We start from the raw sequence: 60,948 nt of genomic DNA on the forward strand, positions 1-60,948 counted from the left end.
CCCCGAGCTTCTACGACCTTTGGAAGGGGTAGGGTTAGGGTTGTGATTTGTGTTTGATTTTTGGGTTGTGATTAGGGTTAGGGTTAGGGATGAAAACCTATAGGAGTTCAAGATATTCTTCAATAACTTTTTTTCTGAAGGTCATAGAGTCTTGGAAGTTGGTTCCATCTCCACTAATGTGGCACTGCCCGATCCATTGAGACCATCTCCGAGCTTCTACAACCTTCGGAAATGGTGAAACCACCAAATCTCCCCAAAAAAGTACAAGATATTTTTGAATAACTTTTGTTCCGAACGTCCTAGAGACTTGGGCCTTTCATGATTCATAAAGGGTAGCCTGCCACGCGACCACACCGAATTTCAGCACGTTTCGAGCAAGCAGCGCGGAGTTATTCACCCTATGGTGAATATGGGTTAGGGTTGCAATTAGGGTTAGGGTTAGGGTTGTGATTAGGGTTAGGGTTAGGGCTGTGCTTAGGGTTAGGGTTAGGAATGAATACCCATTGGAGATCAGGATATTCTTCAATAACTTTTTTTCTGTAGGTCATAGAGACTTGGAAGTTGGTTCCATCTCCACTAATGTGGGTATGCCCGATCCATTGGTACCACCCCCGAGCTTCTACGACCTTTGGAAGGGGTAGGGTTAGGGTTGTGATTTGTGTTTGATTTTTGGGTTGTGATTAGGGTTAGGGTTAGGGATGAAAACCTATAGGAGTTCAAGATATTCTTCAATAACTTTTTTTCTGAAGGTCATAGAGTCTTGGAAGTTGGTTCCATCTCCACTAATGTGGCACTGCCCGATCCATTGAGACCATCTCCGAGCTTCTACGACCTTCGGAAATGGTGAAACCACCAAATCTCCCCAAAAAAGTACAAGATATTTTTGAATAACTTTTGTTCCGAACGTCCTAGAGACTTGGGCCTTTCATGATTCATAAAGGGTAGCCTGCCACGCGACCACACCGAATTTCAGCACGTTTCGAGCAAGCAGCGCGGAGTTATTCACCCTATGGTGAATATGGGTTAGGGTTGCAATTAGGGTTAGGGTTAGGGTTGTGATTAGGGTTAGGGTTAGGGCTGTGCTTAGGGTTAGGAATGAATACCCATTGGAGATCAGGATATTCTTCAATAACTTTTTTTCTGTAGGTCATAGAGACTTGGAAGTTGGTTCCATCTCCACTAATGTGGGTATGCCCGATCCATTGGTACCACCCCCGAGCTTCTACGACCTTTGGAAGGGGTAGGGTTAGGGTTGTGATTTGTGTTTGATTTTTGGGTTGTGATTAGGGTTAGGGTTAGGGATGAAAACCTATAGGAGTTCAAGATATTCTTCAATAACTTTTTTTCTGAAGGTCATAGAGTCTTGGAAGTTGGTTCCATCTCCACTAATGTGGCACTGCCTGATCCATTGAGACCATCCCCGAGCTTCTACGACCTTTGGAAATGGTGAAACCACCAAATCTCCCCAAAAAAGTACAAGATATTTTTGAATAACTTTTGTTCCGAACGTCCTAGAGACTTGGGCCTTTCATGATTCATAAAGAATAGCCTGCCACGCGACCACACCGAATTTCAGCACGTTTCGAGCAAGCAGCGCGGAGTTATTCACCCTATGGTGAATATGGGTTAGGGTTGCAATGAGGGTTAGGGTTAGGGTTGTGATTAGGGTTAGGGTTAGGGCTGTGCTTAGGGTTAGGGTTAGGAATGAATACCCATTGGAGATCAGGATATTCTTCAATAACTTTTTTTCTGTAGGTCATAGAGACTTGGAAGTTGGTTCCATCTCCACTAATGTAGGTATGCCCGATCCATTGGTACCACCCCCGAGCTTCTACGACCTTTGGAAGGGGTAGGGTTAGGGTTGTGATTTGTGTTTGATTTTTGGGTTGTGATTAGGGTTAGGGTTAGGGATGAAAACCTATAGGAGTTCAAGATATTCTTCAATAACTTTTTTTCTGAAGGTCATAGAGTCTTGGAAGTTGGTTCCATCTCCACTAATGTGGCACTGCCCGATCCATTGAGACCATCCCCGAGCTTCTACGACCTTCGGAAATGGTGAAACCACCAAATCTCCCCAAAAAAGTACAAGATATTTTTGAATAACTTTTGTTCCGAACGTCCTAGAGACTTGGGCCTTTCACGATTCATAAAGGGTAGCCTGCCACGCGACCACACCGAATTTCAGCACGTTTCGAGCAAGCAGCGCGGAGTTATTCACCCTATGGTGAATATGGGTTAGGGTTGCAATTAGGGTTAGGGTTAGGGTTGTGATTAGGGTTAGGGTTAGGGCTGTGCTTAGGGTTAGGGTTAGGAATGAATACCCATTGGAGATCAGGATATTCTTCAATAACTTTTTTTCTGTAGGTCATAGAGACTTGGAAGTTGGTTCCATCTCCACTAATGTGGGTATGCCCGATCCATTGGTACCACCCCCGAGCTTCTACGACCTTTGGAAGGGGTAGGGTTAGGGTTGTGATTTGTGTTTGATTTTTGGGTTGTGATTAGGGTTAGGGTTAGGGATGAAAACCTATAGGAGTTCAAGATATTCTTCAATAACTTTTTTTCTGAAGGTCATAGAGTCTTGGAAGTTGGTTCCATCTCCACTAATGTGGCACTGCCCGATCCATTGAGACCATCCCCGAGCTTCTACGACCTTCGGAAATGGTGAAACCACCAAATCTCCCCAAAAAAGTACAAGATATTTTTGAATAACTTTTGTTCCGAACGTCCTAGAGACTTGGGCCTTTCATGATTCATAAAGGGTAGCCTGCCACGCGACCACACCGAATTTCAGCACGTTTCGAGCAAGCAGCGCGGAGTTATTCACCCTATGGTGAATATGGGTTAGGGTTGCAATTAGGGTTAGGGTTAGGGTTGTGATTAGGGTTAGGGTTAGGGCTGTGCTTAGGGTTAGGGTTAGGAATGAATACCCATTGGAGATCAGGATATTCTTCAATAACTTTTTTTCTGTAGGTCATAGAGACTTGGAAGTTGGTTCCATCTCCACTAATGTGGGTATGCCCGATCCATTGGTACCACCCCCGAGCTTCTACGACCTTTGGAAGGGGTAGGGTTAGGGTTGTGATTTGTGTTTGATTTTTGGGTTGTGATTAGGGTTAGGGTTAGGGATGAAAACCTATAGGAGTTCAAGATATTCTTCAATAACTTTTTTTCTGAAGGTCATAGAGTCTTGGAAGTTGGTTCCATCTCCACTAATGTGACACTGCCTGATCCATTGAGACCATCCCCGAGCTTCTACGACCTTTGGAAATGGTGAAACCACCAAATCTCCCCAAAAAAGTACAAGATATTTTTGAATAACTTTTGTTCCGAACGTCCTAGAGACTTGGGCCTTTCATGATTCATAAAGAATAGCCTGCCACGCGACCACACCGAATTTCAGCACGTTTCGAGCAAGCAGCGCGGAGTTATTCACCCTATGGTGAATATGGGTTAGGGTTGCAATGAGGGTTAGGGTTAGGGTTGTGATTAGGGTTAGGGTTAGGGCTGTGCTTAGGGTTAGGGTTAGGAATGAATACCCATTGGAGATCAGGATATTCTTCAATAACTTTTTTTCTGTAGGTCATAGAGACTTGGAAGTTGGTTCCATCTCCACTAATGTAGGTATGCCCGATCCATTGGTACCACCCCCGAGCTTCTACGACCTTTGGAAGGGGTAGGGTTAGGGTTGTGATTTGTGTTTGATTTTTGGGTTGTGATTAGGGTTAGGGTTAGGGATGAAAACCTATAGGAGTTCAAGATATTCTTCAATAACTTTTTTTCTGAAGGTCATAGAGTCTTGGAAGTTGGTTCCATCTCCACTAATGTGGCACTGCCCGATCCATTGAGACCATCCCCGAGCTTCTACGACCTTCGGAAATGGTGAAACCACCAAATCTCCCCAAAAAAGTACAAGATATTTTTGAATAACTTTTGTTCCGAACGTCCTAGAGACTTAGGCCTTTCACGATTCATAAAGGGTAGCCTGCCACGCGACCACACCGAATTTCAGCACGTTTCGAGCAAGCAGCGCGGAGTTATTCACCCTATGGTGAATATGGGTTAGGGTTGCAATTAGGGTTAGGGTTAGGGTTGTGATTAGGGTTAGGGTTAGGGCTGTGCTTAGGGTTAGGGTTAGGAATGAATACCCATTGGAGATCAGGATATTCTTCAATAACTTTTTTTCTGTAGGTCATAGAGACTTGGAAGTTGGTTCCATCTCCACTAATGTGGGTATGCCCGATCCATTGGTACCACCCCCGAGCTTCTGCGACCTTTGGAAGGGGTAGGGTTAGGGTTGTGATTTGTGTTTGATTTTTGGGTTGTGATTAGGGTTAGGGTTAGGGATGAAAACCTGTAGGAGTTCAAGATATTCTTCAATAACCTTTTTTCTGAAGGTCATAGAGTCTTGGAAGTTGGTTCCATCTCCACTAATGTGGCACTGCCCGATCCGTTGAGACCATCCCCGAGCTTCTACGACCTTCGGAAATGGTGAAACCACCAAATCTCCCCAAAAAAGTACAAGATATTTTTGAACAACTTTTGTTCCGAACGTCCTAGAGACTTGGGCCTTTCATGATTCATAAAGGGTAGCCTGCCACGCGACCACACCGAATTTCAGCACGTTTCGAGCAAGCAGCGCGGAGTTATTCACCCTATGGTGAATATGGGTTAGGGTTGCAATTAGGGTTAGGGTTAGGGTTGTGATTAGGGTTAGGGTTAGGGCTGTGCTTAGGGTTAGGGTTAGGAATGAATACCCATTGGAGATCAGGATATTCTTCAATAACTTTTTTTCTGTAGGTCATAGAGACTTGGAAGTTGGTTCCATCTCCACTAATGTGGGTATGCCCGATCCATTGGTACCACCCCCGAGCTTCTGCGACCTTTGGAAGGGGTAGGGTTAGGGTTGTGATTTGTGTTTGATTTTTGGGTTGTGATTAGGGTTAGGGTTAGGGATGAAAACCTGTAGGAGTTCAAGATATTCTTCAATAACTTTTTTTCTGAAGGTCATAGAGTCTTGGAAGTTGGTTCCATCTCCACTAATGTGGCACTGCCCGATCCATTGAGACCATCTCCGAGCTTCTACGACCTTAGGAAATGGTGAAACCACCAAATCTCCCCAAAAAAGTACAAGATATTTTTGAATAACTTTTGTTCCGAACGTCCTAGAGACTTGGGCCTTTCATGATTCATAAAGGGTAGCCTGCCACACGACCACACCGAATTTCAGCACGTTTCGAGCAAGCAGCGCGGAGTTATTCACCCTATGGTGAATATGGGTTAGGGTTGCAATTAGGGTTTGGGGTTAGGGTTGTGATTAGGGTTAGGGTTAGGGCTGTGCTTAGGGTTAGGGTTAGGAATGAATACCCATTGGAGATCAGGATATTCTTCAATAACTTTTTTTCTGTAGGTCATAGAGACTTGGAAGTTGGTTCCATCTCCACTAATGTGGGTATGCCCGATCCATTGGTACCACCCCCGAGCTTCTGCGACCTTTGGAAGGGGTAGGGTTAGGGTTGTGATTTGTGTTTGATTTTTGGGTTGTGATTAGGGTTAGGGTTAGGGATGAAAACCTGTAGGAGTTCAAGATATTCTTCAATAACTTTTTTTCTGAAGGTCATAGAGTCTTGGAAGTTGGTTCCATCTCCACTAATGTGGCACTGCCCGATCCATTGAGACCATCTCCGAGCTTCTACGACCTTCGGAAATGGTGAAACCACCAGAACTCCCCAAAAAAGTACAAGATATTTTTGAATAACTTTTGTTCCGAACGTCCTAGAGACGTGGGCCTTTCATGATTCATAAAGGGTAGCCTGCCACGCGACCACACCGAATTTCAGCACGTTTCGAGCAAGCAGCGCGGAGTTATTCACCCTATGGTGAATATGGGTTAGGGTTGCAATTAGGGTTAGGGTTAGGGTTGTGATTACGGTTAGGGTTAGGGCTGTGCTTAGGGTTAGGGTTAGGAATGAATACCCATTGGAGATCAGGATATTCTTCAATAACCTTTTTTCTGTAGGTCATAGAGACTTGGAAGTTGGTTCCATCTCCACTAATGTGGCACTGCCCGATCCAGTGAGACCATCTCCGAGCTTCTACGACCTTCGGAAATGGTGAAACCACCAAATCTCCCCAAAAAAGTACAAGATATTTTTGAATAACTTTTGTTCCGAACATCCTAGAGACTTGGGCCTTTCATGATTCATAAAGGGTAGCGTACCACGCGACCACACCGAATTTCAGCACGTTTCGAGCAAGCAGCGCAGAGTTATTCACCCTATGGTGAATATGGGTTAGGGTTGCAATTAGGGTTAGGGTTAGGGTTGTGATTAGGGTTAGGGTTAGGGCTGTGCTTAGGGTTAGGGTTAGGAATGAATACCCATTGGAGATCAGGATATTCTTCAATAACTTTTTTTCTGTAGGTCATAGAGACTTGGAAGTTGGTTCCATCTCCACTAATGTGGGTATGCCCGATCCATTGGTACCACCCCCGAGCTTCTACGACCTTTGGAAGGGGTAGGGTTAGGGTTGTGATTTGTGTTTGATTTTTGGGTTGTGATTAGGGTTAGGGTTAGGGATGAAAACCTATAGGAGTTCAAGATATTCTTCAATAACTTTTTTTCTGAAGGTCATAGAGTCTTGGAAGTTGGTTCCATCTCCACTAATGTGGCACTGCCCGATCCATTGAGACCATCCCCGAGCTTCTACGACCTTTGGAAATGGTGAAACCACCAAATCTCCCCAAAAAAGTACAAGATATTTTTGAATAACTTTTGTTCCGAACGTCCTAGAGACTTGGGCCTTTCATGATTCATAAAGGGTAGCCTGCCACGCGACCACACCGAATTTCAGCACGTTTCGAGCAAGCAGCGCGGAGTTATTCACCCTATGGTGAATATGGGTTAGGGTTGCAATTAGGGTTAGGGTTAGGGTTGTGATTAGGGTTAGGGTTAGGGCTGTGCTTAGGGTTAGGGTTAGGAATGAATACCCATTGGAGATCAGGATATTCTTCAATAACTTTTTTTCTGTAGGTCATAGAGACTTGGAAGTTGGTTCCATCTCCACTAATGTGGGTATGCCCGATCCATTGGTACCACCCCCGAGCTTCTACGACCTTTGGAAGGGGTAGGGTTAGGGTTGTGATTTGTGTTTGATTTTTGGGTTGTGATTAGGGTTAGGGTTAGGGATGAAAACCTATAGGAGTTCAAGATATTCTTCAATAACTTTTTTTCTGAAGGTCATAGAGTCTTGGAAGTTGGTTCCATCTCCACTAATGTGACACTGCCTGATCCATTGAGACCATCCCCGAGCTTCTACGACCTTTGGAAATGGTGAAACCACCAAATCTCCCCAAAAAAGTACAAGATATTTTTGAATAACTTTTGTTCCGAACGTCCTAGAGACTTGGGCCTTTCATGATTCATAAAGAATAGCCTGCCACGCGACCACACCGAATTTCAGCACGTTTCGAGCAAGCAGCGCGGAGTTATTCACCCTATGGTGAATATGGGTTAGGGTTGCAATGAGGGTTAGGGTTAGGGTTGTGATTAGGGTTAGGGTTAGGGCTGTGCTTAGGGTTAGGGTTAGGAATGAATACCCATTGGAGATCAGGATATTCTTCAATAACTTTTTTTCTGTAGGTCATAGAGACTTGGAAGTTGGTTCCATCTCCACTAATGTAGGTATGCCCGATCCATTGGTACCACCCCCGAGCTTCTACGACCTTTGGAAGGGGTAGGGTTAGGGTTGTGATTTGTGTTTGATTTTTGGGTTGTGATTAGGGTTAGGGTTAGGGATGAAAACCTATAGGAGTTCAAGATATTCTTCAATAACTTTTTTTCTGAAGGTCATAGAGTCTTGGAAGTTGGTTCCATCTCCACTAATGTGGCACTGCCCGATCCATTGAGACCATCCCCGAGCTTCTACGACCTTCGGAAATGGTGAAACCACCAAATCTCCCCAAAAAAGTACAAGATATTTTTGAATAACTTTTGTTCCGAACGTCCTAGAGACTTAGGCCTTTCACGATTCATAAAGGGTAGCCTGCCACGCGACCACACCGAATTTCAGCACGTTTCGAGCAAGCAGCGCGGAGTTATTCACCCTATGGTGAATATGGGTTAGGGTTGCAATTAGGGTTAGGGTTAGGGTTGTGATTAGGGTTAGGGTTAGGGCTGTGCTTAGGGTTAGGGTTAGGAATGAATACCCATTGGAGATCAGGATATTCTTCAATAACTTTTTTTCTGTAGGTCATAGAGACTTGGAAGTTGGTTCCATCTCCACTAATGTGGGTATGCCCGATCCATTGGTACCACCCCCGAGCTTCTGCGACCTTTGGAAGGGGTAGGGTTAGGGTTGTGATTTGTGTTTGATTTTTGGGTTGTGATTAGGGTTAGGGTTAGGGATGAAAACCTGTAGGAGTTCAAGATATTCTTCAATAACCTTTTTTCTGAAGGTCATAGAGTCTTGGAAGTTGGTTCCATCTCCACTAATGTGGCACTGCCCGATCCGTTGAGACCATCCCCGAGCTTCTACGACCTTCGGAAATGGTGAAACCACCAAATCTCCCCAAAAAAGTACAAGATATTTTTGAACAACTTTTGTTCCGAACGTCCTAGAGACTTGGGCCTTTCATGATTCATAAAGGGTAGCCTGCCACGCGACCACACCGAATTTCAGCACGTTTCGAGCAAGCAGCGCGGAGTTATTCACCCTATGGTGAATATGGGTTAGGGTTGCAATTAGGGTTAGGGTTAGGGTTGTGATTAGGGTTAGGGTTAGGGCTGTGCTTAGGGTTAGGGTTAGGAATGAATACCCATTGGAGATCAGGATATTCTTCAATAACTTTTTTTCTGTAGGTCATAGAGACTTGGAAGTTGGTTCCATCTCCACTAATGTGGGTATGCCCGATCCATTGGTACCACCCCCGAGCTTCTGCGACCTTTGGAAGGGGTAGGGTTAGGGTTGTGATTTGTGTTTGATTTTTGGGTTGTGATTAGGGTTAGGGTTAGGGATGAAAACCTGTAGGAGTTCAAGATATTCTTCAATAACTTTTTTTCTGAAGGTCATAGAGTCTTGGAAGTTGGTTCCATCTCCACTAATGTGGCACTGCCCGATCCATTGAGACCATCTCCGAGCTTCTACGACCTTAGGAAATGGTGAAACCACCAAATCTCCCCAAAAAAGTACAAGATATTTTTGAATAACTTTTGTTCCGAACGTCCTAGAGACTTGGGCCTTTCATGATTCATAAAGGGTAGCCTGCCACACGACCACACCGAATTTCAGCACGTTTCGAGCAAGCAGCGCGGAGTTATTCACCCTATGGTGAATATGGGTTAGGGTTGCAATTAGGGTTTGGGGTTAGGGTTGTGATTAGGGTTAGGGTTAGGGCTGTGCTTAGGGTTAGGGTTAGGAATGAATACCCATTGGAGATCAGGATATTCTTCAATAACTTTTTTTCTGTAGGTCATAGAGACTTGGAAGTTGGTTCCATCTCCACTAATGTGGGTATGCCCGATCCATTGGTACCACCCCCGAGCTTCTGCGACCTTTGGAAGGGGTAGGGTTAGGGTTGTGATTTGTGTTTGATTTTTGGGTTGTGATTAGGGTTAGGGTTAGGGATGAAAACCTGTAGGAGTTCAAGATATTCTTCAATAACTTTTTTTCTGAAGGTCATAGAGTCTTGGAAGTTGGTTCCATCTCCACTAATGTGGCACTGCCCGATCCATTGAGACCATCTCCGAGCTTCTACGACCTTCGGAAATGGTGAAACCACCAGAACTCCCCAAAAAAGTACAAGATATTTTTGAATAACTTTTGTTCCGAACGTCCTAGAGACGTGGGCCTTTCATGATTCATAAAGGGTAGCCTGCCACGCGACCACACCGAATTTCAGCACGTTTCGAGCAAGCAGCGCGGAGTTATTCACCCTATGGTGAATATGGGTTAGGGTTGCAATTAGGGTTAGGGTTAGGGTTGTGATTACGGTTAGGGTTAGGGCTGTGCTTAGGGTTAGGGTTAGGAATGAATACCCATTGGAGATCAGGATATTCTTCAATAACCTTTTTTCTGTAGGTCATAGAGACTTGGAAGTTGGTTCCATCTCCACTAATGTGGCACTGCCCGATCCAGTGAGACCATCTCCGAGCTTCTACGACCTTCGGAAATGGTGAAACCACCAAATCTCCCCAAAAAAGTACAAGATATTTTTGAATAACTTTTGTTCCGAACATCCTAGAGACTTGGGCCTTTCATGATTCATAAAGGGTAGCGTACCACGCGACCACACCGAATTTCAGCACGTTTCGAGCAAGCAGCGCAGAGTTATTCACCCTATGGTGAATATGGGTTAGGGTTGCAATTAGGGTTAGGGTTAGGGTTGTGATTAGGGTTAGGGTTAGGGCTGTGCTTAGGGTTAGGGTTAGGAATGAATACCCATTGGAGATCAGGATATTCTTCAATAACTTTTTTTCTGTAGGTCATAGAGACTTGGAAGTTGGTTCCATCTCCACTAATGTGGGTATGCCCTATCCATTGGTACCACCCCCGAGCTTCTACGACCTTTGGAAGGGGTAGGGTTAGGGTTGTGATTTGTGTTTGATTTTTGGGTTGTGATTAGGGTTAGGGTTAGGGATGAAAACCTATAGGAGTTCAAGATATTCTTCAATAACTTCTTTTCTGAAGGTCATAGAGTCTTGGAAGTTGGTTCCATCTCCACTAATGTGGCACTGCCCGATCCATTGAGACCATCTCCGAGCTTCTACGACCTTCGGAAATGGTGAAACCACCAAATCTCCCCAAAAAAGTACAAGATATTTTTGAATAACTTTTGTTCCGAACGTCCTAGAGACTTGGGCCTTTCATGATTCATAAAGGGTAGCCTGCCACGCGACCACACCGAATTTCAGCACATTTCGAGCAAGCAGCGCGGAGTTATTCACCCTATGGTGAATATGGGTTAGGGTTGCAATTAGGGTTAGGGTTAGGGTTGTGATTAGGGTTAGGGTTAGGGCTGTGCTTAGGGTTAGGGTTAGGAATGAATACCCATTGGAGATCAGGATATTCTTCAATAACTTTTTTTCTGTAGGTCATAGAGACTTGGAAGTTGGTTCCATCTCCACTAATGTGGGTATGCCCGATCCATTGGTACCACCCCCGAGCTTCTGCGACCTTTGGAAGGGGTAGGGTTAGGGTTGTGATTTGTGTTTGATTTTTGGGTTGTGATTAGGGTTAGGGTTAGGGATGAAAACCTGTAGGAGTTCAAGATATTCTTCAATAACTTTTTTTCTGAAGGTCATAGAGTCTTGGAAGTTGGTTCCATCTCCACTAATGTGGCACTGCCCGATCCATTGAGACCATCTCCGAGCTTCTACGACCTTCGGAAATGGTGAAACCACCAAATCTCCCCAAAAAAGTACAAGATATTTTTGAACAACTTTTGTTCCGAACGTCCTAGAGACTTGGGCCTTTCATGATTCATAAAGGGTAGCCTGCCACGCGACCACACCGAATTTCAGCATGTTTCGAGCAAGCAGCGCAGAGTTATTCACTCTAAGGTGAATATGGGTTAGGGTTGCCATTAGGGTTAGGGTTGTGATTAGGGTTAGGGTTAGGGCTGTGCTTAGGGTTAGGGTTAGGAATGAATACCCATTGGAGATCAGGATATTCTTCAATAACTTTTTTTCTGTAGGTCATAGAGACTTGGAAGTTGGTTCCATCTCCACTAATGTGGGTATGCCCGATCCATTGGTACCACCCCCGAGCTTCTGCGACCTTTGGAAGGGGTAGGGTTAGGGTTGTGATTTGTGTTTGATTTTTGGGTTGTGATTAGGGTTAGGGTTAGGGATGAAAACCTGTAGGAGTTCAAGATATTCTTCAATAACTTTTTTTCTGAAGGTCATAGAGTCTTGGAAGTTGGTTCCATCTCCACCAATGTGGCACTGCCCGATCCATTGAGACCATCTCCGAGCTTCTACGACCTTCGGAAATGGTGAAACCATCAAATCTCCCCAAAAAAGTACAAGATATTTTTGAATAACTTTTGTTCCGAACGTCCTAGAGACTTGGGCCTTTCATGATTCATAAAGGGTAGCCTGCCACGCGACCACACCGAATTTCAGCACGTTTCGAGCAAGCAGCGCAGAGTTATTCACCCTATGGTGAATATGGGTTAGGGTTGCAATTAGGGTTAGGGTTAGGGTTGTGATTAGGGTTAGGGTTAGGGCTGTGCTTAGGGTTAGGGTTAGGAATGAATACCCATTGGAGATCAGGATATTCTTCAATAACTTTTTTTCTGTAGGTCATAGAGACTTGGAAGTTGGTTCCATCTCCACTAATGTGGGCATGCCCTATCCATTGGTACCACCCCCGAGCTTCTACGACCTTTGGAAGGGGTAGGGTTAGGGTTGTGATTTGTGTTTGATTTTTGGGTTGTGATTAGGGTTAGGGTTAGGGATGAAAACCTATAGGAGTTCAAGATATTCTTCAATAACTTTTTTTCTGAAGGTCATAGAGACTTGGAAGTTGGTTCCATCTCCACTAATGTGGCACTGCCCGATCCATTGAGACCATCTCCGAGCTTCTACGACCTTCGGAAATGGTGAAACCACCAAATCTCCCCAAAAAAGTACAAGATATTTTTGAATAACTTTTGTTCCGAACGTCCTAGAGACTTGGGCCTTTCATGATTCATAAAGGGTAGCCTGCCACGCGACCACACCGAATTTCAGCACGTTTCGAGCAAGCAGCGCGGAGTTATTCACCCTATGGTGAATATGGGTTAGGGTTGCAATTAGGGTTAGGGTTAGGGTTGTGATTAGGGTTAGGGTTAGGGCTGTGCTTAGGGTTAGGGTTAGGAATGAATACCCATTGGAGATCAGGATATTCTTCAATAACTTTTTTTCTGTAGGTCATAGAGACTTGGAAGTTGGTTCCATCTCCACTAATGTGGGTATGCCCGATCCATTGGTACCACCCCCGAGCTTCTACGACCTTTGGAAGGGGTAGGGTTAGGGTTGTGATTTGTGTTTGATTTTTGGGTTGTGATTAGGGTTAGGGTTAGGGATGAAAACGTATAGGAGTTCAAGATATTCTTCAATAACTTTTTTTCTAAAGGTCATAGAGTCTTGGACGTTGGTTCCATCTCCACTAATGTGGCACTGCCCGATCCATTGAGACCATCTCCGAGCTTCTACGACCTTCGGAAATGGTGAAACCACCAAATCTCCACAAAAAAGTATAAGATATTTTTGAACAACTTTTGTTCCGAACGTCCTAGAGACTTGGGCCTTTCATGATTCATAAAGGGTAGCCTGCCACGCGACCACACCGAATTTCAGCACGTTTCGAGCAAGCAGCGCGGAGTTATTCACCCTATGGTGAATATGGGTTAGGGTTGCAATTAGGGTTAGGGTTAGGGTTGTGATTAGGGTTAGGGTTAGGGCTGTGCTTAGGGTTAGGGTTAGGAATGAATACCCATTGGAGATCAGGATATTCTTCAATAACTTTTTTTCTGTAGGTCATAGAGACTTGGAAGTTGGTTCCATCTCCACTAATGTGGGTATGCCCGATCCATTGGTACCACCCCCGAGCTTCTACGACCTTTGGAAGGGGTAGGGTTAGGGTTGTGATTTGTGTTTGATTTTTGGGTTGTGATTAGGGTTAGGGTTAGGGATGAAAACCTATAGGAGTTCAAGATATTCTTCAATAACTTTTTTTCTGAAGGTCATAGAGTCTTGGACGTTGGTTCCATCTCCACTAATGTGGCACTGCCCGATCCATTGAGACCATCTCCGAGCTTCTACGACCTTCGGAAATGGTGAAACCACCAAATCTCCCCAAAAAAGTACAAGATATTTTTGAATAACTTTTGTTCCGAACGTCCTAGAGACTTGGGCCTTTCATGATTCATAAAGGGTAGCCTGCCACGCGACCACACCGAATTTCAGCATGTTTCGAGCAAGCAGCGCGGAGTTATTCACCCTATGGTGAATATGGGTTAGGGTTGCAATGAGGGTTAGGGTTAGGGTTGTGATTAGGGTTAGGGTTAGGGCTCTGCTTAGGGTTAGGGTTAGGAATGAATACCCATTGGAGATCAGGATATGCTTCAATAACCTTTTTTCTGTAGGTCATAGAGACTTGGAAGTTGGTTCCATCTCCACTAATGTGGGTATGCCCGATCCATTGGTACCACCCCCGAGCTTCTGCGACCTTTGGAAGGGGTAGGGTTAGGGTTGTGATTTGTGTTTGATTTTTGGGTTGTGATTAGGGTTAGGGTTAGGGATGAAAACCTGTAGGAGTTCAAGATATTCTTCAATAACTTTTTTTCTGAAGGTCATAGAGTCTTGGAAGTTGGTTCCATCTCCACTAATGTGGCACTGCCCGATCCAGTGAGACCATCTCCGAGCTTCTACGACCTTCGGAAATGGTGAAACCACCAAATCTCCCCAAAAAAGTACAAGATATTTTTGAATAACTTTTGTTCCGAACGTCCTAGAGACTTGGGCCTTTCATGATTCATAAAGGGTAGCCTGCCACGCGACCACACCGAATTTCAGCACGTTTCGAGCAAGCAGCGCGGAGTTATTCACCCTATGGTGAATATGGGTTAGGGTTGCAATGAGGGTTAGGGTTAGGGTTGTGATTAGGGTTAGGGTTAGGGCTGTGCTTAGGGTTAGGGTTAGGAATGAATACCCATTGGAGATCAGGATATGCTTCAATAACCTTTTTTCTGTAGGTCATTGAGACTTGGAAGTTGGTTCCATCTCCACTAATGTGGGTATGCCCGATCCATTGGTACCACCCCCGAGCTTCTGCGACCTTTGGAAGGGGTAGGGTTAGGGTTGTGATTTGTGTTTGATTTTTGGGTTGTGATTAGGGTTAGGGTTAGGGATGAAAACCTGTAGGAGTTCAAGATATTCTTCAATAACTTTTTTTCTGAAGGTCATAGAGTCTTGGAAGTTGGTTCCATCTCAACTAATGTGGCACTGCCCGATCCAGTGAGACCATCCCCGAGCTTCTACGACCTTCGGAAATGGTGAAACCACCAAATCTCCCCAAAAAAGTACAAGATATTTTTGAATAACTTTTGTTCCGAACATCCTAGAGACTTGGGCCTTTCATGATTCATAAAGGGTAGCCTGCCACGCGACCACACCGAATTTCAGCACGTTTCGAGCAAGCAGCGCGGAGTTATTCACCCTATGGTGAATATGGGTTAGGGTTGCAATTAGGGTTAGGGTTAGGGTTGTGATTAGGGTTAGGGTTAGGGCTGTGCTTAGGGTTAGGGTTAGGAATGAATACCCATTGGAGATCAGGATATTCTTCAATAACTTTTTTTCTGTAGGTCATAGAGACTTGGAAGTTGGTTCCATCTCCACTAATGTGGGTATGCCCGATCCATTGGTACCACCCCCGAGCTTCTACGACCTTTGGAAGGGGTAGGGTTAGGGTTGTGATTTGTGTTTGATTTTTGGGTTGTGATTAGGGTTAGGGTTAGGGATGAAAACCTATAGGAGTTCAAGATATTCTTCAATAACTTTTTTTCTGAAGGTCATAGAGTCTTGGACGTTGGTTCCATCTCCACTAATGTGGCACTGCCCGATCCATTGAGACCATCTCCGAGCTTCTACGACCTTCGGAAATGGTGAAACCACCAAATCTCCCCAAAAAAGTACAAGATATTTTTGAATAACTTTTGTTCCGAACGTCCAAGAGACTTGGGCCTTTCATGATTCATAAAGGGTAGCCTGCCACGCGACCACACCAAATTTCAGCACGTTTCGAGCAAGCAGCGCGGAGTTATTCACCCTATGGTGAATATGGGTTAGGGTTGCAATTAGGGTTAGGGTTAGGGTTGTGATTAGGGTTAGGGTTAGGGCTCTGCTTAGGGTTAGGGTTAGGAATGAATACCCATTGGAGATCAGGATATTCTTCAATAACTTTTTTTCTGTAGGTCATAGAGACTTGGAAGTTGGTTCCATCTCCACTAATGTGGGTATGCCCGATCCATTGGTACCACCCCCGAGCTTCTACGACCTTTGGAAGGGGTAGGGTTAGGGTTGTGATTTGTGTCTGATTTTTGGGTTGTGATTAGGGTTAGGGTTAGGGATGAAAACCTATAAGAGTTCTAGATATTCTTAAATAACTTTTTTTCTGAAGGTCATAGTCTTGGAAGTTGATTCCATCTCAACTAATGTGCCTCTGCCCGATCCATTGGGACCATCCCCGAGCTTCTACGACCTTCGGAAATGGTCAAACCACCAAATCTCCTAAAAAAAGTACAAGATATTTTTGAATAACTTTTTTTCCGAAAGTCCTAGAGACTTGGGCCTTTCATGATTTATAAAGGGTAGCCTGCCACGTGACCACACCGAATTTCAGCACGTTTTGAGCAAGCAGCGCGGAGTTATTTACCCTATGGTGAATATGGGTTAGGGTTGCAATTAGGGTTAGGGTTAGGGTTGTGATTAGGGTTAGGGTTAGGGCTGTGCTTAGGGTTAGGGTTAGGAATGAATACCCATTGGAGATCAGAATATTCTCCAATAACCTTTTTTCTGTAGGTCACAGAGACTTGGAAGTTGGTTCCCTCTGAACCATGGCTTTTCAAAGTGTGGTGTGTGCCTCCCCTAGGGGGCGCCAGAGTTCTTCAGGGGGGTGCGATTGTGGTGATGTGAGGTGTTAAAAAAAGCACAGATGTTTGAAATGTTTAAAAAAGATGTTCTAAACGTACAGATGTTGGAATGTGTATAAAAAGTTGTTATAAAAGAACAGATGTTTGAAATGTGTAAAAATGTGGGGGAAGGCAGTTGTTTATTTGCTCTACGAGGGGGGGCTAACTCTCCCACACTTTGAAAACCCCTGCTTTAAGTGTTTCTCTGATAACCTGAAAGCCAAATTTTCAATATTTGTTACTTGCTTATCAGGATAATTGTATCCTGTTATTTAACCCAGATAATGTAAAAAAATATTTAAGTTTCTTTAAAAAACACCCAAAACATATAAAGTTCAATGTACAAAAGCTTTACCTGGATACAAATTCAATTTTCGCCACATCTGGCAGATAACTGCAGCAGTGGAGCATGTGACCACATGAAACAGACAGTTGATTTGAGGAAACACTTGGTGAAATGTAAGTACACAACTCAACAAAATACGGTAGCACTGATATTACCGTTTTTATGTATTTTAACTTGGAAACATTTAATTCCATAAGCTTGTCTAGTGAATTAATCTAAATGGTAATAAAAAAGATTCAAATTGTCCAGACGCAGCCTCGTCAGTTTGCATTGGATCAATCAAAAAGGGCCGATCCAATGTTACATGAGCACAACTGAAACATGGAAGCATCATTGTTACTTCTGGTTCTCATGCCCGTTTTGTTTTATGTCATCAAATCCCAAATGAATACATGATTGGTGCATTCATTTGCTTCTTCCTACATTCACAATTTTGATATAATGGTGTATATATTTTACAATTAAAATTATCACGACTGATTTTGCTCCTGAGTGAAGGTTGTGGTTTTAAACTCATCATTGGCAGAGAATGACAAACGTGTTATTTTACAGTAGATCAATCATGTGTTTTTTCATCTCTTCCCCACCAGAGAAATATAATATATTGGCCTTTTTTCATATTGCTTTAGATGAAAATTATATTGCAATAATTATTAGCATTGTTCAGCCCTAATTAAAGCCCTCACCATATGTATTCCACAAGCTGCCATCAGTTCAGTCAGATGTTCTGTCCGTTTCACCAAACTGTAAACAGGCGACTAGACCATGACTGTTCACCAGAGGAATTTCCCAGGAAAAAGCAAGCAGAGATTTTGAAGCTTATTTACATGAACGTATAGTAAAGGTTTGATGGCGGTGAAATATATTCACCAGTCAAATGGTTCAGCCTCATGATGTCGCTGTCAGAATCAAATGCTGTGCTGCACAGTTGGATCTTTTCCTTCCTCTTCTGCCCTGTCCGTTGCTCAGGAGAGCTGTGCATCCCTCTTATCTCTAAGTCATTAACTGATGAAAAAACTGTTGTCTGCACATCCCCATGTTGATCTGGAAACACTGTGGTGGATAGAAAGTGTTTATTGAGACTTTTCTTGTGGAAATAAGCTTCACTAAAAGTAATCAAACAGATTTTCAAATTTCAAAGCTTTCAATGGAATGTCAGGGTATCATTAGAGGTTTAGTTTCCATCAGCTTCCCTGAATTTATAACGAGTACCTCTCAATGAAACAAAAACCTCCTCACATAGTTACTTCCAAAACTCAACTTTTATTTCATATACTCACTTGAAATAACCTTCATTTCTGAGGCAGCTATGTTATTTTTACAGTAGCTCAGACTGGACAAACTAAACACCTTTTTAGTTTTTATAACAACTGAAGCTACCACAGGTTCTTCTTCATGTTTGGAAGGTGGGAGGGGTATTTAGCTGCAACATGACACTTCACAACTAGAATTAAGAACCCAATTTTTAATATACTTTAAAACAATAAAAGCAAATTGTGGTGACCCTGAAATGCACTAGTGTGGTCAAAACTGACAGATCTATTTTTACCTTCATTGTGAACAATCCTGACCTTCAGCCTGGGTTTAAGCAGTGGATTAAAAATGGCCTCGTTAGACTGAAGGACTTATTTGCTGATGATATGATAATGTTACTGAACATAAGGTTGTAAAATTTGGTATCAACAATAACTGACAACCCTTACGAAGAGAAATTGATATTTGAAGCAGCTGGAAGGATGTCTGTCAGTTTATTTCATAAGGCTTTGAGTTTTGCATCCATCACTGATCAGCACCTAGGAGAAGGAACTTTAAGTCACAATTGACAATGAAAACTGGGAAGATATTTGGAGATATAACGAATACATTTCAGTTTGTAATCGCACCAAAGAAATGCAATTTATGATTTGACATAGATTGCACATTTTCTCCCAATCATAGACATTATTTTAATTATTAACTCATTGTCCTTGACTCTGATGATTTACCTGAAATGGAGAGTGCTCCTGGACTTGGTACCTTAATTACATGTACACTGAATATGAAAACAGACCAATTCCACTACCAATTCTGAAATTGTGTGAAAATATAAATGATATAAGTATTGGAAACTTGTGTGACTTTTCATTGAGGCTGTTTTATAATTCATTGACCTTGATGAAAAAAATCTGGCATTTTTAGAGAACTGATATCTTTGTGTGTGTGCAGTTTGGTACAGCCTGGCTGGAGGTATGTGCTCCACTGAGTGTCAGTCTAGTTTGTAGATTGCTTATAGTGTATGATACAAATTTCACCACACCAATTTCAGAAAAAAACTTTATTTAAAAATAAAAAAGTCCTTTTTTTTTTAATCAACTGCCTGATTCAAACTTTTGGCTTTGGTATGTTCTTCTTGAGGTTGTATTCATTCCAAACATGCCACAACTCAAACTGAACAGACTTTATCCCACAAAACAGTCACTAGAAAATTGAAGCTACAAATCAAATCTTGGAAATATTATGTCCTCTTAACTTTGGGTGATTAGTGGGGGCTCGGACAGGAGTGACATGCTGCTTCCCAGTCCCTGTTCCACACTCATGATGCTTCCATCCCCTAATCTTGACTGCAGATGCAAATAGTCTGAAAAACGTCCCTACCAAACATTTGCATTTAAACAAATAGATAAAGGTCATTTTGAAAAGCTGCCTCCTCATGACTGCAGTGTGAGGTGGCATGTTCCATGTGTCCCTGCCCTCCTGACAGCGTGGTTAAAGCTCCCAGCGTGGCACGCCACACCACTCAGTATGGTGCTGCACACAGGGATTCAACTACTGTAGGCAAATAGAGCAGAGGGACAACAGAGAGGCCTGTCTGTGTGTTTGTGTGTCTGTGTCTATATGTGTGTACTTGTGTGAGTGGGTGTGTGTATCAGACTGCTCAACAGCATCATGGACACAGGTGAGACTAAATTGTTCATATATTGATGTCTCTCATTCTGTTGCTGAATGCATATATATATATATATATATATATATATATATATATATATGTATTTTTACTTTTTAGATTAAGTGCATGGGAACAGTTTAAAGTGTATTCTGGATGACATTATTGGACGACATCCGTGCAAATCAACAGTCTCCTTTGCTGATGCTAATATCTCATAATAAGTTGATCAGTTAAGTGTCATCAGACAAGGACAAAAGTCATTTTTGTTTTAAATTTACATATATCCATGTTTGATATTTGAACATTTGTAATGTCATTCATAACTTTAAATATGCAATAACTATTCACAAGATGATAGATTTCATAGCTTATCGAAAAGATCCATTCAATCCGTGATCTTTGGTTTTTTTGCATGCAATATTCATCTGCAAATTAAATTTTGCATTCTCATTAATGGTTCTGCTTCCTAGGAATGTCTCCTTCTCACATGCAAACGTTTGAGATTTATGAAAAGCAACGTAATATCAAATGATCTGCTGTCATGATGCACGCTCACAGTATTTCTAATTTTTATTTAAATGTTTGATTCTCTTGCAATACTGTTTTTTTTTTTAAACGCCAGTCTTCCTTTAGTTTGTGAGCAGGTGTTTGTAAATTGCATATTTTTAAACCATTTGCATCGACCAAACCAAAGGCAATTTCCATGGCATTTACACACCAATCCCAAAGAGTCATTCTCTTATCCTATATGCATAAAACTGTGAAACATTCAAATGAACACACATTTGTGGGGATGGATGAAAATTTGTATGAAGTTGTGTTGCAAGTCAAACTGTTTCTGGATTTGTATCCGATGTGTATTCACACTCTCTTCTTCTGATCTGTCCAGAATATTCGAAGCGAGTGTACCAAGGCGTCAGAGTCAAGCATACAGTCAAAGACCTGCTGGCAGAGAAGAGATCCCGACAGACAAATGGGCCCAGATACAGTGTAAGCACAATCTCCTCTAAACTGCTCTGCTTTTGTTCCTTCTTGTCTCTTCCCACTTCATTTGTCTCCCAAACCAAACAGCACGGCCACAGTTGACATTCTGTTGGGCAACACAATTAAGAGGTCGCTTTTAAAGAATCTCTTCTCCTTGTTTACATTTCGTCTTGTTTTGTGGACCAACGATCCATGGTGGATCCATTGACCGCCTGTACCTCCCCCCTCTGTCTCCGCTCCCCTCAAGTGCTTGCAAAGCCAATCTGTAAATAGCCGAACGTGGTGTGTGTAGAGAGAGACACAAAGCGCCAGGGCCCATCCTGACCTCACAAAAGAACACTGACACAATGATCGCAACGGCGAAGGCCGTGATCTCCCAGAAGCTGGCCCGAGGTGGAGGCAGGGGTGTGGTGGGAGGATTGAGGTGGACGGGGAGCATAGAGAACCAGAAAAAGGGCAGTGTAGGAGGCTGTCTATGCAAAGTTTGATCCATGCACACCTGCCAGCTGACATTGTCCTCTGCTGTGTTCAGGCTGCAGACAAACCTCCTATTGTTGTCTCAGAAACACACACACATGCAATCAGAAAATAGACGTCTGCATGCACAAGCAAGACGGGCTTTTCATTTTCCACAAACTGCCTGTCAAAAGGCTTTCACACAGCAGTGTTCACTGTTTGGTTTCTGTTCAGCATCGGCATGTCCACTCTATAGATATGCAGCCCGCTAACCACCGAGGTAATGAGGAGACTGCATGAAACACACAAGAGGAAATACAATTAGATTTAACAAAAAGAATGTCCGAAAATGACCCCTCTCTAATTCAGGAGTATAAAAAAAAAAATAAATGTTGAGGTTTGTAACTTGAGTGCATGTAGAAGAAAAGATGTCATCCATCAGGTCGATGCACTGTGATGTGGAGGATTCTGAGTGAGAAGAGAGACTGGTGGTGATTTAAACTCAGATTTTGTGGAGCTGAGCTGATGTGGGAGATGAAACACAGGCAGCAAATTAACGGTAGACTTGTAAATCAAATGAAAAGACCCATGAACAGACCCAAACTAACAATGAAATGATCCTAACATTAAGTATCCAGCTCCTGATCCTGTCTCTGATGTAGAGCTCCATTCTTTGCCAAAGATTTTTTTCCCTAAAGATTTCTTCATAACTATAACCTCAACTGCATATGACTCAATGTTTATCAGATGACGACATGAAATGTTCTGCTGAGACATTGTTGTCCTGAACATGCTCAGGCTAATTTCTACTCTGACATGAACGGAGCAAAAGCAGAGTGTTTGGAACGTGATGAGCTCCATGTTGGAACAATATGTTCATGCAAGTGGAAGCATTGTGGGTTGGAGAGGAAATAAGTGTCTCTGTCAGGGGTCAATGAGTCCACAGATGAGACAGCTTCTGCCTTTGAGTCTTGAAAAGAGGAATGAATGAAAAACTCTCTAACCACTGGAATGACAGCATTAACAAAATACTTAAAACCCTCTTTCATTTTTAAAAAATATCAAATTATTATAGATTCCAAAACGTTTACAATGAAGAAGCATCTTTAGATAAAATAAAATCAGCATTAGAGCGAACTCTATGTAATTCTTGACGAATTAAAATTGAGTTAATAATCAATAAAACACACCCTTTGACTCCAAAACACTGAGGAGCTGTGCTGCTATAGTGTCAGTCTAATATGATGAGAAGCTAATGGTGGATAACTTTAGATATTGTGATGTCATGAGAGGATGTGTCATAGAGGGGAGATACATTCCATCCCGGTGGCTGTCGCAAGGACTACAACCCACCATGGCCTCCATTAAAGAACTACAAAACCCATAGTCAGCAGGGCAGTCAGAACAAGGATTGTTGCCCAGCTGAACGATATTTAGCTGATCGCCCCAGGGAGGGGGCTGAGAGGGAAGTGAACAGAGCAGATGAAGAAGAGACTCTGAGGTGGAGGGAGAGGCAGTTCTGTTGTTAGTTGACAATGAAGACAGTGAACGAGAGTTTTTGATTCAAATACGTGGTTTTGTTCGTTTATCTGCTGACTACAAGAGTTAAGTTAACCTGTTAAAAGAAAACAGTGGATTTAAGTTGGAAAGCAAAGCCTGTCTGTCTTCATTTCCTGCACCCGCACCTCAAAAGCTCCAAGAGGAAAGATCCCGACCTCTCAAGACATCACAATATTTACAGCCAAGTATGACTGTTCACTACTTATTCTACCTTTACTCTATGTTTTTATGTTCACTGTTACAGCCAAACTCTCTCATTAAGGCAGTGAGACTGTGACTGTTCCATCAACACACAACTTTAAATAATCTGATGCTGTTTTCTTTGGTTAAAGCATTTTCACATTGTCCATAGGGAATATAATCAAACTGGCACTCACTCATTTATAATACACACCAGCCATTGTTGTATTATTGTTTTACACACGCTTTCATGACACAGATACAATAACCACAGTGAGCGTACCACCTGCATCTTGTCCAGCAGAGAAACCAAAAAGAGAAACCTTTTCATGCTAACATTTTTAAACAACACTATGCAACTTTCCCCACTTAAAATAGCAGCTTTAATATTAGTTTGAAGTTAAATTGATAAGAAAATGGTTCTGCTTTCATTCACGCTCCTCACACTGAATGTCTGTTCCTGCTTCACTTAACTTCGGTGAGCGGGTACAATCTCCTGTGAGATGCAATGAACTGACTGACGGTCGTAGCTTCGATTGGTGCCCAGCAAGTTCACAAGTTCAGTATGTTAGAGAGTGAGAAAAGCCAATGAGGGAAATTGTAAAGCATGGAGTTGAAGAACTGAGCTTAGAAATTGTATTTACCATTTGAAAAGGGAGTATCCTCTCATTGTCTGAAAGAGACAGGTTTAGAAAAAAGAATTTAATATGGCCCATGTGTAGAAAAATTCACAAAATGCACCTTGACGTTGGTTGCCACCCGTCAATAAACCAAAAGAGGAAGAAGCAACGCAGAGCTGTATATCAGTTCAAAAGACATAGAAGCCATTAAAACCATCGTTTATCTGAAAATTCAGCCAGGAAACCGTTAAAATATGAGGAATTCTAAACAGAGTTTGGTAGATTTGTAACAGCCGCAGCTCTTCTGGTTCAGGAAGCCGGGGATCATGGGTAATATCCTTCATTCCGTTGTGTTTCAGTTCAGTGAGTGGGACTACGCAGTCGTAGCTCCACTCAAGACATTGATAGATTTAGATTTTCTCAACATGGAAACCATTTGATTGCTCTGACACAGAGCCACACAGAAATAATCACTGTGTTGCTGCAGAGGGCGCTGTTGCTCGGTAACGGTTACACAGTGAATAAGTTGAACGTGTGTGGTCCATTGATGTTTTCGAACACACACGGTTCTTCTCACTCCAGAGCCAACCCTGTAAACCAGCTTTGTGTAGCACTGTCACTGCTACTTGAAACACACAGTTAGTGTCTTCGTGACTGAAGCTCCTGCCCCAACAATGAACAGTTTCACATAGATCCACCTTTATGCAAAATCCAAATCAACTGGGCCTGGACAGCATTTTTATACCTGACAGAGAGCATGATGGGATGTCACTTGCATTAGTTACTGCTATTTCCTGTTTTTTTACTCACCTTTAATCGTCACCCGTCTGTGTCTGACCTGCAATTCAGCATGTTTTCGATGCAACGTTCACTTGTGTGATTATAAATGATGCATGAAGACCTAATGATGCACAGTAACATCCATCCACGACTTTCTGATAGTTAATGCTTCTCTTTCATCCCTGGGAATAAAAGGCCTTTGAGAGAGAGAGAGAGAGAGAGAGAGAGAGAGAGAGAAGAGCAAACTCTGACCACAGCGAGAGTGTCCTCATGTTGGAACACGGAGATAATATAAAGATCTTACATCATTTCTCTTTACTCAGAACATCTCTTTTAAAGCGGACTGCCTGAACATGCTGATGTTACATAAATGATCCACGACGGTGACAAATGAATTTCTGTGTGATGTAGAAGAAGTTCACACTTCACAATTCCTCACCTCGCTAAGAGCTAAAAGCAACACCAATGTTAAATCATATCATCTAGAAACTAATTATTTCTGCACGGAAGCATGTCTGATAAAATCAAACACAATGGAATAGAACCAAAATAATATGCAATATGGTTAATTTTCAAAAATAAAGTTGTGAGAAACTGAGAACTTGTACTTGAACTGTATGTTTCAAGTAAGAATATTCTTTAAAAAGATGTGTGTGTAAACTATATTTATAAATGATATCTATAGGAAGAGTTTTTCTGTGAAATAAGGTGAAGTACATCCATCATCATCACCCCCCCCCACCCCCACAAATGCACACACGTTGTCTGACTGTCAGGGCTTGAGTGTGCTGATTTCCATACGCAGCCTTCAGAGATGCACTGAGCCGTACCTGGGCCACATGAGGAAGTCTTGGCACTGGCAAATCACATTCAAATTCTGCCCTCAAAATTTGCTTGCCTCCCTCCCAACACGGGCTTAATATCAACTCTTTCATGCTGGCAATATGCAAACAAGCCTGTCCTGGCCAACCTTGTCCTTGGGACCCTGCGCTGCACGTCTCTGCACTATGCTCCGACTGAAACTGCAGGAATGAAAAATGATAGAATATGTAAGAACATTACATTAATGTTAGTTAAATATTTAATATGTTCTTTTAATTGAAGATTATATGGAAATGCTGAGCAAACAGGATGGAACACAGGGATTTCACCTCTCCATTGTATTATTTTCCCTGAAAGTTAACAAATCGATAGGTTGTCCAGTGAATTTGAAAAAAAATTTCTAAGATACTACAGTGAGATGAGAAATATTAAATAAAATATTGTATGTGTCAGAGTAAAATTAAAGAGCAACTTTAAATGATCACATGATTATCAACATGTATCATCTTATATCTGACGTATTATTAATTCTTAAAAAAAGAAATACCAGGAAAAATAAAATAAGAATAATAATACAAACATAATTTTACTTCAGTACTGTAGGACGTAATTTGTTTAACTAATTCTTGAATGTATCATATGTCAATACAGTATATTAATAAATATAAGATAAAAGTAAACAGTTAAAATGGAAAGGAAAAGAGTTGTGCTGGTGAAAACGTAGAATAAAAATCCACAAATTCAGACCAGATGTCTGGAGCCTCACTCTTCTCTTCTACTTTTAAATATGATCTTACTTTTTGTGTTCACACACGTTTGTGGACTTCTGGTCACTGTTTGAATTACCCTGTGCTGTCATGTCTTTGCAACACTAAATTTCTATTATAATAGATTTTTGCCATTTAACAATTATTATGATTAAAACAACAATAATAAGAATAATTATTATACAAATGGAATCACCCCATCTGTATTATTTATTCTGTGTTTTTGGGATTGTGCTGATTCCTGGGCCTGTACACTGAGTCTATGTATTTGCTGCACTGTCCTCTGTCGTCCAAGCACAAACAAAGAAAAGATCCTTTACACACATTTTTGTCATTTTAGAGATTTAAAAAAAATTGGTGCTAAATTAGAAATAAAACCAAACCGAATAATACAAGATCAAAATCCTTTGTGTGCTTCAACCTCCTCCAGGGTTACTGGGGGTCTCAAGGTTCTGGCACTGTTGAGGGAGACTGGCTGTAAATGGGACGAACCCTTCTTGAGCTAACTTGCGCTAACCGTCTAAATTTGGTTGCACTTGTTGAGCCAACATTATTATGAAAAGAGATGTTACAAAAGAACTGTCTTAATGAAGGCCAGGGTTTGAAATAAAAAAAAGTGGCATCATGAAATAAAACTTTAATTGGATGAAATGTTATGAAACAAAAGCTCATGACTAAGAACATTAAAACCTCACGTGAGACTGAAAGAAACACTTTCTCCTTTGTCTCCATTATAAACACCCTCACAGGTTACTCTATTATTATATTACATTGTTAGGTTGCATGATTCACTCCCACTCTCATGTTTTTACCACAGGGAGGATCGACCACTCCGCCTTCCTTTGTTCAGATGCCAGGTGAGAATCTGCTGCTCATAGATCTTCATCATTCACTCTTCACTTCTGCAAAATACATCTGCCAACACAGTCTCCATCAGCTCTGTCATGATCACTCTGAGTTTTACTACAGACCCCAGTTAATGTTCTGACACAACCTGTGTAAGAGCTGTACTCCTGCTGTGAAGATTTGATGTATGTTGTTCCCTGCAGGGTCTCACATGTTGCCCAGCTACTATGGCGTGAGGCGTCCCTTCATCTCCGACTCAGACTACTGTCCGTCCACCAAGCAGTTCTCCCCTGACGTCTACACCTCCAGCCTCGGAGGTAAACCTCTGGGCTGCGAGCCGTCCGCGATGACCGGCTACTCCTCCCTCATTGACAGCTACTACCCAGAGGGCTATGGTGATTACCGCAGCGCCGCCGCCTTCTCCAGCTCTGGAGGATCCTTCCTGCCCTCGTCGGCCCTCTCATCCCTGCTACCTCCCTTCAACGGAGAGTCCTCACATCTGTTTCTGGTAGGAGGCAGTATCAGGGTTTGTGTCAGAAAGCAGTAATTTACAGCTCTTATCTAAACAAGGTTACAAAGTGTTTCACATAGTCCAGAGACTTTCTTAAATAAGATTTAAAGAGAAACCCAACAGCTCCCACTCAGTGAAGAGAGAATGATCATGACCATTCAACCTCACAAATCATATGTGATTAATGCAATAACTCATGGACTTAGGGAAAACATATAAATATGTGTTCCCCATAAAAATAAAATAAATGTGTCGGCCACATCACTGGTATAGCAAGTGACGAATGCGTGTGCTAAGTGAAACGAAACAGTTTTGAGGTTCATATGAGAACCTGTATTTTGAAAGTTATGAACCCATCTTTTAAAACCTAGTGCATGCTGGTAAAAGCTCCGTATGTTTTCTCTGATATTTAGAGAAAAGCATCCACTCTTCATCTTGAGAGAGAGAGTTGAGCTTTTATTCTTCTGAAAATACAAATCTGCCGTCATTTGACTGCAGCTCATCTCCGTAGCGTCAAGTTTCAAACAGCTACAGTGTGTGATGTGCTTTGCCACATGTCCATTTGGTTCCATGTCCTTTTACATTTGCTAGATAGTGACAGCGAGGATCACCGGTCAGAATCAAACACATGCATCTGCATGCATCAGGACGTCCCTACTTCTGGTTGTTTTGTTCATCTGTTTCCGTCAATGCCCACTGTAAAATAAAGGAAAGGTCCCAGTTTGTGTGGTGTCTGCTTCTAACAGGCGTTAGACGCTGAGACGACCCTGTGCTGAAAATGTGTCTCAGAGCTGTAGCCACTGGTTTTATTGGAAAGGTTTTTTGAGCTTGAGGCGTTGCGGTGGGCTTTTTTTTTTTTTTAAACGGGATTCTTTCTTTACAACCTGGAGGTATGCAGTTAAACAGATGTGGGGCAAGTGAGGTGGTTGAATGAAAGACTGTTGAGTTGCAGATGGGAAATGTAGTCTCCACCACATCTGGCCCTTCATTTTAAAAACTGGATTAACTGATCTTCTTGTTTTGCCACTTAGAGGCAGTGTAAACAAGCTGTGAAGACAGGTTCTTTTTTGGTGTTGCTGATTGCTCAAGGAGATATGTCTCTGGGTTTTAACGTCTTTTACAGTGTTGATGAATTAGTGTCACGGTGTTGTGATTAATATTTAAGTTAAACTGAAACTAAAACAGGAAATGTAATATTTGTTCAATCTTGTAAGAACCACCAGCAGCATTGTTTTTACCTTAACTGTCACTTTAAAATCCAAAATTGAAAGCATAATTGAATGCAGCATGAATGGCCTTTTCATTGGCATCAGTGAATCAGGGAAAAAATAAATGAGATCACAAAAGAGCTGCTGTTCTCATGTAACAGTGCTCCAGTATCTGATGGTGGACGTGGAGGAAATACATGGTTCAATGATTCATCCTCTCCTCTCTTGTCTTTCCACTTCAGAGAGACTCATGGGAGCAGTCGGTTCCAGAGCCAGTATCCCAGGTGGAGGCTCTCTGTCCTGACAGCCTTGCCTCCGTCAGCGTCCCGCCCTCCATGCCCAGTCCAGAGCCCCCGGGTAGCCCCTCCCAGTACCGGTCCACCAGCCGAGGCTCCTCCATGTGCTCCGTCCCCGCCAGCCAGCCCTACAGCCTGCACTCTCTGGAGGAAGCCCACTACCACTCTTTAACCAGCAGCTCCTATATCACCCCCTCCTCCTCCTTCACCTGCCCTCCATATATGAGCAGTCCTGCCAGCGATCTGGTGTCCAAGATGGTTACGGAGGAGTCCGACGGCCACGGCAGCCTCCCAAACAATGTCGAGGCTCAGGCCTCCTGGGCAAAAGAGGACGGGGTGAGCCCCTGGTCGCCCTATGAGATCAGGAGGGCATACTGACTGGATGACAGGCTACTGGGTCAGAATATAGAGGAAGGTGGAAGTTTCACAGACAGTGCAGAGACAATTCTGGGACTTGTTTTGTAAAAAGGACAATTTTAATTGCATCCATAGCATCAAGGTGTCCATATGTCCATATTACAGTGTGATGGCAACTTTCCTATTTATTGTCATTTTTGTTTGGTTTATATGATAAAGAGTGGAGAAATAACTTGTGATAAGCTCTAAAATAAAAAATGACAAACAAAAACAAACCCTTAGTGGTGCAAACTGGATAAAATAGGGTTTTCATTTTTGATGGTGTATGATATGAGGATTTGTGTTTGTTTTAAAAAGCCATGTAACAGACATTTGAGCCAAACAAGGTTTCTCTGCCAAACAGGGAACTTCTGCAGTGGCTTAGTTGCTTAGCTAATTTGAAAATAATTTATGATCTATCCAGTAAAATGTACAGTATACCTGTGATGTATTTGTGTTTAGCTGAAAATACAAGTTGGATTTCAGATCCGTGTGAGAATCATATTTATACTCCAAACTGCAGCTGCAGCACCAAGAGCACCAGACACCTCCCTGAGTCAATATTTTCCCGGCACAAACTGTTAGTGGGAATTTCTGAAAAACAAGTGAGCAGATGGATAAATGGTTGAAAGATGATTATTAAGATGTTTATGGCCGTTTGCGAAGGAGATTGTTAGAATTACCATAAATACAGAACTCCATTTGTTTAGCCTATAAACTTCAGGTGGAGAAAAATAAGTTAAATCTATGAAGAGCCCGAGATGTTGATGATCTGTCTTATTAATACATGTTACCTGGTTATGGAGTGAACAAAGTACAATCATTCTGATTTCTTAAACACGTTAACCCTGTCTATATAGCATTCAAAGACTGGGTGATACTGTGTCACTTACATGAGCTATTTGTATGTTAAAATGTCAGTGAATCTCTCAAAAATACTATGAATATTTCAAAAAAAGATAATTTCTGCAGAAAACTACAGTTTTAATGTGTGTAATAAAGCATTAATGAAATTTTTTAAATGTTCGTAGTATCCTGATAGAGGGTCAATTTGCAAATTTGACTATATTCACATATTCACTCAATGTAAGATGTGTTACGAAACATTTATTAAATACATGTTTATACACGTTATTCACAGGACAGCTTTTACAAAATGATGAGTATGTGTGAAACTACTGATGACATGATGAAATCAGATGATATCAAAGATTCATCAAATCTTTATGCATCAGTTATAGATGCTACATAGACATAAATATAAAAGTCTGATTTACTTTTTTATAGATGTTAAAACCTTGTGTTTCATGGAGCTTTTTTAATCAAGCAACTTACAAGTGTGTATCCGACACGTTCAAGCGTATCGTCTCACCACCTTTGTCTCATTCCGTGTTTTTCCTTTTCCCCAGAAATCGACTGTAGTCGCAGTAAAAATCAAACTATCTTTAAACTGTGTGTATATGGGTTTGATGTTGGATGCAGAAATAAAAGTTGCAGTAAACATGTCATTAGACTTCAGTGCTAGAGAGGACAGGTTGGGTTCATGTTCACAGGGGGGAGAGGACATGGTGGTGTTTGAGCACTAGGTGGCGCCCGAGCACCGCGGCTGCAGGAGGAGAGGCGCTGCAGAGCTGCAGACAGAGGGAGAGAAACGTGACTTTAATGGAGCGTTCACAGAGAGCAGGGGTGAGGAAGAAGAAGAAGAAGAAGAAGAGGCATCGTGTGAGTGATGCAGTGAGAGGCAAACTGTGAAAAGTGCTTCAGGTAAACAAAGAACAAAAACTTGAAGACTTGTGACACAAAATGATAAATTGTTTGGTTGGAGTAAAGAAATGATCAGCACCACTACTGTCACCACTGCAACTAAACACAACAATGATAATAGTATAGATGTGGACGTTAATGATTCAAGATTTCAACTAAAATAAAATAATGATTTGATTCATCACCTCGAACCAGCTTGAGAGGTTAAATTGCTGCAGGTGTTTGCAGCTGGCTGAAAATGACGCATGTAAAATATATGAAATATTTTTTTTATTTGATATAATTTCTAATCTTTTGGTCACTTATCATGTGGGACCAACACATTTCTTTTAAAAAAATTAAGAAGTACTTATCACATTTACATGTTACAGCATTTTATTGATGCCGATGTGCACAGGGTCAATTGTTGCGGGCTGACGAAAAAATAAAAATAAAAAATTAAGCAAAACGTTTTAAAAAGCAGCCTTCTATAAATTATTATAAAATTAATTTAAGTTTTCCTTTTCATCCGCCGTGATACACTTGGCTGGAGGGGGATTTGCTGCTGAATTAAGGAATTTAGTTTTCACACATCGACAGGGCTCCTGACAAAGTGTGTACAATCTGCACAAATGTGTGATTAATATTCTTCTGCACTGAGATTAAAAGTGAGAACAAGGGAGGCTGGAGACGCACCGAGCTGCAGACTCGTCCCCCCGCTGCCCTCAGCAGGTGAGTGCGCACAGAGCACTTGCTGTATGCGGAGCTGAGGGCCTGCAGTGCCAAAGATGGCTACGGCCCTTTGCCACGCCCACTTCTTCCCCAGTTTTATGCGTTATTCTCTGAAATAAAGTTTAAAATTATGTTTAAAAATAATCTCGCCACGCAGAGTGACCCCAGCAAGCGTGTGGTGTGCAGATATGAGTGCATTTGCGGTCCTAAGCCTGCGCAAATGCACCCAGTGCTGTAGTGCTTAATGAGGGGGTGTGATGCTGTGATATTGCAAAAGGAGGATAAAATTAATAAAAGTATGGTTTCTTTTCGATCGAAGTGTGAAATTCCGATAGATTACATTAAAGTGGATCTTATACAATGTCTGTGCGTAGTGATTTTTAGTGAAAAATCGATAAAACTCCATTGCCTCTGAATATTCAAATTGAAAGTAACGCGCAATCAAATCATTGTCAAATCAATGAGTTCTAGGGGTTTTAAATAGTAGGCATGGAGGGAGAAAATCTCAAACTAATATGTCCACAGCTATATTACAATATTGTTGTATGCTCTGACTCCGTTTTAAGACATTTGTGTCGAGATTTTTTAATACTTTTGCACAAATTTCATTCTTGGCCATTTTGCTGAGCCAGAAAAGGACGTTGTGGAGCCCCATAGACCTTCTCCAGAGAGCCTCTCCTGTTCTCTTCCATCATGTCTGGTGAGTTTTCATGTCGGATTTTCATCTGGAAATCACTTTTTCGTTGCTTTTTCTCCTGTATGGGGCAGAAAAGACAAAAGAGAAAAATGTAATGTTTAGTGGCAAAATTTAATGCAAAGCAGAGCCGCACGTGAAGGTGACTGGGGTTTCTTCTTTTTATTGCAGGTGTAGATTTAATAGCAGTTTGACGGTATTTATAAAGAATGGCCAGCAGATAAATAAACTTCAGTGCATTAAAGTTTGCAGTTTATTGCCACATGTCTCCTGGTTGTTTTGGGCGGATCAGGAGCGTCTGCTTTTCTCACTCAAACACTCCTCTACTGCTTTACCGACGTTTTATAGATTCATGTATGTTTCATTCTCGTGATCGCAGTCTATCAGCACACGTCAGCATATCTGCATGGTCGTTTCAAAGAGTTTACTTTTAATTAAAGATTAGTTACGGGTGGAACAGACATTTCAGCCGTTTATACCTTCAGCCATCTGCGTAACAGGACGTTTTAAGTAACCGCGTTGAAGTGGGATGTGTCTGCTCTGTAATTTTGGCCCACTATTTGCCACATTTAAGACAAACCATGAAGTAGCGTTTAGATGTATGAATATTTATCAGATGGGTTTCGCAGTCGAGGCTTCGTCTCTTATCTAATGACCTTTTTCCAAACGGCTCGCCACTCCTGAGCGCTTTAAATGACGCCTTTGGGTCTAAATTACGCGCACCTATGCGAGGCGTTCTCTATGTTTCCTTAATCAAGATTCACCTATAGGAAAACTAAGGTCAATTGCCTATTTAAAAACCATAGTATTTTTACAGTCAAATACCCAGAGTGGGAGGATGGGGTGATTTGAATAAAGTTACATGATTACTGGCTAAGAGCTTGAGTTTTGGTTTATAAACAACATAAGTCTGAAATCGTTCTTCATTTTTTTTCCGCCGTGAGACAACAACAACGTGATCGATGCAAAGCACGAAATAATATTTTGAACTAAAAGACTCCACGCGGGTTTGACTTTACGTTTGCGTAAAAGAGCAGGGATGTTTTAAAGATCGCCGCGGCGCTGCTTTAAACGTTTCCAGCTTTACTTTAGAATCGACTGTAACTCTTATCAACTTTACCCCAGATCTACATCTGCGATGTGTTAACCGAGAAAAGTTTTACGTTTTAGCCTCCGATCGCTTTACTCCGGACTCTCTTTTCCCCTTGTCTTTGTGCGTTCTTTGGCGCTGCGCCTTTCTCCAAATTTAAGAAACGATCTCACACACATTTCAATCCTAACATCGATCCAGATTTTATCATCTCTACATTCAAATCGCTCAGATCTGCGTTTATGATCAGAATCGTACACTTACGGTTTCTCATTTTGTGCCGCTTTTCCTTTGTTTCCTCGTCTGGACGGGCTGGATCGTACACACACACAGGGCGCAGCTAACTACTCGGCTGACGGCGTAATAGGACACGCCGAGCCATGCCGTAAAGAGCGAGCCGTGGCCGGGAGCACCAGGGGGGCTCAGGCAGGGACAAGCGGTCAAAAAGTAGCCAGAGCCACAGCGCGCCCTGAGCACCGATAATGCGCTTTTACGCACGAATTATTCGGACACAAATGTAGACATCGAAGCGCCACATATGGTTTTAACAATGTATTGTTTATTATATCATGCTGTGCGTCTGTGACCAACATATTCCCACATAAAAAGTCTGACATTCAACAGTTTAATAGGAGGAAAATAGGGCAACTTAGTCACGATTGTAAGTGAACAGGAGGGAGAAGTTAAATGTGAAAGTGTTGGTGACATATAGGGAAAAATCCACGACATTTTATTTTCATGTTTTGAGTTTGAGGGGGAGAAAGCACTTTGTGGGCTGCAGATGGAGGAGGGGCTGAGCAGTGGTGGAGAGGAGCCTGTTATTGTCTGTTATTGTCTGCTGCTTAGTAAACATGAGCGGCATGCTGTTCTCTTCATCCAGATAAGCCGAGGGTGTACCAGGGCGTTCGTGTGAAGACCACGGTCAAAGAGCTGCTGCAGAGGCACAGAGCCCGGGAGGCCAACAGCAAAAAAGTGAGACAGGTAAAACCCCCTTCCCACCTCACCCCACCTCTCTCTCTCCCTCTCTCTCTCTCTCTCCCTCTCTCTCTCCATCCTGCTGCCACTCTACCATTTTTACACACAAAGCAGGAGAGCGACAATAAACGGTCCCTGTCAATGACTGGCAGATAAGCACGCACATCCTGACAAATACACAGAGTCTAACTCATTCAACGCCAACTGTCCTGATAAAAAAATATCTAACACTGTTGTCTCCCTCCTCTCCCTCCTGATGGACAGATTGGACCGATATCCCAGGGTTGCTTGGATCTCCAGGATCTTTGCGCGACCACTTTTGCAAGTAAGTTCCCTCGTGGCAGCAACAGTAAAAGATCTGTGCTGATAAAAGCCATTAAATTTACAGATCTGCAGCAGCTTATGGCTCCACCCTGAGCTGTAGCCGCCACAGGCGCCCATATTTAGAATGTAGCCCACAAATTGGAGAGTGCAGATTTGCATGCAGCTACGCAGCTCTTCAAATGCGTTGGCTGCTGGAGCGATGACATTACTCTCTGGTCTTTAAGGCCTATTTAAATGTCTTCCCGTGGTCTGATTCCACACAGAGACTCGTGCAGCTTATTCGAATGCACCAGTGGCCATTTATTCTCCCAAGAATATTAATATAAATGTCCTCAAACTTTGGAACGCTTCTGTCTGTCTGCCAGATGTTTAGATTGGGATATACTCCATGGATGTTGTACTGAACCCGCAGTCCACCATGTAGGCTTTATGCACGTCAACGTTTTGTTTATTTTTTGCGATATTTACGCACAATCTCTCTTTCAGACGTAAACCCGTCAGGTCGCTATGTGCTCCCCCCTCCGTCCATCACTCCAGCGGATCAGAGCAGCTGTGGCGCGCGAGCTCTCCAGCTGCGAGCCGCCCAGTTCCAGGTACCTGACAGCTCGTGCAGCATCCAGATGCAGGGCGACGCATTTAACGACATCCATCAGCAGGTTAGGGACATGACGTATCCCAGCAACTGCTACAGTGACAGCAGCAACACAAACAACAACGATAACAACAACAACAACAACAACAACTGCAACAGCATCGGTGGCGGCGGTTACAACACCTCCCTGCCTCCCTCTCACTCCCTCTCGCTGCAGTGGCATTATGGACTCTCCCCAGAAGGCGAATATTATGGGCATGAGTTGGTACGTTTCTCACACAGACACAGACACAACTCCACGAATGAACACAAGAAGACAGTGTTTTTTAAGGAACTGTAATTACATGTCAGTTATAAACCTGATTTTATCTGCAGTTCTAATCTCTGGGGTCTTATCTGAGCAGCTAAACAAACAATCATTACAAAATCATTGCAATTAAATCTCAATGTGTAGTTGACAACAATTAAGTGCTGCGCTGTAATTGAAACTGCAAAAAAGAAAGACAGACAAATATTAAAACAGACCAATTAAAGGTCTGGCATACATGTTTATCATTAGCATAGATGTTAGGGTAATGAATTCAGCATGTGCCACTTTTTATTTGTGCAGCCTCTCTCAGAGCATCTCATTTTGTGTTAAAATGCAGAATTGAGTCATTTTAGATATGAACATCTCACCTGAGGATCATATTTTTTTCAGTATCTTTAATAAAGGAATAATTGTTAAAAGAAAAACACCACTCACAGGCGTCCCTGCTTGAGCCTGTGGCCTCTACTGTCAGTATTGATGTCACATCACATGACATGACATTACAAAGTCATGCTAAAAATAATCCTCACCATCCTGCACGTCTTCTTCTCTTTCAGGCTCCCAGCTCCCCACCAGAGTCGAGGAAGCTCTGCAGCCCCGTGGATCACAACAGCTACTCGCCGCAGGACTCTTTCTCCTCCTCCTCCTCCTCCTGCTACGACTCGCCCACCAGGATGGAGTCCAGCCACCATGGCTTCGCCTCAGAGCACTACCACTACCAGCACTGCAACCTCCAGAACTGTTACTGCCTGCCCCACTGTTGGCCAGGCCAGCAGGAGAGCTTCTCTGCCCCCGAATACATGCCTTACTACAACCCCACAGACTATCCGTACCCCTGCACAGTGGAGGAGAACTATTTCATGAGGGATATGCAGATCCCAGAGATGTGCTACAACGTGCTATGATGAGAGCGTCTGCAGTATTGTTTTGTCTTCCTGCTGTAAATATGATTCAGTTTGTTTCAGTGTGCTCTTACTAGCTTGTGATGTGATGGAGTGAATATGATGAATGCTGAATAGATGGAAAGGGTGATATTTTTGTATCAAATATTGTTTTTTACTACACTTAGATTTATTTTCATACACACAACTTGTTGCTGTACTAAATAAAAAAATGTTTTGAACTCACCGACGTGCTCATGTTCACTTGTGGAGTAAGAGTGGGGATGAGTGTTATTTTTTTACATTCATCAGTGTCTGTTCCTGCTCAACAACTCTTATGTTATTAATTATTGTTTGTTATGCTTGTGTCATCGCTCTTATTCTATCTTCTATGCTGCAAAATGTCTCCTTCAAATCATAGAAGCCACAACGTGGATGGGGAGAAGAATCACAGACCATAAAGGTGAGGTGGGGCTGAGCACTTTGCACTGAAGCAAAAACAAATCCTGCAACATTTAACCTGTGGGGAAAATGTTCACCTGGTACCTGTCGATGCAGGGAACCCACTGATATGTTGTAGTCAGCAACGAGTCACTAAGCATCACGTGCAACCTTGGGAAAATGTTCAAACAACTTAATTTGGTGTATTTCCATGGACAGCATCGACACCAAGAACAAGAGGTTACATAACAGAACCACAGAGCAGGACATGAAACATACAACACGCATGATATTCACCAGAGAGAGCTGCAGCACTTCTCTTCAGTTTATGTAATGAACACATGTCGGTCACATGTCTCAGCTGATTGTGCTACAGGGACATTAAAGTTAATTGTAAGAGCTGTTGGGTTTCTCTCTGAATTTGAATGTCTGGACCGGAGAAATTTTTAGTGGCCTGTAAACAAACACATTTTAAACCAACACAACAAGTATATGTTTATTCATTGTTTCCCTTTAATATGTGGTCACATCTGACACAGGCACATCACAAAGTGCATTAAAAAACAAAACAATTAGAAAATGCTTTAACTGAACAGAATCTGAAGAGGTTTCGATACTTTATTCCACCTTTGAAAAATAACATTTTGGTCATATCATATAAAGTGCATAAAAAAACAAAACAGTGCTCAGTATTAGCAATAACGTGTTTCCATTTAAAAATTCCAAGAAATATTTTGGTCACATACTGCAGACACATCACAAATTGCATTTCATAGAATAAATAAGAGCAATCAAAGCAATCAAAGCAATCAAAGCAAACAAAGCAAACAAAGCAATCAAAGCACAAACCCATAACGAGTGATAACAGTAACTAACATATGGCTGTCCCTCGTCCGTCCATAGCGCGGCAAAGTTCTCTTCCCACTTCACAGTGTCATCTGTCATCACATCCGGGATTTCTGCCGGGAATACGATGCATTTGCGGAGCGTCGGAAAATGCAATGCAGGCTAAGCGGAGTGTTGCATTCATGGTCTGTACTATTGTAGGAATTTCGGTTTTGTCCACGTTCCCTGCAGGACCCATTTGAAAAGGCCTGGCCTAGACCTTACTATGTAAAGTGCCTCGAGATTATGAATGTTATGATTTAGAACGATACAAATAAAATTGAATTGAATCAGAATCAGAATCACTTTTATTGCCAGGTGTGTGAACACACGAGGAATTTGACTCCGGTTTCACTTAGCTCTCTTAGTACAAACACTTAAAAAACAAACACATAGAAATAAACAAGAACAAAGACAAAAACAAAAACAAAAGCTATGTTCATGTAAAAAAGCTAAATAGGTAAAAATAAGTAAACATATATATACATAAATATCTGGTGTGAATGACATCCTCACTGACCTGAGCTGTGATCATGTGACTGTGAAGGTTTCTTGGATTCTCCCAGTAAAATGTAGACTTCCATGAGTAAACTGGCTCCCACAGGCAGCTCTCCGATTGCTTCAATTGTCGTATTAAAAAAAAATGCATCCGTCCGTCCGTTTATCCTTCCATCCATCCATCTTTTATCCTCTGAGGGTTGTGGACGGCTTTCTCTAAAACAAGTGAGACAGAAAAAGAGACACTGTACAATCAACATCAGTCTGTCTTTGCTGTCGTGATTGAAAGAAAAACACATGTGAATTTAACGTTTGCATACAAAATGTTTCTTCAACCTAAAAATAAAAAATAGTGAAAAAAGGTTTTAGCTTTGTGCTTCTCTGGTGTCCCCACGCTGCAGACTCATTGGTGTGGTAAGGGTGGGGGGGGGGGGGGGGGGGGGGGGGGTCAGACGGAGGGCATGGAGACACCAGCCCCCTCCCTTACAGTGGAGGCTGCTGTTGTTGTTGTTGCTGCCAGGGGGGAAAAAAATCTGGTAAAGGTTCCCCTGGGGTCAAAGCCATTATTGTGTGAAAAGAGCACATCATAGGAGAGTTGATCTGAAATGAATACAATGAGTGTATTAGCTCTCAATTTTCACATTCAACACTCAACATTCTCTACTCTTGGATTTCTAAAGGTCAGCTTTTTCCAAGAAAGTGGAAGCTTAACTTTCATGCTCTAACATTCTCTAACAGGCAGTGTTTTCTGGCGTGTTTATCTAACATACTTGTGTAAACTTGATCTTCACCGCAGTTGACAACTAACTTGTCCCTAACCTTACAAAGCACCGACAACAGCATTTTTCAGCATAATTTGGGATTTCACCCCCTGAGCCTAACTGAAAGCTGAACGTGAGAGTCATAATCACCATGAGAGTTCAGGGCTCTTGGGCATTCAAGTAAAAAGCAACGGGGAATGTTGGGCTCCTAACTGACACCAGGAGAGTTCAAACAGATCAAGATATGATCCACCCAAACCTGATCTGTCTGCAGCTCTTCACTCTGATCTCATACTGTAAACAAGCCTGCATTCTGCTGAGGTCCACTCCTGCAGCGTTGTCGAGACTGGCAGAGTGGTTCAAGGCTGCACAAGAGCTCTGTGTGTGTGTGTGTGTGTGTTGTTGTTAACATGTTTCATCCCTTCAGGTGTTTGATAGGACTCTGATAGCATCTGTTGAGAAAGCAGTGAATTAGTGGCTCACACCGTCTAGCCTATTGTGAAGTTTCAGTCCATTTATCCAAACACCATCTCCTTATCAGTCCGCTCTCAGTGATTGAGGGAAGGCTAAACCTTGATTCTCAGTAAAGGGAGGTCACTGATCCAGAAACCAGAACAGAATTAATGCACAAGTACTGCATTGTGCAGGGAACCAGAGGGAATCTTGAGCAGATGTAGTTTTTAAACATACAACTTATGACTTATGACCACAAACTGCTTGAAACTTGATGGCCCTGCAGTGTTTGGTCGCCTGAGGGTCCCGGGGCCCCCAGGACAGCTGCCTGCTTTGCATGATTGGTAATCCTGCCCGACAAGATAACAGTTTCAACCCAATTATCTCAACCACTTTCTTTGGCAGTAAAACGAGAGTTGGAGCAGCTTCTCTTGCTGCAGAAGATTATGTACACACATCTGCAAAATCGTCATAGTAGTCCTGTCATGCTCATGTTAATAAACAGTGCAGCTAATATAACCTCATTCTTCCAACTGTCACTGTACTAGAAGCTTCATGTTTTACGTGCTGCAGTTTTCTCCTCCGCTCTGACCTCCTCCTCAGATGTCTGGGCTTTCTCAGGCATCACTTCAGTCCAAGGGTCAGCTTTTGTCCGAGGACCTCTCTGCATTCATCCTTGCCACAGTACTAAACAGTCCTGTCTCTGCTGAGAAACCTCCTGTAGTGTGATGCTGCTATCTCCATGCTTCACCAGTGGGATGGTAATGACCAGATGATGCACATGGGTTTACATTTTTATCTAATTAGAGTTCTTTAAATGCTATTTAACAAACTCTACGCAGGTATTTTAATACAGAGGCATAAAGGCTTGATTGATGTGGTGCTGGGATGGTCGTCCTGATGGCAGGTTTTTCTGTCTCTGCAGAGGATCTCTGAGGCTTTGTTAAAGTAAATCCATGCAGAACCTCTCAGTTAATTTTGTGGGTAATTAACCGTCTCTGAGTAAAATGCCTCCAGATGAAATTAGTTAGACTGTGTTTATAGTTGTTTGTTTCTTTTTAAAGAAATTATTGCGTGAAATTCCTTGAATTCTGTCAGGAAAGTGGATTCAGAAGACTTCTGCATATCAGCAACAGCCATCTTGTTTTTCACAAAAATGCATTATGTCAAACCCAGCTGATTTTAGATGAATGGCTGTGATTGGCCCAACCTGCCTCAAGTCAGATGGCAATCTAGCTGAATGGGAGAGGGTGGAGGGGTAGACACCTTTGCAAGAGCAAATGAGCACGTGTTGGTTTCTAGACCAGGAGCAAGACCCATCAGATTGGCCAACAGCTACATTGTTAGGAAGAGTCCTGGTGATTTCACACTTCATCCATTTGACAGTTATTGAGGTCACTGTGCTCGTCATAGCTTTAGAAGTGGGTTTATACACCTGCTGCACCACAACTCTATCCTGAAGGTCTACTGTGATAAGGATTTTTCCTAACATGCACCTTGTATGTGCCTACAGGTGAGCTTCAGTGAAGTTCAGCCTCCATTTGAAGTGCCGCAGCAGAGGATTTAAATGATTTTGAAAATTAGCTAATTCAGTTTTTGCAAAATTTGTGCAGTGCCATTCTAAATCTGCCTGTGTGGAATTCATTGCTCTCATGGCGTGTGGTAATGCTGGTTGCAGCTTTCTTTCTGAAACCTGTAGTCATTGAGCCGCTGCCAGACTCAGTCCACAAAACCCTGAAGCTGCACCACAGATGCACTAATGCACGAATAGCTTTTCACCTAAGGTTTAGTGACGCTGGACTCAGTACACAGATTCCTGAATTGGAAAATGAGTTCTCATTGTTGTTCTTGTTGACAATGTGACTTAAATTGATGAGTTCCAGCCACAAATACAGAGCACTGGTCACCCGTTTATTAAAAGTTTAATAATATTGAATGTACTGTGTGTCTTTGTCGCGCTAAATTCAACTCTGCACTTCCATGGGCACTTGAAAAGAGTGAAGCTGATAAGACGAAGGGTTATCGAGATACTGTATGTGTTCCACATATACCGACAGACTGACAGACTTCTGGTAATATTAGACAGACCAGTGCAAACATTAATAAGTCAACTAGAAATGAAATGCATGTCAAATACAGACAGACAGACACACAGACAGATGTTTGTGGAATAATTAGATGAGCTTTTGAGATTAGACTGTATTATAGATTTAAAATAAAATCTACAACACTGAAGACCTCCGCAAGCCCCTGTATCTGAACAAATCTCATCATCACCAAAACTCATCCTCACTTTCACCAACAGGAAGCTACCTCCTGTATGTTACCAACGCCAAACTGTGACATAAGACTCCTGATACTGTTTTGAAGATGTATATGACTTTTCTGACAGTTGAGGGTCACATGATCTGAATACAGCAGTTTTGATATGAAATAGTGAGGTAGGTAAAAAACGGGGGTCATCAATGTTTAACAGAGGTTCTGTTCTATTTTGGTACATCACGAGTGAATGTGATAAGTAACACAATACTATTTCATATCAAAGTGGATGGTATGAACATTTTCTAATGAGACCAGTCATACACAAAACCACAAAAAATCCAAATGAACTGAGAGATACCTTTCAATGTCAATGTTTTTTTTATTTCTGGGCATGTTTCACACCGAAACTTGGCACGTAAGGCTTTCGCTCAGTGTCATGACTTGTCATCAGATGATGAAGCAGCAGGAAAAGTATGTCAAATATTTTTTTTCCTGCTGGTGTCTTATGTCATTAAAATGGCAAGTTGTATCCAGTTATGAAAACTGAAGCGTGAATAGTTTCTGCAACAAGTTGTCCTTGACCTCTGGAGCCTGATGGGTCATCTGTGCCAAACAAGTTCAGTGCATTGAGAAGACTGACTGAGTGTTTGACCCTGATCACCGCCAGGTCGTCGAATTCCAAACAAAACACACAAACTGAAAACCAGAACCTCAAAGGGGGCTTTGTGTTTTCCTCCTTCCTCAGGTGTTCGTGTGTATACTAAGTGTATATCCGCAGATCCTGTTGGCTAATACAACAGCTGAACCAGCGCCTGTGGAAATCCCCCTGCACAGGCTTGCTAGTACCAGATCAGTGCGAGGAAACTCCCACATTCAGGTACCAGCAGCGCGTCTCAGACAGCTTTTATTTGATGATATCAATGTTTGAGCATGCCGACAAAGACAACAATCTTTTTCATTATGGCAATTTTTCATCTCCATAACAACAGTGTTCTTTCATTTATAGGCAACAGAGCACTGTTCACTTAGTTATTGATCTGCAGGAAGTGTCTGTGTGAGTGTATAGTGTTTCTATTGTGTAACATCGGGCCAATAACGACGGAGTGACTTGTCAAAATATTATAGAAATACAATTGAATTCAACAGCATTAAATATGTCACGGAGGAAATCATAAGAAAAGCTTTCAGTCTATGTGTTTCAGCCTCTTTTCACAACATTAGATTGTGATTAAAACCAAATTTACTGGAAAAATACACTTCAACACACATCAGTGTTATAACACAACGAACAAATTCAAGTCCACGTTCAGTAAATCATTTATCAAAGGAGATTCTGTCATTTCAGGGCGTTCTACACTGACGTGTTTAGTATCTTTGATGGTGAAATATCGTGACTGACGGCTGATGGTGTGTATCAGCTGGACCTTGGTACTGCAGCTCCACACCTCCATCACTTCTGCACACACTCTGGTTCCAAATGATGCCGAAATATTTGGAAGGCAGTGCAACCTGTACATTCAGCCTGTTTGTTTCCTACAAAATACATTTAATGTTGCATTTCATTTGGACAGAAACATAATTGCAGGAAGCTAAACAAAGGCTCCAAATCAACACGTTGTTGTTCACTGTACGGCGATGCTGCTGTTTACCTTCTTTTGACTCCTTTGAAGTTCTGTGATCAGATTTATTGCATCGTGTCCTTTGTGTCTAGACACAGTGCGTCTTTCAAACCTTGTTAATATTTAAGCAACAGCATCAGAACCTTCCCACTGAATCTCAACAATGGGTATGTATGTAACAACAGAAGATAAGAAAACACTTCCAGTCATTAGACTTTGGCAGCGTTTCAAATGGAGCCTCATCACAGTTGAAGAAAAAGTGGATGGTGTACAGTGTAAATAACATCACAATGTATTTCGCAACATCTGATTGAGCCTTTCATTTGTGTGTATTCATATCAGAAGGTTTTTCTTTATTGAGTAAGTCAAGGGCTGTTTGGAGAGATAAGAGAGAATGTGTGTCGACAGGTAACACACTGTACAGCTGCACTGAGGAGGTGACGAGAAAGTCTATTTACACATCAAACAGGCGGGAAATGGAGGGTGAACACACCTGAGATAGTGTTTTCTGTTTGGGAAGTAGGATAGTCATCTTAATCAAATACTTTATTCCTGATACTAAAGAGCTTGAATCAACCTGTGTTCAGTTAATCAAAACTCCTTTGTGTCTTCTGTTTGGTGTCTGGTAGCACTTTCTAAAGTACGTGGTGATTAGTAATGCTTTATTAAATTAAATGATGGCTGCTTGAACAGACACTAGTGAAATTCTCGGGGCAGAGTTTTACCTGCCAGGTGTTTTCAAATGAACATTTAATTTAAAAACACCAGAGGCAGATAATTGTTAACCCTTTCTTTATTTAACCACTACATTCCTGGCATTGAGGCGCTGCCGGCATTACCCTTCCCATTAGATAACTGTAAAGATATCCATACACAAGAACAGGTGAGAAAACGACATAACATGCAGGCTTATTTGTAATTCACCATCTTGATCATGTGCTGCTGAAGAAGTGTGGCTGAAAGCTGAGCAAGAAGAACGGGCCTTGGCATGACTGTGCTGGTTCCAGTACCACTCCTGTTGTTGATGTTGTGCCTCCCCCTAAGAGCTGCATTTCTTCACGGATCAAAAACCGAGATAATTCTGTTGTTCGGGCAGCGAGAGCCACGATAGTCGCAGATGTTGGAGATTTCATAGATAGAATCCCTTTGAGCTTTTATTTCCCAAAAGGTCAAACTACTGTTAATTTCCTGGAGACTTACGGTACATTAACCATAATCCTCCTTAACGTGAAAACAACTTTATATCCCTGACCTGCCCTGACCTGACACACACACACACACACACACACACAAAGGGACAAAGAAAGTGGAGGTAATATGAATTAGTGTGTATCCAGTTTAAAGTCAGCAGGATATAAAAAAGACTACTAACACACATCTCTCTGGGCAAATGCCTCCAAACAGGAGTCAAACTCTGATGAGTTTAACTCTCTGTTGTTCTAAGGGTCATATACTCCTTGTTAATCAAGTGCACAACGGGGTTTGACGTGGTCTGATGGCACAGAAGTTAAAATATTAACAAACCACTTGAGCCACTTAAGAGGCAAAATCAACTTGGCTCTTTACCACTGAGGTATTGACAAAGTGAGTCACTTGTATTCTGACTCACTCACATTTCATCTTCATTGCAACCGGACACAGTTCTCTGCTCTGACTGTGTCTTCAGATTTTGTTTAAACAAGATGTAACAGTGGGAAGATTTCCAGTTACCCCAGTTAGTTGACTTTGTGGCCACTATCATAATTTCAATAACTGTAACTTTGTTTGGCACAGGGATTTGTACTTAAACAAACATTAAGATGGCAAACTAGTTATTTTATCAGCAAAATGTGCATGTGTGAATTAACTTTACTCAAATCATTGATTAAATTATTACAGCAAACCTGATGATAGCAACATTAGGAATACAAGAGGAGAGGAGGTCTGTATGTGTTTCCTGAGCTGTGTCTCTGATTTTCTCTTGTCTCTCCTCTAGCTCCAGCCTGATTAAACCAATCGGTCCTCAATGAGGTGCACCTGACGAGTGGACTGAGGTTCTTTAAAAACTTCTGTGTCAGGATCAGAAGTGAGTCTTCCAGTGTAAAGACTGCTGGGCCTCAGCGTGGGATTTTAACATTGTGTGTATTGTGTTTGATAATAAATCCCATGGTTCTGCAGTTTTAATTCGTGTAGTAATTCTACCTCAGTGCTCCTGCTGGCTGATGTATATTTAATTGTGGCATTTTAAATAACCTTGGAGAAAATAGCAAACTGAACAGTCTCACCACGCGACCGACTGAGGTGCTATTCTGGAGCTGTCGCTCACACAATCGTCCTCAGGAGGAGGAGGAGGAGGAGGAGCAGGTTGTGTCTGTGATTGTTTCGACAGCTCCAGAACGGCAGCTGCTCCATTTTTAAAGGCAATTTGTTTCGTTTTGTTCAATTTATATTGGTGGTTTAAAATTTATGGTAAGCAAAAGATGTCAAAACAAATGGTTTGTATCTGGCTGTTTATGGGAGACCCAAGTGGCAAAGTCTCCTTCCAGAGTGCATTTTTAACCTCCTTGGGTGCAAGATTTGTGGCATCCTGGGGCAAAGGCTCCAAGTGTCCTGTCCCTGCATGTTATCTAAGGTGCTGCACAGGCATGTTTCCACAGTGCCTCCTGGCCAAGATGGAGAGTTTTAAATGGACTCTGTTGTTCAGGACACGTGGCTTTGTCAGACATCTTCCAGTTCCTGTTCACTTTTCACACACTTTCTGTTTTGTCGTTCTGTCCATGAATTCAGGAGGTTGCAGTCCTAGAATTGATGCAGTCCGTCGCAGATTATCTTAGAATACAGCTACTCAGAGCATTTGTTTAGTTGTTTTCGTAATTTGTAGCTCTGCATGAAAAACTGAACCAAACCCAACTTCTTCTTCATATATCCCCATCACGTGTGTGGTATGAGAATACTTTCTCTCCTGTGATACATTCTCAGGTCGTTCCAGGAGTGGGATTTGACAGATGAGTACTTGAAGATGTCAGTTTCCCACCTGGGGGGAAGAAATCTCCAGAGACCTTCACTGGCATGAGCAAGCAGGAGCACCTGAGTGAAGATCCTCAGCTAAGATCCACTGCTCTCTTCTCTGTTAAAATGGAGATAATGAGGTTTGCTTTAAACAACAAGGTTCATTTAAGCAGAAGCATCTCCCAGAGTTTAAAGTCGCACCAAGCAGGTACATACAGCAGAGAGATGTTGCTGCAGTTGAACAATATGATGTTCAGTGCCATGAAAAACATGCAGCACAATGTTTTACACAACAACTTGAAGAATATGAGGTATTTCATTTTAAATAAAGATCAATCCTGGTGCAGTTTTAAGTTTATTCCCATGTCTCCACCTGGTTTGACACCCTTGTGATGTCCCAGTGTGAATGGAATTTTCTGAATATAGGACTTAATTATTTTTATTTTTGTCCTTCTGTTTGTCCTAAAGGTTCAGTGTGTAAGATTTAGTGGCATCTAGTGGTGAAGTTGCAAGATTTAGGTGAAAGGGATTTATTGGCAGAAATTACCAATAAAATAATCCTAGTGATGTTTTCACCAGTGTGTTTCATCTTAATTGTACAAATTGTTGTTTTCTTTACCCTAAAATGGGCCCTTGTTCATTTATATACTTTAAATTTACATCACCCTCTCCTTCCAAAAGTGAAAAAGAACCTGTGGTAGCCTTAAGTTGTCATAAAAACTGAAAAGGTGTTTAGTTTGTCCAGTCTGGACTAATGTAAAGAAAACTACAATTCATATAATTTAGATGAAATGAACTAGTGAAAACATCATGAGGATTATTCTACATTAAATTTCTGCCAATAGATCCCTGTCACCTAAATCTGACACACTGGAGCTTTAAACTCTTTTGATTCAATGCAAATCATCAGCTCAGTCTTGTTAACTGACATTAATGATGACAGATTTATTGACCAAAGCAAACACCTCAAGGCTCTGAAGGCAGCACTTATATTAACTGGTCCCCAGAAAATGTGAGTCTTTGACATAATTTCAACTTCTTCTTCTTCTTCTTCTTTAAGTTAATAAATCAAATTAAGTTTAAGAAAAGCAAAAACAAAGAATAAACTCAGAGCCCTGTGGTTGTAAGACTCTACCACCTGTTCAGTTTCAGTCTACGTGTTTGTTTTCCAGCTTCAAAAGGTCACTGTGACCTTTGACCTTGTCGCTGTAATCTAATCTGTTCATCTTTTAATTCTAACTGACAATTTTGAAGGCAAATGTTCGAGACTTCAAAAATGTGTTTTGTGATGGCACAGATAACTTCACCTTTGACCTTACAATACCCAAATCTAATCAGTCAATCCGTAAGTCTAAGTGAACACTAAACTGTAAAAACATCCTATCAAGGCGTTCTTGAGATATCTTGTGAGATAACAATGGGACAGATGGATGGTAAAGGCGAAAAGTTAAAATAGAAACCCATCAATATGATGGATTTTGGCTGTAATTGTAAATAAATGGAAGAGGTGCAACTATGAACATGGTTTAATAAATGTTGTTTTTGGTCGTCGGGTCTATTGGTTCTGGAAAAGAAAGATAAAAATGAACTGATCTTACAACGTGTTTAATCACTAAATTAGATCATGAGAAGTGTTTTGGAAACGGATGACTGCTGATAAATGCTGATATTTAGTGTAACTAGGGTTTAACCAGAAAATAAGGTTATTCTATGAATCATTACCCAAACTGCCGCTCATAAACTGCCAACATACTTGATAGAGCGACTATTAGGTTTAACTTTGACCTACCTCTTGGCATTGTTAGCACAGTTTCCCTGTGAAATGCAAATTACCCACTTCTTGGCACTGTCCACTGAGGATCACAGCGACATATATTCCAGTTTGCATTGACACGGCCAATAGTTAAGCTTAAGAGAAATGAACTGACCGACAGTTGGAATTCTATAGTTTGATTTCTGTTGTTTGAAGACCTGCCCCTTAGGGAAGGGTAATGATAAAAATATCAGAGTAAGTCAATCAGAGACAGCGTAGGGATGGGTCTTCACACACCTTGGGCGGGAAATAAATGTATAAGTATGTCCGGGGTTTCCTGATAATAAATGAGATGGAAAGGACGTGAACCTATCCCAGGTCAATTAAGCCCCTTTTCCACTGGTCAAAAAACCCACAAACACTCATGAACATCTGGCTTTTATCTGTTCACCTGGGTGAACGCATTAATTCAGCAAAACAGAGCTTTGGTGACATCAAACATGACGCACCAGAGGAAAAAAAAACATAATTTCAATATAAATCAATAGATATTAAGACTAGATTGTAAGATAGTTTTTTTTTTTTACAAGACAGGACCTCAATGTTCTTTTTATTGTACTGTGGTGGCATCTATAATCAAATGAATCTATAATGAACCAAAGTACCAGAAATGAAGTTTCACACACAGCTGAGGCGTTTGGGGCCTGAGGCTCTGGGAGCTTTGCCCAGTTTGTCCATTTGGTATTTCAGCAATGACTTTTTAAAATTACTTTGGCCACAGCTACAACAACAAGACCAATGTTGAAATAAACTGAAATGAGAATGACACTAGCGGTGCAATGCTGAAACAAATTGCATCCATCATTAAGATCAGAAATCACACCTGTGAATAAAAATGTATGTAAGATATTTCTAAAAGAACACGGAAAAGAACCCTGGGAAAAACACAAAGAGCACAAATACAGCTCTTCACACACAAAAATGAACACTCATAGTTTTAGACATTGGGTATGAAGAGTGAATTGCTGTATGAGTCTTTTTCTTCCACTTCACCATCCTCCTTGGGATCCTCTAGAAGTTTATCCAGTAGGTTTGGTGATCCCGGCTCAATCCCCAGATCTTCATCCAGAGACTGGTCTTGTGGTTCAGGGTTCAGATCTGAACGCTGAGCGAGGTCAAGGATCTGGAGCTGAGGATCTGCACCCTGGGCCTCCAGCTGAGGGATCATGGTGGTCACAGACATGGACAAGGGCATGTGCACCAGAGGTGGGCCGGACAGGGCTGCTGAGACTGGGGCGAACTGGACCCCCGGGTTGGGCATAGTAGATATGGTGGTGAGGGGCTGGGTCCAGGGGAGGTAGGTCAACCCTGAGTCTGGGAGCTCCATCTGAGGGAAGGAGGCCGGTGCTGGGGCCACTGGTATGGTCTACAGACAGATCAGCAAATGAGAATAAAAATGTTGCTGTTGATCACCAAGGAAATAAAACTTGCAAAGATGCAAACACACTTAAAACTTTATATATATACACATTGTTATGAGTGACTCTACTGAGCATGAGACAAGACAACCATAGGCTTTACATAAACAAGCACGACGTGTCTCCACTTCCTCCCACTTTCCAGAAATGAAGCCAGATCCAAACACTGCATCCTGCACATGTGGATCTAGAGTCTGCGCTGTAACGATTGGAGGATGAAGCTGTGGTCCCACCCTTTAAAAAAGCACTTGACCAATCGTGAGTTAGTCTCAGCTGTCAATCATGATGTTTCACTCTGTTTTTACAGCATCATTTACATCATTGCTGTTGAAAAACGTGGTCATTCATTTATTTAAAAATCCAGGGGCCTCTGAGCTCTTTTTCTCAGCCAACGAGCTCCTGCAAGACAGAAAATATTTGTCTTGTCCTGTCTGTCGCTTGGAACTTTTTGATGTAGTGTATTTTTTGTACGTTTACTCATGTGAGGGAACAATCAAGAGAAAAATTCATAGATTTATATTAAATGGTAAATGCTCTTTATGTATATATCTCTTGTCTCGATAACTACTACTTGATAAGTTTTTGCCATTCACATACACACTCATATCTGCAGCCCCGTCTCTGTGCAGTAGATCATCAGAGATGCAGACCCTCACTTAAAAACAAACACTATTGTAGGAGACGGGGCTGTTCCTCACTTTCAAAATTGAATTTACTCACCCCAAAGTTAGTGAGCAGCGGTGTGTGTGTGTAGGTCAGCATGGTGTAGCTGGGGCACAGAGTCTGCATGTACAAGTCTGCGGTCAGTGTGGTGGCTGGGTAGGCCAGAGTCTGAGCTGAGGGTTCCTGCTGGTTGTATTCAGGTGAGGACCAGGGTGTTATGGCAGGCTGCAGGCCAGCGCAACTGGCCAGGAATGAAGGTTTCCCTCCCGTGCACTGCTGCCCTCCATCTGCTGTGCTGCCACTGCTGCTGTCAGAGCCAAAGGCGACTGGATTACAAACAGAGGCTGAGTGTCAGTCTTTGAAAAAACATGCACATGCTTCACTTGCAGGAATCAGTTCAGATAAATATGTTGTCAAATACCTTGTGTGTATGATGTCAGGTTGTTGCGTGCGACCTCATCCTAAAAAGAAAATATGACATAAATTCTAAAAAAGTGTGTCGAGCATTTCAATAATGGCAGTAGAACAATTAGCACATGTTGCTGCTGCAGAGTGGGACCATGTTGATGTATAAATATCTGCTATTTACACTTGTACCGATCACGTCCAGGTGTGAGCAGCAGAAGAGATTACAACTGTTGTGTCTGTGTGTGCGTGTGTGCGTGTGTGTGTGTGTGTGTGTGTGTGTGTGTGTGTGTGTGTGTGTGTGTGTGTGTGTGTGTGTGTGTGTGCGTGTTTGGGCTGATTCGGGGAACTGTATATAGCTCAGGGCTGGGTGTATTATTTGGGGTGTGATTATGGGATTCACTGTACGTTGCTGCAGTTTGTATTTATTGCATTTTGAACATGATTTAGGTTTTAAGTTTCTGTGTCGACCTGCTGGAGGGAACCAAAGCTAATAATCTAAAATGCATGTTGACTGTGCATCAACCCTGACAGATATAATCTTGCAGTCTTACTTACTTGTGCTCATGGAGAACACATGGCGTAGTTAAAAGCTCAGGAAAAAAGTAGCAAGAGGAACTTCAGTTGAGTTGAGTTTTTTTGCCATAAAAAATAATTTTTGATGAGTTGCATTATGGTCTGTTGAGAAGAAGGTCAGACAGAGGTCTGTATCTCTTCTAAAGCTTTTGAAATATCACTGCAAAATGGTTTAATAGTAACTGTTCTTGAGTATAAAATCATATCCCATATTGAAATGATGAATGAAATATAGTTGATTGGTTTGTTTGTTTGTTGGTTGGTCGGTCGGTCCACCATTGTTTTTAATCATTTATCTTGACTGAATGCACCAGCTTGTTTAATTCAGTAAGAACACAATTCACCTATTTAATTGCATAATAACTGTGTTCCCATCTACATGTCATTCACTGGGCGGAGCAAGAATTATTTTTTTCTACATGCTTGTTTGACCATGTCTGACATTTTGGCAGCTTTTACACGTTGATCCCGAAGAAGACACAATTTACCCTCAAGCTCAATGACTCTGTGCTGCACTCCCTCTCTTTCTTCTGTTTCCTCGCTGTGCTGAATGTGCCCCCCAGGAAGTTCATCATGCAGAACCACCACATCTATTTCTGAAAGATACGCGTATGCATGGTTGAAAAAAATGTAGGTTCACTGTAAGAGTGTGAAAAACAGGTGGCAGTTAAGTGCAATATAGAGAAACTGCAACTGAGAAAACTGTCAGAGGTAATGAGGGAGGCAGGGGCAGCAGTGACAGTACTGACAGCTTGTAACAGTGTTTGGGCGGTGCTTGGCTCGAGGAGCAGTGAAAGATCGCATCATGCCGCCTGCAGGCAGTCAAGGGGCATGTGCTGTAAGGTGCCTGCAGGGCTGCAGAGGTACAGGGGAGCTGGTTAGTGTTACAGCTTTGACAGCAGGCTCAGACTCAGTCATTACACCACAGGCAGATTTTTTGGCATCCACGAAAAGTTAAAGCTCTTTTCGACAGATTTGGTCCTGGTAAATAAAATCAATAAATCTGGAGATCATTAATGTGAAACCTGACACCCACTGTGATAAGTTATGTGCTGACTGGGTGTGTTGGCATTTCAACAATGCAGATTTGCAAAGAGCAGGATTTCAAACCAAAGTCTTGTGGCTGCACAGTGGTCTTCTTTACATTAAGTCAGCCCCCTGCCCTTCACATCAGGTTCAGCTATTTGAAAAAACGAGACCCACCCTCTGATTTAAAGGGGGAAGCTTTTTCACATTAATTGACACTAGTTATCTCTGCAAGGGCAGTTATGTTTTCATGGCCATTAGAATTCTGTTATTTAGCAGGATTACGCAAAACTAATTAATGGATTTCCACAAAATTTGGTTGGAGGGGAGGGCAACGGAACAATATCTTCGGAGAAGGTTTGGATAAAGGAGTTCCAGGAAATTCTGTATTTTACATGGAAAGATAAGATCTTAGTCTTGGCAGAGGTATGCACTCCCTGAGCATGCTCATAGTTCTGCTTGTATTCTTCACGGCATTAAGAAAAAAAACAAAAAAAGAAAGAATCAGCCATCTTTATTTAAAAAATGAGTGTCCTCATTACTGTGTGTATTCTGCAGACTGTTGATATATTTCTTTGGGAGAAGAGTTGTTGACAGGTTTGTGAATTATCCAGAGCAATGGGGTCACATGTCAAACCTGGACAGATGAAACCACAAGAGGTATTTTTATAGCCTCCCTTTAATAACTTAAGCTAACAGTGCTGGGTTGATTTGTGTATGCCAGTTTTTTTTACCTCCCCAAGAGGGTTTTGTTTTCATTGGCTATTATCTATCTGTCTGTCTGTGGGATTATAACTAACTAAAGCAACGATTTTCATAACATTTTGTGGCAGGGTGGAGCACGAGCCAAGGAAGAAGCAATTACATTTTGGTGCAGATCCGGGTAAAAGGCCGGATCCAGGATCACCCAGGATCACCCAGTGTCACCTGGGATTGGACCCCGTCCCTTGCAGCCCTGAGCAGTATATGATGGATGGGTTTGGCTTTTTTCTGACGATTTTACAAATTTCTCAAGAAATGAAGTGGCCAACCAGCCCCGGCAGACATAGGCACTAGCAACAAAGTTCCTCTGCTCTGCTGAAACACATAGGGGTGTCTGCTGAAATCCTAGCACAGAGGGCCCATGCCATAGAACTGTTAAACACCAGAGATGAAAAGTGACAATCCTATGATGAATGATTCAGCACAAAAAAAACATGTTCAGGCTCAGGAAATGAAAATGTCTGCAGGCACCTCTAAAGCTCAACTTCAATTAAGTTGTTATATTTTATCAATTATTTGTTTAAGTGAAATAACAAATTGCAGTTCGACAGAGGGTTATGTGCTGCAGCTATAGTTTTTTCTTGGCTGAGCACAGTTAATTCCTGGAGTTTCTGCCACTCACAGTGACATGTAATCAGATATAAAACCGTAGCCTTTTTTTCTGTAGGGTGGTGTTCATTTGATCCTCTACCTCGTCACAAGATGGCAATAATAATCCTACAGATAATAAAGATTTCAACCACTGGAATCATTTGAAAATCTGGGCATTTAAAGACAGACAGACTCACAGGTCAGGAGAATGGATTCTGCTCATATATGGAAGTTAAGGATCCTTTTGGCTGATGTCCATGTATAAAAGATATCTTCATGCTCCACAGAAATGTTCCCACAGTGAAATGTGAGTGTTATTGATTACACTTTGGATTCTATTGGAACATAACATATTTCATGCGTAGCATCAAGTCAGGTTTCATGTTTTTCTTCCTCCCCCTCTCTCATTGCAGGGTGTGTATGTGGACAGTTTGTGCGAACGTGTCGAGTCATTCCTCTGCTGGTGTGGAGGAGTAATACATAGCATGTGGGAGGGCTCTCTGGCAAGGCTGCAAGTTATTTTGCATAGGGCTGTGTGCCCAGCCCTGGAGCCATACAGGTAATGGTTGTAACTGTCATGGAAAAACACCTGGATTATATAAGGTTAGAATCCCCCCTCCTCGCTCAGGGACAATCATGGGGTCCTGACTGCTCCTCTCCCCACGCAGACCCTTTTCTCCCCCCCCCCAGTTTTTCACAATGCCATGTTGTTCCATTTGGTTAAAATAATTCCCCACACAACAAATCTGCAACAGCAACTCAACAGAATTCACCTCTGCAACCAACGACCTGCATCTGGTGCAGATCATTTGATGTCTGTGAGACAGACAGAGACAGAAAGAGAGAGAGAGAGAGAGAGAGAGAGCGTAAGGATTATCGGGGGAATTTGTCGTCATGATGGTTCAGATGAGTGAAGAATGAGACTGAGGTTGATAAATCATCACAATCAAGGAAACGTTATTAGAAGTGAAGCTTTTTCAGACAATATCCACACGTCAAATAGAAAATGCCAAAACTGTTGATTGCCATGGAGACTGTTTTACCCCAGAAAGAAATCAAGACCAAGCTTTCACAGACAGAATCCTGACAAAGTAAATCCTGCACTTTTCCTTTACTTAGTACAAACGCTCATTCGTAGTGTATTTTCTGGATCCTCTGCTCTTTCCAAACACAGCATTGATTTGCGGTGTCAGATTAGTCCGTCTGTACATGACCCTGAGGAAGCATTGCTCTGTTTTCAAATAGTAACAATAAATTGCCCACTGCAAATTTGTTTAATGGCTCATCAAGGTACAAGGGAGAATGTGGTTTAACAGTTCAGGTTCTTTGGAAAAGGTGGAGGTGGTGTTGTGTAAATATATGAGGAACGATGCAGACATCATTCATTGTCACTTGAATCTACAAGACTTCTTATGAATCAAATACAGATCTATTACAAGTCCATACAGGCCAGAGAAATGTATCATTTAAATACTGAAAGTTGGTAAAAAAAAAAGAAAAAAAAGATATGAAGGAAATAAAAAGTCACAGAATTCCCTCCAAAGTATATCAATTTAAGTACAGTTAAAAATGAACTTGTTGAACTTTAGCTAATTTAGAAAAGATGAAAGTTATGCTAACAGAAATAATGAATTCACTCCTAAATGCGAAACACTTCCTGAGTTTGATTTCAGACTGGGTTTCAAAGTCTACATCAGTGTTTCCTGTTTTGTTACTGTGTGATCAGCACAGTACTTCTGATCTAAAAGTGAGGCTGAGGCAAATAGCACTTAATAAAAGCAACATAACATGTCAAAATCGAGTTGAGGCTTAAAATGTGGATGACTGTATAGACTTTTTAATGAACTCTGTATTATGTCATGTGTCACAGTGCCCTCACCGCAGCAGGGGGAGCTGTCTTGGTGCTGTGCGACTCCAGACTCCTCTTCCTCCTCAGCAGCTCTTTGACCGGGTCCCTTACTCTTACACCTTGGTATGGTCTGGACCTGGTCAGTGCTGGTGTTGGTGCTGGAGAAGGAACAAAAACAAAATGTGAAACTACATGGAGGATCAATCTTCTGCTGTTGTGAGCCAATCTGTGTTCTGGGTTCATAGAGTTCATGAGCATGAACCACAACATCACCCACCTTGAACTTCTTTATCCAAAAACAGAATATTTGACAATAAGTCACTTTTAGGTGCTGCTATGCCCAAAAAATTGGAAAAGGTTTTCATTTTGTTGCCACAGCAGCTAAATATTATACAGTCAAAAGCTCCAGAACAGCTTTTAATAGACTTTATTGTTGGGTTATGTCAAAATGTATGTATATATATGTATTGCAAAAGTATTCTAAGTACTTATTTGTGTATGTTTAAGAAAAATGCAGATGACAGAAAAAATGTATAAACATACAAACGCAAAAAAGAAATGAATCAAAGAAAAATGTATATGAAATAAACATTTATATATATAGCATCTTCATTTAATATATATATATATATAATTATTTTATTTTGTTTTCTAATATTTTTGAGAAGTAAAATCAAAGAAACCTCCCAAGTTAGAATTACATTTATTCAGTAAATCTCGTGCAATAACTCAGCCACAGCGTTCCTCTCTGTCCACCAGAGCAGGGCAGTCATTACTTCACAAGGCACTTGAAATAGTAAGGTTCTTACAATAGGTGCTTTAAATAATATAGAGAGAACCCCTTCAGTTCCCACAATGAGCAAACACTCGGTGAAAGTCACTTTCATCTAACTCAACAACATATTTCGATAATATTTGATTAGTTGCATTCTAATGTCTTTGGAGGAATCGGCTGTGTTTGTTGTTTCTTTGTGAACACTGCTGTCTCTAGCGCTGACAGTTTTTCTTCCAGGAAATAACACCGCCAGTTGCCGGTGGAGCCACACTGACGGAGACTTGAGGCTATATGGTCTCCCTGTACCAGAGCGGCCCGGGGCCACAAAATAAATGAGAGTAATGGCGACACTTATGGAAATATATGATCAGCTATCAAACCATCTACAGGTCAACTATGAGCCCTGTGGCTCAGTTTGTCTTATGCTGGGCTGCAAAAACATTTTGGAGAAAAAAAGACTTTCCATAAAACAGCCTACTGCCTCATTTAAATGTACCATTTTCTTTGATCGCTGATGTGAAATCACTCCCAGCAGAAAATTTTAGATAGACAGAAGATCCTGTGGAATTTACGTCAAACTGTGATTAAATTCTGAATTTGTAAATATGTGCACTTAGGCCATCAGAAATGTTGTGGCGTGTACTCAGGAATATGGTTGTTGTCATGATAGGAAAAAAAAGGTGTGTGGTCATATTTTTATGGTCACCCCCCCCCCCCCCCCCCCGCGAGTTTTTAGTTGTGATTATAGAATATATTATAGGGACGCCAAGGTTTGTGTGTGTGTGTGTCTTGTGGGCGTGGCCTTCCACTCCTGGCACCTGGTCATTCTGCACACCTTCCATCTGCTCGTCAACCCTGCAATGCAAATACCCTGTACTCCTGCCATTCCTCGCCAGACAGTTCCACCAGCTCAGTCGGTATAAGCTGCTTTGAACAAACCGCTAGTTACTCTAGTTACTCTAGTTACTCTAGTTACTCTTGCAAACTACTAGTGTTCATAATACTCCTTCATGTGGCCAGGACTTCGTTGCCAGTGTCGCCTACCACCGCCTGCTGTGCCTGCCTCCCCCCTCCAATTAAACAAACACCCTGACAGAAGTCAAATCTGATCTGCCCATGTGACTGTTCCTATTGTACAACTCAAGTCCCATTCAAACAATGACTGGGATTACTGGCATGAGATCACTCAGGAGGGTGTTGCTGTTGCTTTGGTAACTGACGAGTGGGCTATTTTTCAATTGGACCCATGTTGAAAGTATCATGTGTCCAAATCGCACAAAACTTGGCACTGCACTTTCCTGGGCAATGAACAATAGACATGCAAATATGAAGCTGATAAAAATGCGTTCCATATGCAGCCAGACAAACAGAAAGTCTAACTGTGAGACAGACAGACGTTTGTGGAATTAGAAGGTACTCGGTTTGACTGATTGCACACATCTGGGCGACAATCATCAGCTCAGACAGAATGAGTTTTTGTTCACCACCATGACAGTTCCCTGCCTTCTCCTCTGACCTTTATCCTGTTACTGTTGTTTCCGTCTCTCCCAGTGAGAGAGGGGGAGACCTGTGGTCCAGACTGCTGCTGTGTCTGTCCTCTATAACCCTGGCTTTAGAACAACTTGACCTGATCTTGTCCAGACTCCTACACTGAAAAAACAAAACATATACATTCACAAAAACAGATTCCAGACAATGTTATTAAGGTAAATACGATATGAACTGAATGACCCGCTTTATATTTATTCATTTTAAAAAATCTGTTCATATCTAAAGAAAAATGTTGAGATGTTATGAAAAACTTAATGTTTATTATGTAAATAGAACTTTGAAAAATCTGTTTAATTCTACCCATTCTGTACAGCTGAGTACTGATTTAGTGATGAAATGAATCATGCATAAGTTGTCTTAAGAAAGTGCTTTTCATTTGAAAACTACATGGTTATTATGTCTGGTTTACTAGTGTTGTCTCCTTTTGGAATTACTTTAACAGAATGTTTCCTTAATGAGAAGAGGCAGAGAAGAGCAGCAGTCTGGTCAGGTTTGCTGATTGAATCATCTTTATCAAGCTAGCTTACAGTGGTGGGATGTAACCAAGTACATTTTACACATATCTTTACTTTACTTCAGTAGATTAAGTGTACTTTTCAATTTTACTCCACTACATATGTCAGCAAATATCTGTATTTTCTACTCCGCTACACCTTTACAATGTACTGTCACACGTTCACAGATGAAGAAACACTGTAAATGGATTCAGAAGAGACTTCCATCAAAACTCAGCCATACTAATACTTAACCATCGTATTAGGGAATAGGCTGCACTTATAAAGTACTTTTACTGTTAATACTTAAAGTATATTTAAGTGGAACAATGTCTGCAATACTTTTACTTGAGTACATTTTTGTTGGTTTATGTATACTGATATGCCCACCCACTTCCAATAGAAAGGTAAAGTGCCTTCAACAAGCACTTGAATGCTTCATACTGTACATGACGTTATGTATGAGACTAAGGCCGGGGGGGAAGTCAGTCAATGATTCCTTAAAATGACCAAATATTTGTTGTCATGGTAAAAACGTTATGAAGACCTATCCATCCAAACAACCCCCTCCTACTGCAGACTTTGTCACTCTGTATACTGGGTCACCAGACCTCCTCCTTTTGCCCCTGTCAAAATTATGACCTCCAGAGGTTACATAACAATAAGATGTTCGTAATAAGGTGCTGCACAAATCCCCTGTGGCGTCTCTTTTCACAGCAGAACAGTCAGGACTGGTACAGTGTGAAGCTGGTGTGAAATTGCTCAATGTGGCGTTACAAGAGCAACTCTAGAAGGTCAGGAAATAAGGCTGTCACACAGCCAATGGTAACAACAGATTTGTAAAGATTCCTGGCACAGGACTGAAGGAGTGTGCTGCAAACAGGGGAGTGGTTCTTATCATGACAAGTGATTTTTCAACAGTGCAAACGAAAAACCCCACAAAGACAAATGGTGCAGAATAAAAAATAGGTTGATATATAGTAAATGATCTCTAAATTGAAAGTTATCTAAATAGAGGCTGTTGTTTTTCATACCCCTCCATTTTAAGTAAATCTCACACATGAGCACACACAGACAAATAATCACCATGGCACATGCACGGGGACGTGACGCAAAAGAGGAAGCTCCACAGCTGTGCCGTCTTTTGCTGTAGCAGAGGTCTGTCTCCATTTTGCATATCAAGATTACAAGCCAATAGAATTATAGAGCCAACTTCCAAAATACCATCTTCCTCTTTCCAAAAGAGTCACTAGCTACAATACTGATCCTGACATAGTTCACAACAGGAAGGATTATCGTTAGTGTTCCAAAAATCCCCCGATCATTCAGTTAGGTAGGTTATGGTGGGAGAACCACAACCTGTGTAATGGTTATGGCTTTACCACATCTGTCTGATAAGCAAAAAAATAGTGGTAAATGAAGTTTCAACTAATAAAGTTACAACTATGGAAATGAATTAAGTTCAGCAAAATCAAATGTTTTCATCCCAGCAACCACTCATCACCTTTAGTAATCAACTCGCTCATTATCCACCGAAAACTGCAGAAATTAAATTAAATTACCTTCTCAAAATGACATGACGCTTTTATCTGAAGCGACTTCCAATAAGTGCATTCAACCATGAGGGTACAAACCCAGAACAGCAAGAATCAAGTAAGTAAATGTAAACCTCAACGTGAAAAACTGAATTCAACACACTGTACATAGGTTTCGGTGAAACATCTTGCTGAAAACATTTTTAAGACTTTTTTTTACCTCCTTCACTTAAGTCAAACTAGGTTTAATCACCCAAATCATAGACTGTACATCAGTAAACGTTATATCAATGACAATCAACATTACGGTTCATGTAACTCATGTAAACAACAAATGATGTGATGTACTTACATTTCTCCCAGTGCATTCTGCTTATCTTGCTAATACGCTATAGTCAAACTGAAGAAAATCAAAGTGGCGGGTTGAGTGACGTGCTTTATAACAACTGGCTAACAGTCCCCTGGGATGTCACAGTTTCTTCAACCATAAATCTCCCTGATGTATTTAGTTTCACTGCTGGTGCTATTTAAGTTGAATCATAAGTATGAGAGATATAACCTTTTTAAAAGAGTAATGCGTCGGACCCCCGGGACGGCAAAATGAAACACTGCTGAAGATGATGGAGCATTATGGTAATGTTCTTTACAGTAGCCCAAACTGGACAAACTAAACAGCTTTTGAGTTTTCATGACAGCAGAAGTCTACCACAGGTTTTCTTACATGTTTGGAATGGGAGGGTGAGGTGAGGGGGTAATCAGCTGCAACATGCAACTTCACCACTAGATGTCACTAAATTCTACACACTGAACCTTTAAGTTAAACAGTGGTTCATGGTTGCAAACAAAATAACATTTATAAATGAATAAGAATC

At 41.7% G+C, this 60,948-nt stretch overlaps 3 protein-coding genes and 2 long non-coding RNA genes across 9 annotated transcripts; 3 read left to right on the top strand and 2 right to left on the bottom strand.

Moving 5' to 3' along the window:
* The first annotated feature begins 19,805 nt into the window (after positions 1 to 19,805).
* pou2af2 (POU class 2 homeobox associating factor 2) lies at positions 19,806 to 29,855 on the top strand. Of its 3 annotated transcripts, none has more exons than XM_069534627.1 (5): positions 19,806 to 19,953; positions 20,834 to 20,934; positions 26,931 to 26,970; positions 27,163 to 27,485; positions 28,921 to 29,855. In XM_069534627.1, the coding sequence occupies exons 1-5, from the start codon at positions 19,944 to 19,946 to the stop codon at positions 29,350 to 29,352; spliced, it is 906 nt and encodes a 301-aa protein (XP_069390728.1). In that variant the 5' UTR covers positions 19,806 to 19,943; the 3' UTR covers positions 29,353 to 29,855. The 3 variants fall into 3 exon arrangements, with proteins under 3 accessions (XP_069390728.1, XP_069390729.1, XP_019950497.2); XM_069534628.1 differs by having other exon boundaries at positions 19,812 to 19,953; positions 27,163 to 27,467; XM_020094938.2 differs by lacking the exons at positions 19,806 to 19,953; positions 20,834 to 20,934 and adding an exon at positions 22,837 to 23,129.
* A 602-nt stretch (positions 29,856 to 30,457) lies between these two features.
* Positions 30,458 to 34,104, bottom strand: LOC109634479 (uncharacterized). Its single transcript, XR_002203054.2, has 3 exons — positions 33,894 to 34,104; positions 32,438 to 32,600; positions 30,458 to 31,001 (listed from the first exon to the last, which is right to left on the bottom strand). It is a non-coding gene; the product is annotated as an uncharacterized lncRNA (long non-coding RNA).
* Positions 34,105 to 34,410: 306 nt separating this feature from the next.
* Positions 34,411 to 36,957, top strand: linc.pou2af1 (lnc RNA pou2af1). Its single transcript, XM_069534691.1, has 5 exons — positions 34,411 to 34,432; positions 34,486 to 34,601; positions 34,869 to 34,929; positions 35,415 to 35,785; positions 36,388 to 36,957. The coding sequence occupies exons 1-5, from the start codon at positions 34,411 to 34,413 to the stop codon at positions 36,733 to 36,735; spliced, it is 918 nt and encodes a 305-aa protein (XP_069390792.1). The 3' UTR covers positions 36,736 to 36,957.
* Positions 36,958 to 42,391: 5,434 nt separating this feature from the next.
* On the top strand, positions 42,392 to 49,438 carry LOC138412040 (uncharacterized). 2 transcript variants are annotated; one of them, XR_011244563.1, is made up of 3 exons: positions 42,392 to 43,905; positions 45,606 to 45,695; positions 46,589 to 49,438. It is a non-coding gene; the product is annotated as an uncharacterized lncRNA (long non-coding RNA). The 2 variants fall into 2 exon arrangements; XR_011244562.1 differs by having other exon boundaries at positions 42,392 to 43,797.
* LOC109634487 (POU class 2 homeobox associating factor 1) lies at positions 48,794 to 60,698 on the bottom strand. 2 transcript variants are annotated; one of them, XM_020094979.2, is made up of 5 exons: positions 60,429 to 60,698; positions 55,752 to 55,879; positions 50,934 to 50,973; positions 50,570 to 50,838; positions 48,794 to 49,797 (listed from the first exon to the last, which is right to left on the bottom strand). In XM_020094979.2, the coding sequence occupies exons 1-5, from the start codon at positions 60,442 to 60,444 to the stop codon at positions 49,369 to 49,371; spliced, it is 882 nt and encodes a 293-aa protein (XP_019950538.1). In that variant the 5' UTR covers positions 60,445 to 60,698; the 3' UTR covers positions 48,794 to 49,368. The 2 variants fall into 2 exon arrangements, with proteins under 2 accessions (XP_019950538.1, XP_069390651.1); XM_069534550.1 differs by lacking the exons at positions 55,752 to 55,879; positions 60,429 to 60,698 and adding an exon at positions 51,982 to 52,088.
* Positions 60,699 to 60,948: the final 250 nt, after the last annotated feature.

This window comes from Paralichthys olivaceus, chromosome 11 (assembly GCF_024713975.1).
Source record: "Paralichthys olivaceus isolate ysfri-2021 chromosome 11, ASM2471397v2, whole genome shotgun sequence".
In the NCBI taxonomy this organism is placed as follows: Eukaryota; Metazoa; Chordata; class Actinopteri; order Pleuronectiformes; family Paralichthyidae; genus Paralichthys; species Paralichthys olivaceus.

Bases quoted from the DNA above. Each gene is read 5' to 3' on its own strand.
- pou2af2 (XM_069534627.1), top strand. The intron at 20,935-26,930 runs GTAAGCACAATC...TTTTTACCACAG, and splicing joins CAAATGGGCCCAGATACAGT to GGAGGATCGACCACTCCGCC. The intron at 27,486-28,920 runs GTTTGTGTCAGA...TTTCCACTTCAG, and splicing joins TGGTAGGAGGCAGTATCAGG to AGAGACTCATGGGAGCAGTC.
- linc.pou2af1 (XM_069534691.1), top strand. From the start codon at position 34,411: ATGGAGGAGGGGCTGAGCAGTG. The intron at 34,433-34,485 runs GTGGAGAGGAGC...AGTAAACATGAG, and splicing joins GGAGGAGGGGCTGAGCAGTG to CGGCATGCTGTTCTCTTCAT. The intron at 34,602-34,868 runs GTGAGACAGGTA...CCTGATGGACAG, and splicing joins GGGAGGCCAACAGCAAAAAA to ATTGGACCGATATCCCAGGG.
- LOC109634487 (XM_020094979.2), bottom strand. The intron at 50,839-50,933 runs GTATTTGACAAC...TTTGTAATCCAG, and splicing joins CCTGACATCATACACACAAG to TCGCCTTTGGCTCTGACAGC. The intron at 49,798-50,569 runs GTGAGTAAATTC...ATCTGTCTGTAG, and splicing joins CGCTGCTCACTAACTTTGGG to ACCATACCAGTGGCCCCAGC.